We start from the raw sequence: 72,089 nt of genomic DNA, 5'->3' as shown, positions 1-72,089 counted from the left end.
CAAACGCTGCACACACAGCCTTCAGGTAACTGCGCTGGTTGTTGAAGGTGACGCGCCCAGAACCTGTACATCATGAGATTAAGGAAGGATTGATACCATTACACCCTCTACAGCACCCAGCCAGCCTACAGCACCCAGCCAGCCTACAGCACCCAGCCTACAGCACCTTGCCAGCCTACAATGCAAGGTCAAACCCAGACAGAAAGAGGCTACTTCTTAAACTCTTTACCTCCAGTTATCACAAAATGCTCTACAGATACCCAGCCGAAAAGTGAAATGGCAAGCAATGCAGAGGCAGTACCGGTCAACGTACATTACTCTTAATGACTGCTGCATTTCAGACAGTTACAGAACACACCCCATAGACATTCACAAAGCTACATCAACCAATATAATCCTACATCAACCAATATAATCCTACAACAACCAATATAATCCTACAGTCATGGCAAGTCACCGCCAGTCTTTCAACGGTAATATCTCACCTATCGGGTACTTGTGCTTGTCCGTGTCAATCCCAGCGTACATCACTCCGCCGAACAGGTCATTCATGATGCTGGCCAGGGCCTCTGCGTTGAGCATGCCGTGCAAAGCACCCACAAACACAGTCTTGCTGGGGTCCAGGCGCTGGGAGGGGCAGCGCACATAGTTACTGTCAGAGATCACCCAGGGGATCACCTGCACCTGTGAGATCAGAGAGGAGGAAGAGTGTCAAGGGGTGTCGCAGTAGTCCAGCAGTGTTTCCTTAACATTTCAGATGTTAAAAGTTTGTGGATATCCTGTTAACATAAAATATTTACCTCCAAGCTCTTTTCCACTAAACCAGTGGTTTTCAGAACCTCTACAGCCCCCCGCCCCCCCCAGAGGTCTCATTTTGTTGCAGCCCTGAACTGGCTCATCTAAGCTTACATTGATTTTTTTTATGATTGGCTAAATTATCCATGGTATTACATTTGATTTCAGACTCCCTGAAGTACTAAAACTATTAATACAAATTATTTGATTAAGCATTCCTGCCATTAGTCCATAGAAATGCATTGAACAACAGATCCGTGGGACAGACTCGCGCCCCCCCCCCAAAAAAAGGAAGTTTATTCTAAAGTGGTTTCTGTAGAGCTATTTTTTACATGCATTTAACCTCATTTTAGGAACTATTTCCATATATACTAACTTTTTTTTAAACTTGTTCTAGGTACCTTCAGATAAATCTTGAGGCTTGTGGGTGTACATGTTCGAGAGAGGCTCAAATTGTTCAGACACTACAGACAGAAGTTGGCAGATCTCTAGTTTAAAGACACATTTGGATTGGGATTTTTTTTAAATTATGTTTTATTGAAGCTCACACTTGAGAAAAGGGCAGAGAATTTGAACACAGCAGTTTGTCAAAAACCCCAGGCTGCGGTCACTAGGACACACAAGCACCCCCACTCACATCCTTGCAGCGCATCCTGCGGCTGGACATCTTGAAGTAGTATTCTCCGTTCTCCTCAGGGTGGAGCAGGTCCTGGGTGCAGGCCTGGAGCAGCGCACGAACAGACTTCTCGTTCTCAAACACAAGGTAGACGTAGCCTACAGCAGAGCACAGCAGAGGGTCAACACCAGGCCAACAGACAGACAGGGAGTTGTCTAGTGTATTAGGGGTCAAGAGAACTAGTATGGTGTATGTGAACAAAGACATTCCAATAAGTGTTGCTCATTGTTTATTCTGAATTGTTAGTGAGTCCTCAAGTGATATACGATCCACTCAGACCTCCATTCTGAAGACGGCAAGGTGAGAAGTATTCTCAAACTGTCAACATGATAGACCAAGAAACCCAGAATATTACACTTCTTGAACAAATCCCATGTTTGTGTGCAATAGGGATGGTGGGAACCATTGAATGACCAAGTACACTTGTGTCTAAACTCACCATCCCACTGCGTGCCCAATGCCCACCACTGTGCCACCTTAGAACCATAAGAGTAAATATCCTACCAGCCTGTCATTACCTTTGGGCATATTACCTTTGGGAGGGCAACGAGGATGCTTGCCATCCTTACCGGGCCACTCCACACTCAGAGGGCCGTAGCCACTGAACGTGTTGATCAGACCAGCTGGAGAGAAAAGGGTCGGCAGTCAAAGACCAGTAATAGGTCAGTTAGACAGAAACAGTGTGCTGTGAACCAATTAGATTCAACATTGTTCCTCTCCAGGTTTGCGTCTACTAAAATAAGACAAGAGCCAATTTAATGCCATGGAAACAGTGAAGCAGCTGTACCTTCAGTGATATCCCAGGGTACTCCTCCCAGGAAGACCTTGTATGAGTACAGAGGGTTCTTGTTGTTGCGGGGAGGAAGTTGTCCACTCCAGGTGAAGGTGGCTTCATTTACAGCTGAAGGGAAAGTCGAGACCGAGCTGGTTAACAGCAGTAGAACGTGTAGATTCAAAAGAAAGCTGAGCGTGTTAGCATCATCCCATACCGGCTGCCTGCCTGTGCAGACGGGCCTCCCTCTCGATGCTGAAGGGGTCGTCAGGTGTCTCCAGCAGGTCCAGGCTGGGCCATATTGAGGCCCCGGGCCAGCGGCGGGACAGGGCCGTGGCAGAGCTGGTGGCGCTGGGCGGTGGGGTGAGAGGGGAGCCGTGGTCCTGGTAGTCCAGCCTGGAGCCCAGAGAGCTCAGCCTCATGGAGTCCTTCTGCATGTTGGACATGAGGAAAGGTAGGGGGGGAGAGATCCTCAGGGAGGACTGGTTGGGAGGAGGGGGTTAGAGATAATCCTTCAGATCATCAGAAAGTTCCGAAATTGCCATAAACTAAAGCAAAACAAAATATGACATGACCTTGATCAACAAACTAAAAGTGTGACCCTAAAAATAACATGAAATCTCAACCATGACAATCATTTGAGTGGCATGTAATTTACAGTTCTACATCAATTCAAAAAGCACTTCAAGTTTACAAACATACATACACACCACCCCCCCCAAGTACACAGATACTTACGAGCAGGTCCGAGAGGTGGTCTGAGCCGGAGCTGAAGCCGCTGGTTTCAGAGTCTACAGGGCTGCTGGAGCGCGAGTCTAGGAAGCAGCGTGAGTCCAGGCGGCTGGTCATGCGAGCCATGCCGGGGAACTTCTCCAGGAAGTCAGCTGCCGTGCCCATGGGCTCACTGGGGGGGTTATAGCCAAGGGGCTTGCCCAGGATCTGGCCCAGGGGACTGCCCAGCATGTCCAGCACTGATACCATAGAGTTTTAATCAGATCTTACAACTAGCAGCATCAGAGGCTGAAGCTGAGAAGGCTATTCAACCAGCACTATCACTTTCCTACTAGTTAATCAATTTCAGTCCACAGCTCCCAGATGAGAGAATAAAACCAGCAGATAAATATCAGATGAATGTAACTATGTGATCCATTTGTAATGTATAGGGAATCCACTATTGTAGGGCCCACTGTCGAAAACAGGAAAATAATCTTGGAGCCCATTTTTATCTACTAGTTACAAAATGGATGCTTTCAAGTGAGTAATTGTGACTGATAAACCATCAGGCCTTAACATTGTGGCCATCTGTCCATTCTAGAGTAGAGTTCTGCCACACTGCCAGTTTCTTAGACTATGACTAGACGCTCAGCATTTCAGCTGATTAGCCAAACACAGCCATTTTAAAATGCATGACTAAATAGTTTCCATTGAACTCGTGGTACCAAGACGTTGAAAGGAGAGATAATACACCATAAGGCAAAAACCAGAGAACAAGGTTAAAACACTAACATCTTGCTGTAGTTGCTATGCAACATTCCATAATGAAACTATAGGTGTAACGTACAAGTAGTATGGTTACCATCCTACAGCATTAGAACTGCATTGGTTGTAAGGAGCTAGGCAAGCCCCGATCATTGGGCTGATCTGACAACGCAGACTGGATCAGCTGACAACCACACCAAATATTTACTGTGGGTCTGTAGCTGTCCCAGTGGGCTGAACATCGAGGCGCCAAGGGAATCTGACTGTACTGGCCCACTTTAGAAGCCCCATTCAGGGCAGTGCTGTTAACAAGTTTGTGTCTGGGATTGTATGGATATGTTGTGACTCAATCTCATCACAAGAACTGGGTCAGTACAAAGTGAGATGGGAAGCAACAATGAGTGGAGGCAGGGTAATGTCATTAAGCTAAAACATGGAATGAGATAATCCACAAAACAAATAATTATGTACAAGGTGTTTGAGGGAGGTATATTCAACCTCTCATCCTGAGGGGAAAATGCAGAATTTAAGTCAATTAGGGACAAAACTGAATCGGAAAAACAAGTTAAATTGAAGTTCACCCTGTCTGGGGATATAAATAGCAGGTTCACAGACAACGGACAAACTGCCTCATCATTCTCTGCAACAGCCTGATGAAAGATCTAAATCTAGGGATGACAATAGCTCAGTATCACTAAAATACAACAGACCAAACCCAAGAGAAACCTCCAATGCCAACACCTGAACGGAAGTGATTACTGATAATGCAGCATACCATCTCAAACCATAGCAAGTTACATTGACACAACGCCACACAAAACCTAACTAGGCTATAGCATTCATTAAATCCAATATGAAGTAGCAGACTAGCAACTAGCAGTCTTTTCCCAGCACATTGGAACAGGTCGTACAGTAGACTAACAGGACAACCAAAGACTTTATGTTAATGTACTTAGGCTTTACTTAAATGTACACTTTGTCAACAGTATATTTGAATATTCAATACAAAGGAAGTATTCCAGTACTCACTGGAGGTAGAGCTGGTGTGGGCTTGGGAAGCGGCAGTGGTGTGTGTGTCCGTGTCATGGCTGCTCCAGGGGCGCTCCCAGCCGGACAGGCTAAGGGACTGGAGGCCCAGGCCCAGGTCGTTGACGTCTGGCAGGCCTCTGGAGGAGCCCTCGTGGAGAGAGCTTCCGCCGACACTGCTACTGGGGAAGAGCATCCTGCTGCCCACTGCAGCTAGCTCCGATTCCTGCAGGTCTGTGGACGAACGAGGAGAGAGATGAGCTAATAAACAGTTAAGCACCCTGCATCTGCCCGAGGGAAGAGGACATGAGAAGGGAGGGGGTGTCGAGTGAAAATGGCTTCGTTTTCCCAAAAACACAATCTTACTGATAGAAATGAAGTCAGACTGTAGCAACCCTTCCCTGCATGTTGATCAGGTGAACCTGCTGCGACTGTGCCCGTTGCAACTGCCATGCATTTCCATCTGAATCACTGACCGACTTAGCATGTGACCAGACTGCTGATTCACTCGCACCCCCCTGCTAATGACATCAGCTCACCCACCACCCCCCCTTCCGTTTCTTCTAAATGGGTAATGAAAAATTCCTGTTGGAGATATTCTCAGACTCCCCCGGCACAGCGTCTGTCAGCGATGGAGGTGGCAGCCAGCCGCTGCCGCTAACAGTGGCTCTATCCTAGTTTCCTGAGTGAGCTGGCAGAGAGAGATGCAGCAGACAGAGGGAGAGAGTCATGAGCAGAGAAGGTGGGGGACCGGCAGAGAGGGGCGTGGTAGTGTTCTAGCTGCAGGGTAGGAGGGGGCACTGAGAGCAGAAATCCCTGGTGTATTGCGCTGGCTGGCTCACACTCCCAGATTTGCCAGTGTCACAGACACACAGAAGCTATAGTCGCAGCAGCTGACTGATCAGAAGTAGGAGGACAGAGTGATTTGCACTGCCAGCTTGCCCCATTGCACTTCAGGGCTGGACAGCATCCAACTGCTATCTACAGTCCTGATTCAGCAACTCAAGGCTGGGCAGAGGAGAGGGGTGGTGGTTGGGTGGAGGAGGATAGGCCATCATTGAAGCTTTGTTTCTAGCTGGATTAATATTGCCAGATTTACAATGCATAGTTTACACCCAATCTCAAGGAGGGATGATTGTTGTAACCTTTGTAAAATGTGAAAGTCATAATCATCATTTTTATGCTGAAACATAATTTACAATCATACTAGCCTATGATAAAATTAAAATATGCCCCAAGTCTGGTTACACAGTTGTATGGAAGGTTCATAATAAGGCATGACAAGTTGGTCTAAAACCATTGGTGCCAACTGAGTTGAAGCATACAAATAAAAGTGTAAGACGTTTTGCAGCCTGGTCTCAGACTAGACGTATCATAGTAAATTTAAATACTGATTGCAAAGAATATTATGTAACGTTTGGTAGTTACATAAAACCGATCTAATTTAAGGTGGTTGGTCAGGGTGGGCATTTAACATGAACGCCTAGCAACCCAAAGGTTGTGCGTTTAATCTCACTGACAACTTTAGCATTTTGCTTCAACTACTTATTACTTTGCAACTACTTAGCATGTTAGCTAACCCTAAAATCATCTATTTTAGATAATTCTTTAACATAACTCGTAATACATCATCCAAAAGTGGTGATGACGAAAAGTAACACACTAAAAAGTGTCTCGGATTTACACAGAACACAAAATGCTCTGAGACCAGGGTGCATTTTGGCATTTTCCTTATACTTTGAATATAACAATGTTACAAGTTATAATGCAATTCATTAGAAACTATTCATTAGAAACAACAAAGTGGCCAATCTGGGTGGCCTAGTGCATGACTGATTTTAAAAGAAATATTTCAGGTTAAATACAGAGTAGAATTGCAGTGGCTGAGAGTCTTGGCAAAGACCTCAAGCTCTGGAAAGCTTAGCCTACAAGTGCTGCAATGCTGCAGACGATGCAGCATGAATCAGCTGTTCCCACTATTATGACAGGGCTGTGGTGTAGACTACAAAAAGCAATTAAAAAGGGGAAATTGTATGTTTAGTATATAGTTTCCCCTTTACTGCCATTGAGTACAAGCATAACGATGTGTCATTCCAAAGTGCACATGCAGCGAGAAAGTTTACCGGTCAGGAGCATATCTAGCTTTCCCTTGGTGCCGGATGTGGTGCACACACCAGTAAAATCCAGAGAGTTGCCCAGCATGGTGTTCATTCTACGATATATGTCCGCGTTACTGCAAGTGGACAAGGCCGCAGATTCTGGTGCCCAATTGTCATGGGGTCGAAGTTCGTCTCTCTAGAAATGAGAACAAACTTGTTAAAATATCCGTTTGATGTCATTCAAGTAATGTTTGTTAACATTTTAACTTAAAATATATGGCTTAGTAAGCTACATCAATCAACCTGGATAATACATATTCTAGGTTTATTTTCAGGCCAAAAAGTCTCGATATTGTCTTTTTGTCCATTTTACACAGATTTAGGCCTAAACCTATTAGGCTAGCAGTAGCAGACTACTCTTAATTGTAGCCTAGGCCTATATGCTTTTCATGTGCTACTGTTGAAAGACAAAAACCATTGAGCGAAAATACAACTACTCGTTGGTGTTTTTCTTACCAATGAAAACGCCATGGTAGGAAATATCTAACAGAAATGTTTCAAACAACCGCCACTCAAGTCGAGGACATACTTATGAATGTAGTCGGTAGACAATTATCCACATTGATTAGGAAAACGTATGCCTATCCAATCAGGTGATTTGGGCGGTACCATTGCCAAGTACTTTCCCTGCGTTCATAACCAAGTGGGAAGATGGTATTTACCGCATATGGCCAGGCGAGTACACTGCCCCCTTGCATTGAAACCGGTGTACCTCATGCATTGTTAGCAGAAAACAGGATCCCCATTATAAGTGAATGGAAAAATGTCAATCTTCGTGTAAATAAACTGTTTTTTCAAAGACAGTCATGGTGCCAAAAATTGCTTCGAATACATCAGATGTATGTCCTTGAACCGAGTATTTTAAAAATATCACATACAAGAAGCGTTATAAGGATAATATAGTTGCTAATGGCAGCATCAGGTGTAAGGTCATGTAAGGCGGCCCCAGCAAAATAAATAGTGGGGGTACGCCGTTCCTGTAAAACACGAGCCTACCACAATAAACTGTAGGCTACTACACTATTATTTATCATTAGCGCATGTCAGAGGCATGACAAATTTGTGAATTAGATTTAAAAACGGGTGGTATAGCCTACACACCAAAATGCGATGTGGTTCGATGAGAAGCCATTTTGCCATGGCAGAGAAGAGTGGCGGACATCGAGACTTGCGGAGACAACTGTGGACACATAAATTCTGTCCTAATGACAATCGCCAAATATCCTTACCCTTTATGTTGTTTTGTGTAAAATATGTCTCGTTCTATTCACCACTGTTTGGAGGCTGGAAATATGTTGCGAGTGGATGAACGTGTGGAGGTAGCCTAGTAAAGGAGCCCTTTGAAGTTATTGATAATCAGATGAAAACATAATGCCTGGTTGTGTTTATGCCACAATAAAAAAATAGCACATTTTAGAAGTTAAATGACAAATCTTTACGACTTGGCCCATATCGATGAAAATGAATTAATATAGTTATATGATTAGGCCCATGCAAATATGTGTTGCACTCGCAGAGTGTGCACACATGAGGTCCCGTACTGGGAATAAATGTAATCTACTTTCACCCCTGGGCAGCCTGAAGTACCCCGGTTGTCTTCAATTTGAGTTCGTCAATGAGAGGGGGCAGCACTGAGCTAGCCTGTAAACGTCACTTCCTTCCAAACTGCGCATGTTATTTCCGCGTTCAAAACAACTGGGAACTCGGAATTGGGAAATTGAGCTTTTTTTCTTCTTTTTTTTTTTATTAACAACAAATCAATACAGAAACTACATGAGGGAACACAAGTATGTATAGATTATATACAATGGACAATCGAGCTAGGGGGTACAATATCACATTACAATTACACAAGGACCTTAAGGGACACTGCAATTCTAACAGCTTTTTTGTTAGTAGAGTATTTAACTGTCTTAAAATACAGTTACATTTCTTTTTGTAGGGTAAGAAAATGTGTTTTTTTGTTTGTAAATGTACATTTGTGTATATGAAATTTGGCCAAAAGAATAATGAAATTAATTACATAAAAATGTTTCAGTTTATTTCTATCGTATGTAATGAATCCAAGCAGTACATCTCTCCACAATAGTGTAAAATCTTCATAAATGTGTTCAATTATAAATCTACTGATGTCTTGCCACAGTTTTCTTACATTAATAAAATGCCCAAAAAAGATGCAATACTGTTTCTGGGTGGTCATTACAAAAGGAGCAATTTGAGTTGATGTTTTCCTTAAACTTCTTCATATAGTGGTTGGCAGGATAATATTTATGAATAATTTCAAAGGAAACTTCCTTAATTTTGTTAACAAGTAGGTATGTGTGTGGCAACATCCAAACTTTTTTCCAACCGATATTATCAATAAATCCATTCCAATAAGGCATGACATAAGGTATAGATACAACATCCTGTTGAAACAAGGTTCGTATCGCTCTGTTGTTGAATGGACCAAAAGAGAAACAAATCTTTCCTACTGATGAGACAACAGGGTCAATAGAAGGTATGCTCTGAGGGTCAGGTCTTGACATGTTCCTGAATAACAGAGCAACACCTGAGGGAATGGCATCTAAAACAATTGCAAAATCTTTAGGTGTTACAGGGACCTTGTAAAGTGATAAGAATTCCTTATAACTGAGTAAAAGACCCTCTGCATTTACCAGTTGGCTCACCAATAGGATATTATTTCCAATATTCTAAATACAAAGAAGTATTTTTATACAATATATTCCGATTATTCCATATATAATATCTGTGTGGAGAAAAATGTTTATAAATTAAGGACCATGACAAGAAAACCTGCCGATGAAAAGCAGAAAGTTTCACTGAAATGTTGTCAATATTCTAATTGCAAAACGACATGAAGTTAAGGTCACCAAAAGTAGAGAAGACATGATGAGGAATAAAATTCCAGATAGAAGTGGGTCTTCTTAGGAATTGTTTTATCCAATTGATCTTAAAAGTATTATTTAAAGTAGTAAAGTACAGAAAATTCAGCCCACCATTCTCATAAGTGTTCTTTAAAACAGTTTTCCTAATGTAATGTTTACGGTTTCTCCACAGAAAGTTGAAAAGCATCTGGTCTATCTCCTTGCTTATTTTACTGTCAAGATATAAAGATAGAGCGCCATATGTTAGTCTAGAGATACCTTCAGCCTTGGTTATTAGGACTCTACCTTTTAAAGATAAGTCCCTCTGTAGCCATTGATGTAGCTTCTTCTGGGTATTTTTAATAAGAGGGTTCAAATTTAGTAAGCCTCTAGACTTTTGATCCTTTGTAATGGTTATGCCTAAATATGTAAGTTCTTATTTTACTGGAATAACATAATATGAAGGTGTCACACAATCTTTGACAGCTATGAGTTCACATTTATTAATGTTAAGATATAGACCAGACGCTTTGGAAAAGGATTGTATCACATTGATCGATATGGGAATTTGGTGAGCGTCTTTCAGAAAAAGTGTACCAGCTATGGAAACATCTTGTACAGGACTATTATTTAACGAATTTGCAAGAAGTTGGGTGATTAATAAAAACAGGTATGGGGAGATAGGACAACCTTGCCTAATTCCTCTCTTTAACTCAAATCTAGGTGAGGTGCCATATTTCAATTTGATAGAGCTGTTACCATTTGCATAGAGAGTCTTAATAGCCTTACAGAAAAAATCCCCAAAGCCAAGTCTCTCAAGGGAGTGGAAGAGAAACTGATGCTCTACTGTGTCAAATGCTTTATAAAAATATAAAAATAATATGAAGCTATCCTCAGTTATTAGGTCTGAGTAGTCAAGTATGTCTAATACTAGGCTGACATTGTTAGAAATATGTCTGTTCCTCATGAAGCCAGACTGTGTTTCATCAATGATTGCATCCAGGACTTCTTTAATTATTTTTGCAAGTAGTAAGGCTAATATCTTATAGTCATTATTAAGAAGACAAATTGGATGCCAGTTATCGATGAGCAGCACTTCTTTTTTAGGCTTAGGTATCAGTGTTATTAACCCCTGACTCATTGTAGGAGGGAGAACATTGTTTTTAATACTCTCTAAAAAAGACTTCAAATAGGAAGGGAGCTACTTGTTCAGAAAATAATTAGTAAAATTCTGATGTAATTCCATCAACACATGGTGATTTATTGTTCTTTAGATGTTTGATAGACTCTAATCTCTTCAACTTTGATGGGTTCATCACACTGTTTAGATTCTAAATCACTGATAGAGTGAACATTATTCGGTGAGTTAAAAAAACACATCTGTGGATTCCTGACAGTACGTAGAGCTATACAATTTTCTGTAAAAATTGCTACAGTATTTAGCGATTCATTTTTGGTCATCTGTAATAACACCATCAATGTTTAATTTATGGATAGTGTTATTTTTAGAGTGAAATTTCTCAAGTCTGAAGAAATAGGATGAATTCTGTTCTCCCTCCTCAATCCATTTTTTCTTAGATCTAATAAAGGTTCCTTCTGCTTTTAATCTATATATATTATCCAGTTTATTTTGTAACTCAATTAGTTCCATCTTCTAGTCCCCCGAGAGGCCGGCTGGGGATCTCTGAGAAAGGGAAGTTATCTTAATGATCACCTTTTCCTCCTCAGCTCTTCTGGTCTTAGCAAGATTACTACCATATTTTCTAAGGTATTTGGACACCTCAAATTTAAAGAGCTCCCAGTTTTTGCAATAAGAGTTGGGAAATCGAGCTCCGGCTGGGAAAAATCTATTTGAAGGGTCATCCAATTCGGGAATCCAACTCTGGAACCCTGCTTCTTTCCAGAGCTCAGACTTTCCGACCTGAAGATCACTGACGCCATGATTTGACATCGTATATTTCCGAGTTCCCAGTTGTTTTGAACGCGGCCTTTGACTCCATGAGACTCCATTTTAACCAACTTAATTTGGCTTCAATGCACTATCGAGTGTTCACAGGATGAGTGGTGTCACGTGATCGATGGCTTTGTCCATTCATATATACAGTCATTGCATACGACTGGGAAAAATCCACTTGAACTATGAATTATTAGTGGGTCACTCATCTATCATCTATGAAGGCCAAATTCTCTGATATCTGATGTCACCTACTAAGGAAATTACCTAGATAACAGCATTTTCAGCAGTTAAATGCAACAACAACACATTATTTATTAAAAGCTATCTATTAATATGTTTTTTAAACAATATAATTTGTTTACGAGCATGATAGCTGTCATTTTTGTTTGTGGTTGACGCAGCTTGTTTGCCATTAGCCAATCGGCGTATCTCAACGACTTCAAAGCACATGAATGCGGCCAACTAGTATTTACTACTTCACAACGGGAAATTACCACCTTCCCACTTGGTTATGAACACAGCATTTGACTGGCGTTTTTCACGCGTGAATGCTGGAATGAAACAGTTGCAACCTATAAGAATGTGCTGAAATAAATTAGTAGACGAGACTGTTGCACATGAATGTGATAGGTAGCCTAGCGGTAAGAGCGTTGAGCCCGTAACCGAAAGGTCGCTGGTTCGAATCCCTGAACTAACTAAAGAAAACATATCAATGTAACCCCCAATTGCTCATTTAAATTTGCTCAATTACTAAAATGTTACATAGCATCAACTATCAAACTCCCTCATTGTAATTTGATACGTTTTAAAAGTAAGATCACGGCAACATTTGCTCACTTGCACTTCAGTCACCATGTGACCCCTGGCGTGAAATTAATGCGACGTTCCTTTTTAGGTCAGTTGATATGCAATTCCATGAACAATGTCGTATTTCTAGCACAGTCAAAAAACGTAAATGTCCACATATAATTATTTAAACTAAATTATGTATAATTGATATTCATTTTAAATTGATATTGTAAAGCTACTTTTTTTGTAATGAAATAATGTCACTATCGTTTTATTAGCCTGTAGCAACACCTTGTAGCCTACAACTTGGCTCATAGGTATGTTTTGACCATAATAAACCGTATCTAATACAATATTTTACAGAACTAAAGAAGTATCCTCGTCCAGTTAATAAGTAAAGGATAATCAACGAGGGACTATTCATTCTATGGAAAATGTAAAGCGACGCGGAAGGTGTGTTCCACGACTGCGCAAGCGGAATGGAACTAAGTTTCCATGGAGATGCATTCTTTTCCAGAGAACTCACAGAGACCCTCGTTGATTATCTGTCACTTAACTGGTCAAGATGTAGCTCCAAACCAGATCTGGTTCATACTACCCGACCTATGTACCTGACCCTGCGATTAGGACTAGGATACGTCTTTAATTCTGTTCGGTAAACTAGTGCATTAGATACGGTCTACTATGGTCAGGACACAACTAGGGGCCAAGTTCTGAAGTTGTACAAGGTGTTGCTAGGCAAATAAAATGATAGTGACATTATTTTGTGTAGTATGTTCATTTGCAGGTAGAAATGTGTTCAACATCCAGTGAATTAGCTAGCAAGTTTACTAGATAGCTACATCTGTTCTCTCTAGCTAACCAAACCATCAGTCCTAGCTTGCTATTATGAAAATCAATTTCAACAATGCTAGTCATGTTTTCAATTTGACTTTTGCTTTTAAAAGCAGCTCAAACATAGAACATGTAAAAAATATACTATAGTCATTGACTTATACCATGCTAATATACTGTGCATTATTATGGGAAATAATTCACACTCTAGAAGGCCCTTCAAGACAGTCAGAAAGGAGTATTCAGCAATGCCATGGTATTACAGTTATTATAAACTGGGCGGTTTGAGCTCCGAATGCTGAAAGCTGTGGTATATCAGACCGTATACCATGGGTATGAGAAACATTTATTTATACTGCTCTAATTACATTGGTAACCAGTTTAAAATAGCAATAAGGCACCTCGGGGCGTTTGTGATATATGTATCACGGCTAAGTGCTGTGTCCTAGCACTCTGCGTTACGTCGTGCGTAAGAACAGCCCTTAGCCGTGGTATATTAGCCATATACCCCCCGGGCCTATTGCTTAAATAAACATTTCAGACTTTTCGAACCCATAACAGATTGGTGATGCTGACACATAATGTTGAATATCTAACACCTGACTCTTACAACTGTTGCAGTTTATAGTGTCTGGGTGATATCTTTTCCCTAGCAACAGCATTCGACTAACAAAAGGTTTGAAATGCCAACCATATACAATTGCTCGCCAATGTCAAGTTCAAAAGTTCAAATCCTCTTGTAGTAAGGTTCCCAAAGCACACACATCCCTGGGTCACTCGTCTTTTCAGTTCGCTGCAGCTAGCGACTGGAACGAGCTGCAACAAACACTCAAACTGAACAGTTTTATCTCAATATCTTCATTCAAAGACTCAATCATGGACACTCTTACTGACAGTTGTGGCTGCTTTGTGTAATGTGGTGTATTGTTGTCTCTACCTTCTTGCCCTTTGTGCTGTTGTCTGTGCACAATAATGTTTGTACCCTGTGCTGCTGCCATGTTGTGTTGCTGCCATGTTGTCGTCATGTGTTGTTACCATGCTATGTTGTTGTATTTAGGTCTCTCTTTATGTTGTGTTGTCTCTCTTGTCGTGATGTGTGTTTTCTCCTATATTTTAATTTAATTTATTTAAATGTTTAAATCCCAGCCCCCGTCCCCGCAGGAGGTGAGGTCTTTTGCCTTTTGGTAGGCCATCATTGTAAATAAGAATTTGTTGTCCAGACAGACTGGTGTCCATGCTGATGCTGAAAATGCCAAGGCTGTAGAGGAAACCAAAGTTAATCTCACAGCTGTATAGGTTTTATTTGACTATTTTAAGACATATAGCTGCAGCCAGAGCCTATAGGCTTATGTTTACATTGTATAGACAAAGCTAATTGTGTAATATTGTGAGGACTGGACTCATTACCAGGGAGCAGAGCCAAAGCTCAGTGTTATATATTATTATTTTCTACAATTTCTTATTTATGTTAATGTTAGTATTCACTTAAGATTCTTTAGAAAATATTATGTTAAATAAATATGGCTTGTTTATACCTCAGTCTGTTCTGTATAGGTCTACTTATTCTTAGACCGACAGATGGAGCAAACTGTTTTAAAGGAGGGAGGATTGTAGTGGGAGCACTGAGGTGTCAGGTGGGACTGTGTGGCAATGGACAATGGTTGACATGTTCTCACGGGTCAGGGAGGAGGGCCCCTTAGCAGAATGTTGCTTAGGGCCCCAGGGGGGTCAGGGAGGAGGGCCCCTTAGCAGAATGTTGCTTAGGGCCCCAGGGGGGTCAGGGAGGAGGGCCCCTTAGCAGATTGTTTCTTAGGGCCCCAGGGAGGACAGGGAGGAGGGCCCCTTAGCAGATTGTTTCTTAGGGCCCCAGGGGGGTCAGGACCGGCTCTGAATATCCTCCATATCCAATCCTCTCAGATGAACTCATGTGCCAAGGAGTGGATTCTACAGGTTGTTAACAGATGGAGTCAGCCAACACCAGAACACATTTTATTACTTCAGTTTGTCACAAGGGGGCATGCTTACTCTACTAAAGTGAACATGGTTCTTGTGTGACTGCATACATGTAGATGACGCACTTGTTCCTCTCTCATGGATTTGTATAAGTATCTGTAGTTGCTTTGGAACTTGTCACTATTGTCACTATTTCACTTTTGGTTAGGGCTTGCAAGTTAAACATTTCACTGTACTGGTGCTGTACTTGTGCATGCAACAAATACAACTTTAAACTATTCATTTTTCCTTTCAAATGCAGACTGTTGGCCATTGACCACCATGCCAAAACATTCCCTATGTAAACCTGCCTATCTGAGTTATGAATAATGTACATTTCCCCCAATGGATGTCACCATAAGGGAAATTTCAATTGTTATATTACAGGGGCAACCTCTAGTCTAACCTATTCAAACAAGTATCTAATGATACAAAAAAACATACATTTTTTAAAAACCTTTAATTAACAAGGCAAGTCAGTTAAGAACAAACTCTTATTTTCAATAACGGCCTAGGAACAGTGGGTTAACTGCCTGTTCAGGGGCAGAACAACAGATTTGTTGTCCTTGTCAGCTCGGGGGTTTGAACTTGCAACCTTCCGGTTACTAGTCCAACGCTCGAACTACTAGGCTACCCTGCCGCCCCACATGCACGTGTATACAGTACATTCAGCACCGATACAAATAATTTGTTTTTGTGTATGTTCTTGTTTTAGCCTGTGACCCCCCCCATCTATCATTCAATCATAATTTATTCATTAATGGTATATGGTGAATTATTTCATAGTACTGTATGTCAGTTCATTGCTATTGTAATGGGGAATTTAAACTATATGCACATCATTAAATCTGTCACACTTCCTATCAAATTGTTTATACCTGTTGTGAAAGTGATCCGTTTACAAACATACTAATTCAAATAGGCCTAGGTTACAAATCTACATAAGACCATTTCATTGATACATTCACAAACACGAGATTTTGAATGACCAGAATTCTGTTCATTGCTCACTGATTACAATAACACTTCATTGTCGGATGTTTTTGACCTGCTCTACCTTTTACTTTCAGATTTGGTTGGTGCAGAAGATGGCCGCCGAAGCACCCATCTGTCCTTAATCCATAGCATGCATGATGTCACAGCAGGCGTCATCGATATCCTGTCAAATCAACTCTATTGCATAAAAGCACAGGTCGTGTGTTATGTCCCGTTTCCCCTGAAGGTCAAGCTGCTGTAATGTGGGGCAAGCTGATTTTGCTTTTTATGAACTCAAGATCCAATGTTTCATCCTGTTTGATCACAAACCACATCCAAGGTTGTGTAAAGTATGCTGCTGAAATTAGTTTCACCCATTATGAGACGACTAGTCATTAGAGCCAGAGTGCCTACAACCAATATTTGTATTGACTGAACATGCCAGGAAAGGCAGTTTGGTACTCTCATTTCTACCCAATGTGGATTAGTTTGTGTTGACAAGTCAGCATCTTAGCTTTAACATTAAATTGTTTCATAGACTTATGGTTTATCATTGTTCAAATGATATAACTACCCTTCCTGGGGTCCAGAAAGTATTAGTCATAAGCCTAAATTTAATTGAATACCATGAATGCTTATTCTGGCCACAACAGACCATGAAAACAGACAGAATCCCAGCAGCGCATCACCCAATGTAAATAAGCAGCTGGTTCTATTGAAAATGGCCACTTAATCCCTTGAGAAGCCATCATGCTTGGTTGGGCAGAAACACATAACATCTTCAGAGGGCAGAGTGGGTGGTGTAGGTCAGCTCTACTGGTAATACAAAGAGACTAATACAATAGTACGTTTAAAATTAATAATTGACCTGGAAACATCTGAAATTGAGCTCTGATGTACTGTAAAGTGGAGTCAGCAAAACCATAGTTTAGGCATAACACAAAGGACGTGCATAGTTTAGACCTGGTTAATTCAATCAGAAAAATAATTGCATTCACTTTGTTTAATTCATAAAATGGGAACAGTTGTACATCTCATATTCAGCAGATACAGAGACAAATGTTTTCTAAACTGCAAACTTAAATTTCTCCATCCACCTAATCCTGCTAAACCATTAAAATAATGGCTTCCAAAAGCAACCCCTTCATGTTTGTAGTCCAGTTTCACATTCTGAATAATCAACATTATACAGCAATTCATTTCTTAGCAGTCCAAATGGCACATGGGCCACTGTTAGAATTCTTGAATATTTCAGTAGACCCTCAAACAAATACAATTGCACTTTAAAGTACTTACAGGATTATAGATCAAAACACCAAAACACAAAATACTCCTAAACAAACATGTTCATTATTTAGTAGCACAAAATGCATAAATATACATTAAACAAAAGTACAAAAATACTTGTACTTTGCATTTGCTCAAATATACTCTTTATAGACATTGATATTTTGGGAGAGACTGGGATTGTCAGAACCTAGGGGTGCATTCTACAAGGTCCATGCAAGAGGAGCCATCTACACAACAGTCCATCTTTCACAGGTAAGACCAGGAATACACAGGAAGCAAAGGGGATTCATTGTCTAGACTTTAGGTCCAGATAAAGAAGCAACACAAGCACTAAGAAAAACAAGGACACAGAACTCTGCTTTCTAATTCATGCCAAAAATACTTCAACATGCAATGACTGAACTCTTAGCTCTCTAGGCCATAACCCAAGGAGTTGCTTTATAATGTATAACTTCAGAATGTTATTCTCTTCAGCAAATAATGACCTATGGTGTTTACTTGGCTCACGTGAGGTTTGGAAGTGCTAAGATGGTACCGGAATAGTTGCCAAAAGGAATCAGCTCAATCTGTCGACGGCAAGGTTGTCAGTTCAGACCCCTCCAGAGAACATGAATAGGTCTGTAATGCACATTTGTCCATTAAATAAACCTGATTAAATTAATGACGAGCTCAGTTAAACCTCCCTTCAACTGGACGGAGAAGGTATGGTTCCCAAAATACATCTGAAGGGGGAAATTGGACAACAAGTCATCTTCAATCATTTTAATGTAATCCATATGGTATGTTCTGAAAAACCTTTGATGAAAGCACTTGTATAAAGATACTCACTAAATATCTAACAGAACTGCCGGGACTTCCATCCTGGCTGGTTAGTTTCAGATGGAGTAGGGTACCAGCGCATCTGGAGAGACCAAAGAAACCATAGTCAGACAATAATAATTGATCGCATCCAGTGAGATTTCCCAGCAGGAGGACTGTAGGAAACAAGACTTGACAGAAAGGGAAATAAATTAACATTATCCTAATTGTTGACTGAAGTCTTATCACCTATTGAAAAGCTCTAAAAGGATAACACATAAGAGATTTGGATGAACTGTCCCTTTAAGCACTGGTCATTCAAAGACCATAGGAATTTGGGTCACAGCTGCCCTATGACAATGAACAGTATCGTAACACAACATTCATGGAATAGCTTGCTTGTCGCATTTCCATGTGATCAACATTTCCATCTTAAAAGCAACTGATTGACAACTACCTTTCCATACTTCTGGTCCAACTAGTTTGGTTGGACTAAATTAGGTCAAACAGGTACACCATGGCACAGTACAAATTGACAGGAACAACAGTTCATACTTTGTATATGAGTTATTGCCTTAGGATTTCAAACAAAAGACACCTGAAATTTGACCATGACAGGGTGGTTTTGGAGACAATTCATTGGTGGTTTGGCAAATATACGAAGTTAAGTGTATTTCCCTCATTCATCCGACAGGAGTGTTGGCTGGAGCAAATTCAGAGCATTTGAGGGATCTTTCATCAGATGGCAATTAGGAACTCTCCTTTCCATTTCAAACAGAAAAGCTTCTGTTCCAATCAAGGACGTGGACAGTAAGTTATCACCGCCAAAGAAGATTGTCATGACCGACAGTTTTCTCCCAGTAAATACCACACATTTCTGAGGTTGTTTTACCCAATGACAAACACAATCGCTGCCCATTTCACAGGGTAACACTCCACCATGTTCATACATTACACAAGTGAGCTTGGCGTTGAACTTCAAACGACCCGTGGCAGGAAGTTTCCATTCTTCTTGCCTGGGCCTGACTACAGCAGTGTAGCCCATTGTACCATAACACCAGCACTTAGACCGCAATTAGCTAGCAATGAATGGCAGGACTTCATACAGTGTTCTTTGCCTCAGTTTGCAGTGAGAGCATTCCTACAGCACACAGATGGAAAGGCTGGTTGAAGGGTCCTATAGCTGGCTTCTTTATCATGGGCTAGTTTCCTCACAAGAGTCTCACTTGAAGGGAGAAGCAGTGGTGGAATTGAGGGGGAACCCACTTAGAACAGGGCCTCGTTCAACAGGGGACAACATTGTTGAAGGTTCGGATAGAAATATAAAGAACACGCCTCTGATATGAAGCCGAATTGCAGCTAGAAATGTAATGAACAGATGTAACGTTTCAATGTTATCCTACAGATTGTGGCCCCTGGATTCCAGGTGTAAACTATGTGGCCGGCGATACCTCCATCAGTCTGTCCCCATACCTCCCTACTTGGGTATTCCTGAGTGAAGTCCATTTCCACCACTTGGTAGGAGTGTCTCCATCGATTTAGAAAAGGTAATTTAATATGATCTCTATGGTCTCCTCTCCCTAATGGCCCTACTGTGTGAGGCTGGATATGGACTTAACAGGAAGGAAGTGAACTCTGAAGGTGGGGATGCATTAAAGCCTCCCGTCACACTTGCAGCTTTCAGGCCCAGACACCTAGGAAGCAGTGGGGCTATTCTCTAGTGAGAATCAATGAGGGGCTGTGAGGGCATGCTACTGGCGTAGAAAACAGAGAAGGGCATGCTACTGGCGTAGAAAACAGAGAAGGGCATGCTACTGGCGTAGAAAACAGAGAAGGGCATGCTACTGGCGTAGAGAACAGAGAAGGGCATGCTACTGGCGTAGAAAACAGAGAAGGGCATGCTACTGGCGTAGAAAACAGAGAAGGGCATGCTACTGGCGTAGAAAACAGAGAAGGGCATGCTACTGGCGTAGAGAACAGAGAAGGGCATGCTACTGGCGTAGAAAACAGAGAAGGACATGCTACTGGCGTAGAAAACAGAGAAGGGCATGCTACTGGCGTAGAGAACAGAGAAGGGGATGCTACTAGCGTAGAGAACAGAGAAGGGGATGCTACTAGCGTAGAGAACAGAGAAGGGGATGCTACTAGCGTAGAGAACAGAGAAGGGGATGCTACTAGCGTAGAGAACAGAGAAGGGGATGCTACTAGTTCAGTGAGTCAGAAATAACTTCCTCTGTGGTATAAGTCAGTTTGAAGCTTAACAGAGGGTTAAAGGTAGACTATATGATATTATACACATAGCTGGGCAATATCCTTTTCACAGAAAACAAAATTCAGATCTGCCAAGATTGCAACTAACAGTTCATCCCAGTGGACATGCCTCAAGTAAGTGCGCAAAAGAGCCAACAATTCTGTTGGGGTGACTTCACACTTGCAGACGTCAATGCGTACGTTTTTGATGGCGTTGTTTTGCTGAGTCGACCTTTAAGGATGGCGTCAAGGCATTGAATTGGCACTGGGCTAATGAGTCTCTGGGAGAATGTCAAGAGCACAAGGGCCTATTGGCTTCCATTCTTACTGAACTGCAGTGAGTGGAGAGATGGAAGGACAAAAGGGAAGAGAGACCAGTTGGTCCCCTACCTGGGCGTGGAGAGCTGCAGCAGCAGCAGCCGCTGCAGGATAGGCGAAGGCGCCGTGAGGGAGCCCGGGGGTCAGCTCCGTGGTGTACAGGGGGTACGGGGTCCACGTGTCCGGGGACGCTGGAATCAATGCCGCCCCCGTCAGGTCATCTGGAAACGTGCAGGAGGTAAAAGGGCCGGGGAAACAGTATTTTGGTATAACAATTCTGTTCTAATGCCCCCATTGACATTATCAGTAGTGCTTAGAGGCTGTTAACTGAATGAGCAGAAATCGCCGCCAACTAGAACATTGCACTCAAAACCCTACGGAATCCACTATACAGTCAGTACATGTGAACTGTAAAGTTAAAGTAGAAACGTCATTGTCTTGCTTTCCTCTTTGCGTGAATATTCCTGATAGAAAGTATGAAGTATTTATGTTGGACTGACTTAGTCAGCGAAGTTCCGCAATTACAGTCATAACATTGTAGATCTTTAAGTGGAAACAATATAACTACACCTGGTAGAAGTCATCCCAGTACCATTTAAACATCACCAAGGCCATTAATGCCAGGGCCCTCCAGTGCCACCCCTCCCATCCAGGGGCAACAAGCAGGTGGATGGGCAAGAGAGGGGGCACCTGCAGTCTAGGCCGAGTCAGACTAGCACAGATACTGTCGAAATTCTGGATTGAAGAAAAAATTGATTAAACTCTAGTCCGATGACTCATGCATGTGGCGGGTGAGTTAGTCTTCAGTTGTTAGATTTCACCCAATTGTTGGGTTCACTGCAACGCGCCAAGCAAGAGAAAAGGGGGAATAACTGGCACAGTGGTGAGAGTGTGGGTCGAGGCTAGAGTGGTGTTGTGAAGCCGTAACAACTTACATGGGTCCCGTGCAATGAAGTGAGCTCCTAGAGCAGGGTGGATATTAGTGGGGTTCGGTGTGCCCATCAGCTTACTCTTTGCCATCTTCGTGTTGGCTTTAGCAAACTCTAACCGCAGGGTCTGGGGGCACTCGGGGTCAAAACGGATGCCCTGAGAGGAGAGACGGGACGGGGACACAGTATTGTAAAGGAGGCCTAGGTGAGTCCAGGCCTAGGGCAAGTGTGTCAACAGCCTTACATGACCCCCTCTCCATTGGCCCCGCTCCAATACTTGTCCAATGCATATTTCCCCCCCCACCTTCATGAAGGTAACCACTGATCTTATACGTGACTGGATAAGAAAAGTTAAAGTTTCCCTTTTGTCTTGACCAATCCAACCACATCAGATCAGTGACAACATCAAAGAGGAAAAGGTGGAAGGATGCATACTTTTTTAAAGTAGTCTCACAGGGCACTAGTACGCTCCTCTCCATGACTACTTAAGGACACATGGTTTGGGTAGGTACTCAGCACATTACTTCCACCATATTGAGCCCTTTCATGATGGAGAGAAGGAAACGAGGAGAGGAAGCTGTGAAAGACTTGGCCTTGGAGGTGGTTGACCCTGGTTGTGTTTCTGTGCCCTAAGCATTGTGCCCACATGCAGGTGAGTATGTTGGTGTGTGTGAGTGCGAGACTGCTTACGTGGCTACAGGCTGTGATGTTCCTATAAGGAAGACTATGCTATGAGAGCTGTGTTAGATACAGCCAATGTGGCTACGTAGTGACAGAATAAGAAGTTATATTACAGAAGGTGTTCAAAACACTACCAATGTAGCTCTATAAGGATATATTTATATGGCTAAGCAGTGATATGCAAATTAGGAGAGCTGTAACGTATTACGAAAGATGTGTCCAATTATACCAAAGTTAACTACCGTAAGTCTACAGGATTCTGGTCTCTGTTTCCAAAAATGGCCCTGCCCTTGAATTGTAAGAGACAAAATGCTTTGTTTGAGTGATCAGAGGAACTCCGTTAGCCCAGCAGTGAACCCCCCCAACCATACCTCATAGGTTAGAAACAGGACAGAAGAGGTTGAGTCAAAAATGTAGCGTAACTCTTAACTTATAAAGCCTGCATTATGACAGTTCTGTTTTGTATGACTCGATTACATAATGATTGTGTATGCCACCTTTAGGTCTAATCTTCTAATGATAGACTTCTAAAAAGGCTTATACCAAGTTACTAAGCACAATGCAGGCTTTGCGTAAAGCATTACCATGTAGCTATATACCACAGAAAGAAACAAAGAAACACATTTTTGGGCATAATCCTTGTGTCCAGGGTGGATGAAGACATTGCAACTATTCACAGCTACTGTCAGCCTGGTCTGATGCTTACGTTTAGTGCGTTTTTGGCAGCTTCAGCTCCAGTCCGATTGTCAAAGGTGACAAACCCAACTGGCTGGAAGAGAGGAGAGAACACTGAGACAAAGGGCCCCTAATGTCCACCTCAACAGGTTAGCACAGGAACACTGCCCAAGTACACTTCAGGTAAATGGTCAGAATACAATGGGACTGAATTATAAATGCATTAGACAAGGCGAGCGTAGACAGATCACATAAGTAAATCACTTTTTCAATAAGTTTCAAAACAATTAACAGAAGCTAAACCACATAGGTTTAATATTATAAGATGAAAGCATGGCAAGGTCATTTCCTATTGAAAAAGTATTAAGTAGACCAATGTTAGCAATCCTACGTTAATTAGTCATGTACCACGTTTTGATTACCCAAATGGTGGTAGGAAAACTGAACAATACCACTCTCAATCCAAGGTGTTCTCCTCATATAGCCCTCATTTGGGGCCATGAGTCCCCTATAGTAATAACAGAAAGCATCTCACCTGTTTTGAAGTCAACTTAATCAGTGACCCCTCGTAACCCTGTAAGAAAAGACATCCAATTAACAACGATGAAGTCACATGCAGGAAGCCAGACATGCACTCCACTCAGATATGTTAATAAAAAAAAAATGGAGAAATCCCCAGACCTGTAATTAGGTATTTGTCTCATTTTAATAAAGGAACCCATTATATTTTACTCCGTAGGTCCAACTGTATTTAATGTTAAATGATGCTCCAGCCTTCTCCTGAACTAATCCATTTGTTGACATCTTTCAACCAACTTAATATGCTGTTCAACAACCAGTGAATTACTAATGTGAATCATTCTTAGTCGTTTTAAAAATGGGCCAAGAAATCTTTGGTTTGGATGTCAGTACGAGTCAGATTCCTGGGGAATGTAGGAGATTTTAGCCTGACTGTGGTATTGATGGATGAGAGAGAAGTCGTCTAATCCTGATATACAGACATGGGGAAATTAAACAACTTAAGACGATGTTAGGTTCGGAGTGTTTTCGTCCTGTCAGGAAATGCAAACCACCTTCAACAGAAATGTAACACTAAATGCATACAACTAATAACAGAGGCAGCTGAATCCCATCTACTTTGCTTCATTCAAATCACTAAAAAGCATGTGGGCCTGTGTTTTTTCCAGGACAAAAAAAAACCTGTCTACAATATCTTTGCATGCAGAAAAAGCAAGCTGGAAGGGTTGAGAGGTCGACTGCCAAAATAAAGCTTCAGATCCAATATACGGAATGATACAACAGCAGATAGTACAGACTACAACCAGTCTGACAAACAATATATCCAATGGAATCTAATCTATGAAAACAGGCAGAGAACGGACTGGTTTCAGTGATTTCATACAACTGCTTTGAAAGCTTGTCATGAATCACACATGAAAGGAAATGGAAGAATCCTAATCTTCTTGACCTGGAGGGGAGTTGGGTCACTGGGATAGTTGGCCAATAGCAGTGCTTTTCATTTACACATTCCACAAGACCATCCATGTGTGAGGGATACCACTTCCATTTTGGTCAGGGAGGAAGGGTTATTGAAACTGTACATGTTGATTAATAATATACAATGTAGTGTAGACTAACAGTGATGTAGCATTACTACTTTCAATATTTCTCGAGTCCTCTGTGGTATTGTAAGAAGGTAATAACAATATATAATTAATCATATGGGCATCTGCTTTGTAATAACGTCAAACTAAGGTAGCTACATTGGCACCCGATGAACAAGCTGTCTGTTTAAACATTCTGTTACAATGACAATACTACTGATATGCATTTTGTTTATTCTCATTATGAAATGTTTTAATATAAAAATGCAGGAAACAGAACAGAAGAGCCAATGACAGGAGTGGACTGTCTGCAGTCTCCGTTGCAGTGGACAACAAGTTAAATACGGAGGCCAAATTCTTCCATCGCCTCGGAAACTAATCTCATGCTTACCTTAAATGGTCTGAACAGCAGGTACAGTTCACGAGGTTTGATATCCACTGGCAGGCCACTAACAAAAAGTGTTCGTACCTGGAAAACAAAACAATAAACTGTATAGTGCATCTCCAAGGCCCCGTTTATTCAAAAGTTATCAATCCGGGTTTCGCCTATCGGACAGGGGTAAATGCATAGAAACAGAATAGATAGAATGGACTAATCAGCATTCTACGTCTGCACATTTAATGCTATCCGAAGGTCAAATACAGCTAGATGGCTTGACAAATTGTCCAGAGCATAGGATTCAAAATATCATTTATTTGATAGGAAACCCATATTTAGACATTAATAGACTCAAGCATGATGAGAAGACTGTATGGAAAGTGGTCCTGTACAGTTCAGTTGGTAGAGCATGGCGCTTGAAACCGGCCAACCATACATAAAATATCAGACAAGCATGACAGACTCACTTTGGATAAAAGCGTCTGCTAAATGGCTCACGTGCGCGAGCGGTGCAAAATAAATTCACACATTATTCAATCATTGCACAGAACACACTGCAGGTCCTGCCACATTCCTTTCTCCTCATTGGTTTATAGAAGCATATACCTACGTGCCATCTTCTCATTGGTTTTTAACATATGCCCACATGGGTGATTGAAATATGAACTGAGGTCGGTTGTGGTAATGCACCTTATGAAAGTTAGCTGCCAATCACAATATAAAGTCCAAAGAAAAAGATGCCTGGAAGGAGGAGAGATGACTAGAAACAATTCTGTTTACCGTTTTATGTGTGGATTGTCAGAGTAGAGGACCTTGTGCATTTCAGGTAAAATAACTCCATGTTCATATCTCAGGACAAATTAGCTAGCAACAGCAAGCTAGCTAAATTGCAAATAATGTTTAATGCTGTTCGACCTGTCCAAATTAATATAATTAGTTCAGAGTTTGTTTAGATATTTCAACCTGTGCACTATGATTGCGTTTGGTGTGGTGGGACAAAAATCAATTTGCAACACTACTCTACCTGGTACCATACCGCAACACCTCAATGACTAGGCTACTGTAGGAATGCTCCCTCTTCAAGCCCCCCCAGATGTCAGCCCAAATCCTTGAACATGCAGTATAAAAAACAATAACAAAGGATGTACTATGGCGACAAACAACCTAAATTGTGAGTACTGGAGGAATGTCAAATTTGAGACCATCTAAGTACAAAGTAGTGATGTACAGCCCCTCATGACTCAGGCTGCATTTACACAGGCTGCCCAAATCTAACATTTTTCCACTAAATTATGTTTTTACATCAGATATTTTTCAGAGGTGGTCTGATTGGTCATAAGAATAATAGATTTTTTTTTAAATAATCAGAATTGGGCTGCCTGTGTAAATGCAGCCATTATTTAGTAGGGAGAAAGGGTTGGAAATTTCAACATGCGAATTCAACAAACATGGGCCTGTAATGTTGTCCATTGGACCCTGCAGTGGCTGAGGAAATAAACAGGCCTACAGAAGGGCCATTGGGTCCCACTCTGTGGGGAGGCCCGTGCAGCACAATGGACTGCCAGAGGAACAGCGGTGGACAACAGTGTGACACCATTTCCTTCCTTTGACCCGCGCCTGCGAAACACAGCCCGGATACAACATTTCTCAGGTGCTCTGGCGACAGAACTCCGATGCAAGTTTAAGGCACGTACTGTTAGCCACATCCCATCTAGACAAAGTCATTGGACTAATTAGAACATCTGACTAGGGAATAGAAGATAAGCTTCACTCTAAACAGATTTCATGTAATGATTTTAATTGGTTTAACCTCAGAACAATATGGTTTCTTGGACAATTGAATGTTTGTTGAAGGTTAATAAAAAATGCATCAAGTGTGTGTAGGCCTAAATCATACAAGGCTAAGGCAATAAAACCATACTTAAAGGTATATGGCGGAAATCTGGATCAAAATTAAATAAGTGATTGGGATAAAGACTCCCGAGTGGCACAGCGGTCTTAGGCACTGCATCTCGGTGCTAGAGGTATCACTACAGAACCTGGTTCGATCCCGGGCTGTATCACAACCGGCCGTGATTGGTAGTCCCATAGGGCAGCTCACAATCGGCCCAGCGTCTTCTGGGTTATTAGGGGAGGATTTGGCCAGGGTAGGCAGTCGTTGTAAAATAAGAATGTTCTTAACTGACTTGCTTAGTTAAATAAAATAAATGTACATGAAATGTAGTCTATAGCAAGTGGATTTCGTAGATCCAGACAGTAAAAAAAAAATACACTGAAAGATTGGAAATACATTGAACATTTCTTTACCGACCACAGATCAGATAAGGATCGGAAATGTGTGTTATGGCATAAAAGTCTCATGTTCTGTTAGGTGCCGATCGTGTGAGCTGAAGTTCATCCGCCGTATATTAAATTAGGTGGGTCTGTACATACAGCGACAGAACAGACACCTGAAATTCTTAGGCCTACCGTAGATTTGAAAAAAAAATGTTAAAATGCTTAAAATTAAGTATAACCTGTAGATCTACAATTGTAATAATTGCAATTGTATAGATTTGAGTTCAAACCAAATAAAATCCTGAAATACAGCACAAATGTCATTGCAATTAGGCTATAGTCTAAAACAATATTTCACATGGCCACAACAATAATCTACTGTAGGCCTAATTTAAAGACAGCAAGCCTTGCAAGAAAAAAAACACATTCCTGTGTTACTTGCAATCAAAAAATAACGTCCATTTAAAAACGGAGGCACACCCTTTTCAGAGCTTGGACTCGGAACGACTTTTTGGTGAGAAAACCATAACTAAAAAAGGGAACTTCAAACCCTTATTCTCATGCAATGTGCTTTGAATCAGTTGATCATTAATTAGCCTGCAATTTTGGGGAGCAAAACTATTTGCATGCTACTCTTACATCTCTTCCAGGCTAGACTTCGTAGCCACGCTCACAACCCGTTCCAAACAAAGACATAATACAGAACTTTTGACCCCCAAAAAAAGTCCATATTCTTACCTCCTCTTCTATGGAAACGTTATTCGTCTCGGAATCAGACTTCAGACTTGTGATAGACATGTTGAGGTTTACTTCAGCGTCAGTTAGAGAAGAAATGTGAAGTTCAGAGTATTTTCCAAGTGCGCTTGTGGTTGAAGTAGTATTGGTGGCGTTTAGACTTCAAGAAAGATGTGCCGAGGTGAGTTCGTGGTGTAGCCAAGGTATCCAAAGATGTATTGCGAGAGATAATCATTCATTAAAATAAACTTAAGGTGGATAAGTGCAGTGTGAAGGTGCGACAGTGGGAAAGAAGTGCTCGTATGCACCTCTGCTCACATCAATTGCGTTTGGTTGGGGAATCTGGTGGGAGAACAAGTAAACTTTTTCAGTGGAGCGCGTCTCCGCGGTCGTTCCCCTGTTTTGCAATTAGGTCATCAATTATGTTCCAGCCCTGTGTGTGCTGTAATCATGTTGGAGATCCGCCTCAGCTGGTGTCAAACCCAGCCCCTTCATAAATGCATCACCGTTTCTATTGGAGACCATGAGCCAATAGAAAATATTTTATCAACCCATACGTTCTCTTTTTGTCTGCCTATAAAATGAGCATTCCACACATTTTATTATAGACCTATACATCTCAAGGTATGGTTGTTTGACATGCATTTCGAGTATCTTATTTTCTTGTCAAATCAAATTAGCCTTTAAATAATGACTGAGATTATTTTCATGATTAAAAAAAGGAAGATTATTTCATATACAATTTCAGTGTTGTTTGATACAAATTGACTTAACTTTCTTTTTTTTTTAAACACCAGCCATCGAATTCCAGAAACATCGAATGTAAACCTATTATTTGTGCCAGTTATTTGAGATACTTTAGAATTTAATACCAAATGAATAGGCCTTTTATATTTTATATTTGTGATATTATAGGCCATTTTAATTAGAAAAATCTATGTTTTTGTATCATTGGCTAATATTATTTAATTGTGAGCTGTATATTTGTTTTATATAGCCTAATAAGATGTATTATCACTGATAAAACATTCTCTTTTATTAGCCTAATTTAATTTTACAAAGTTGATATTCAATATAAGCCTACTTTAGGCTAAATATTTCACATGTCTGTTTTCTTTAAAATGCTCTTCTGTATAATGCATAACGGTAATGATTCCACCTACTGAAAATATTATTCAAGACAAAGATCAGGGATATTTCACTTAAATCCTGAATAAATGCTTAGATAACACCACATTTCGATTAATTTAATTAGATTATGACATATTATCCCAAAGTATTAACTGTTATAGTATATAGTGAGCTTCTATTCACATTTGCAAATCAATGTACAGGTTTTTCTTTCTTTATAACATAGATTACTACTGTATTCTTAAACTGCATTAATTACTAGTCAAATGTTTTAATCAAAGTTAATAGTACAGAATCAATACAATTATTCTGTATTGAAGTATACAGAATCCTATACATATTGTTTATGTTTTATAATATGCATTTCATGTTGACCAGGTCTTTATGAACAGATTGTGATGAACAAATATTGAAATTGTTTAAAGCAAAACTACATCAAGTTTATGCCAAAGCATGATGCTGGAGAAATGCCCAGTGGCCGGTGTATCTCACGTACACTACATGACCAAAAGAATGTGGACACCTGCTCGTCGAACATCTCATTCCAAAATCATGGGCATTAATATGGAGTTGGTCCCAACTTTGCTGCTATAACAGCCTCCACTCTTCTGGGAAGGCTTTCCACTAGATGTTGGAACATTGCTGCAGGGACTTGCTTCCATTCAGCCACAAGAGCATTAGTGAGGGCGAACACTGATGTTGGGCGATTAGGCCTGACTCGCAGTTGGCGTTCCAATTCATCCCAAAGGCGTTCAATGGGCGTGAGATCAGGGCTCTGTGCAGGCCAGTCAAGTTCTTCCACACCGATCTCAACAAACCATTTCTGTATGGACCTTGTTTTGTGCACGGGGGCATTGTCATGCTGAAACAGAAAAGGGCCTTCCCCAAACTGTTGCCACAAAGTTCGAAGCACAGTATTGTCTAGAATGTCATTGTATGCTGTAGCATTAAGATTTCCCTTCACTGGAACTAAGGGCCCTAGCCCGAACCATGAAAAACATCCCCAGACCATTATTCCTCCTCCACCAAACTGTACAGTTGGTTAAGCGTGATTCATCACTTCAGAGAACGCTTTCCATTGCTCCAGAGTAAAATGAAGGCGAGCTTTACACCACACCACTCCATCCAATGCTTGGCATTGCGCATGGTGATCTTGGCATTGCGCATGGTGTGCGGCTGCTCGACCATGGAAACCTATTTCATGAAACTCCCGATGAACAGTTCTTGTGCTGACGTTGCTTCCAGAGGCAATTTGGAACTCGATAGTAAGTGTTGCAACCGAGGACAGACGGTTTTAACGCGCGTCTTCAGCACTCACCGGTCCCGTTCTGTGGCCTACCACTTCACGGCTGAGTCGTTGTTGCTCCTAGACATGTCCACTTCACAATAACAGCACTTACAGTTGACCGGGGCAGCTCTAGCGGGGCAGAAATTTGACCAACTGACTTGTTGGAAAGGCGGTATCCTATAACGGTGCCACGTTGAAAGTCACTGAGCTCTTCAGTAAGGCCATTCTACTGCCAATGTTTGTCTATGGAGATTGCACGGCGGTGTGCTCGATTTTACACAGCTGTCAGCAACGGGTGTGGCTGAAATAGCCAAATCCACTCATTTGAAGGGGAGTCCAAATACTTTTGTATATATAGTGTATCTCAACAAGGTCTTACTAAATCTCAAAGGGCAGGCAGCTTCCTGACTTTGTATAGAAACACAACCAGGGAAAGACGGCAGAAGCGTGAAACGCAGTCATGGAAATATTTAGCCTCTGTTACTCTGTAAAGGCAATATGTCAAACAGTTGCATCTAACTATAGAGCAGCCTTTTCTCATGCTTTGACCATGTTTATTGTACATCTGGGGTTATTGGCTATATATAGGTCAACTCAATCCCAGGAGGGTAGATATTTATATGTAGACATTCACTGTTACAAAACAAGATCTTTGGATCCAATGGAGAGGGAGAGATATCGAAAGAGAGCACAAACTGAGTAGTAGTCCTACTGACTATATTACACTGATTAGTAGTCCTACTGACTCTATATTACACTGAGTAGTAGTCCTACTGACTATATTACACTGAGTAGTAGTCCTACTGACTATATTACACTGAGTAGTTGTCCTACTGACTCTATATTACACTGATTAGTAGTCCTACTGACTCTATATTACACTGAGTCGTAGTCCTACTGACTCTATATTACACTGAGTCGTAGTCCTACTGACTCTATATTACACTGAGTAGTAGTCCTACTGACTATATTACACTGATTAGTAGTCCTACTGACTCTATATTACACTGAGTCGTAGTCCTACTGACTATATTACACTGATTAGTAGTCCTACTGACTCTATATTACACTGAGTAGTAGTCCTACTGACTCTATATTACACTGAGTAGTAGTCCTACTGACTATATTACACTGATTAGTAGTCCTACTGACTCTATATTACACTGAGTAGTAGTCCTACTGACTATATTACACTGATTAGTAGTCCTACTGACTCTATATTACACTGAGTCGTAGTCCTACTGACTATATTACACTGAGTAGTAGTCCTACTGACTATATTACACTGAGTAGTTGTCCTACTGACTCTATATTACACTGATTAGTAGTCCTACTGACTCTATATTACACTGAGTCGTAGTCCTACTGACTCTATATTACACTGAGTAGTTGTCCTACTGACTCTATATTACACTGATTAGTAGTCCTACTGACTCTATATTACACTGAGTCGTAGTCCTACTGACTCTATATTACACTGAGTAGTAGTCCTACTGACTATATTACACTGAGTAGTAGTCCTACTGACTATATTACACTGATTAGTAGTCCTACTGACTCTATATTACACTGAGTAGTAGTCCTACTGACTATATTACACTGATTAGTAGTCCTACTGACTCTATATTACACTGAGTAGTAGTCCTACTGACTCTATATTAAACTGAGTAGTAGTCCTACTGACTATATTACACTGAGTAGTTGTCCTACTGACTCTATATTACACTGATTAGTAGTCCTACTGACTCTATATTACACTGAGTCGTAGTCCTACTGACTCTATATTACACTGATTAGTAGTCCTACTGACTCTATATTACACTGAGTAGTAGTCCTACTGACTCTATATTACACTGAGTAGTAGTCCTACTGACTCTATATTACACTGAGTAGTAGTCCTACTGACTCTATATTACACTGATTAGTAGTCCTACTGACTATATTACACTGATTAGTAGTCCTACTGACTATATTACACTGATTAGTAGTCCTACTGACTATATTACACTGATTAGTAGTCCTACTGACTATATTACACTGAGTAGTAGTCCTACTGACTCTATTACACTGAGTAGTAGTCCTACTGACTCTATTACACTGAGTAGTAGTCCTACTGACTCTATTACACTGAGTAGTAGTCCTACTGACTCTATTCCACTGAGTAGTAGTCCTACTGACTATATTACACTGAATAGTAGTCCTACTGACTCTATATTACACTGAGTAGTAGTCCTACTGACTCTATATTACACAGAGTAACATAATATAGTAGTTCACAGTGTCACACACACACACACACACACACACACACACACACACACACACACACACACACACACACACACACACACACACACACACACACACACACACACACACACACACACACACACACACACACCTGTAGATGGTGTTCTCTCCCCTGATGTTATAGGAAGAAGATTGTGTTTATGTGACCTCTGACAGTTTCATGTTCTGTGTCTCGGTCAGTCACATTTACACAGAGTGAGAAGAAAGCCAGGCTATAGTCATGGAATGGATTTACACAGAGTGAGAAGAACGCCAGGCTATAGTCATGGAATGGATTTACACAGAGCTTTTCAATGTCTTCACATGACTTGCACTGTATATTTTATTTATTTGACTAGGATAGGAAGTTAAGAACAAATTATTATTTACAATGACGGCCTACCCCGGCCAAACTCTAACCCAGACAACGCTGGACCAATTGTGCGCCGTCCTGTAGGACTCCCAATCACGGTCGATTGTGATACAGCCTGGAATCGAACCAGTGTCTGTAGTGACAGCTCTAGCACTGAGATGCAGTGCCTTAGATCTGCTGTGCCACTCGGTAGCTCTATATAAGTCAATCTCACGACTAGTATTAGCTCCCAGAGCTTCTGCAGCGGGCTGACACAGTCTTGTGGTGTATAGCAGAGCTGGGTTTAAATCCAGTCAGTCACAGTTAAATGTTTGCTTTGAAAATCAAACCTGTGTTCAAGGACTGTTTTCAGACTCATTCTGTTTGAGTTGTAATGTCCTATAGATCTCTGCCGGGGGGCTTTGCTTTTAGCAGTCCTCCAAGGTCCTTCCATCTCACTGCACTGCTTCCACACAGTCGATTCTTCAGCCTCATTACTTTTACAAAGTTGAAAATACTTCCCCCACATGATGTTTTTAAAGAGGGAAAATGGATGGGATAAAAAAAAAGGAGAAATGCTGCTTACAATGAAAGGTGCTACACAGAACGTATGGAGACAAGAATGGGTCTCATACATGGGCAGAAATATTATCCAGAGGTGATCTCATTGGATAGAATGGGGCACACCTCCCCCACGCCCATGAGCATATATACTGAACAAAAATATAAATGCAACATGCGACAATTTCAATCATTTTAGTTACAGTTCATATAAGGAAATCAGTAAATTGAAATAAATTCACTAGGCCCTAATCTATGGATATCACAATTACTGGGCGGGGGTGCAGTCATGGGTGGGTCTGGGAGGGCATAGGCCCACCCTCTTGGAAGCCAGGCCCACCCACTGGGTAGCCAGGCTGAGCCAATCAGAATTAGTTTTCCCCTACAAAGGGCTTTATTACAGAAAACAAATGCTCCTCAGTTTCATCAGCTGGCTGGTCTCAGACGACCCTGCAGGTGAAGAAGCCGGATGTGGAGGTCCTGGGCTGGTGTGGTTACATGTGGTCTGTGGTTGTGAGGCCGGTTGGACGTACTGCCAAATTCTCTAAAACTATGTTTTAGGCTTATGGTAGAGAAATGATCTGGTGGACATTCCTGCAGTCGGCATGTTAATTGTACGCTCCTTCAAAACGTGAAACATCTGTGACATTGTGTTGTGTGACAAAACTGCACATTTTAGAGTGGCCTTTTATTGTCCCCAGCACAAGGTGCACCTGTGTAATGATAATGCTGTTTAATCAGCTTCTTGATATGCCACACCTGTCAGGTGGATGGTGGATTATCTTTGCAAATGAGAAATGCTCAGTAACAGGAATGTAAATAAATTTGTGCACAAAATTTAAGAGAAATAAGCTTTTTGTGCGTATGAAAGATTTCTCAAATCTTTTTCAGCTCATGAAACATGGGACCAACACTTTACATGTTGCGTTTATATTTTTGTTCAGTATAGTTTGCCTAAAACTAGAGATTGGTGTGGCTTCATGAGATATTAGCATCCACAGTGTATCTTTAATACAGCAATATACAGGATTCAAACACAAACGTAGAAGATGGTGTGTTGAATCAAACGTCTAATGTAAAGCAGTGAGAACAGTGTAAACTCCATTATGTCAGAGGTTTAACTATTGGGCATCGTGGTAAACTAATGGAAAATAGACAAAAATGAGACAAGCTACTTTCTTTCCGACCAGAGACCATACTTTCAACCAGAGACAAGCTGGGTGGTCATCTCTTTATGGCCTTCTCCAGTTTGATTTAAAGGGGACATCGACAACAAATCTCAGAATTATTTTAAATGATGAGCTCTGAGCTAAATTCAGACCCTGTTCCTTGTCAGGACTACCCTCGGTGCTTTAAATAATTCACTATAGAACTTTTTAGACTAAGATCATAGCGAGATGTTTACCCTTCTGGCCTTCAAAGGAAGGCAGCCATTTTGGAATATTTTACGCCTCGTACTGTAACTGTACACAGGTAACCTGATGCAAAGCATGAGAATATCAAAGCGTCACAACCCCCCCAACACCATCACTAGTGTGGAGTTTCTACAACTATACAATAGAGTGTTCCACCATCGGAAGAGGGAGAAATGTAGACTACTGTAGACTATACCCCTAATAGTTACAGCTTTTGTTATCATCAGGTCAGATGTCTCCCTGTCCTCTTTTGCTATAGATAAACATCTGACACAAAGCCAAAGTACACAGTGGAGGCTCTTGATGAGCGTTGTGTTTTATTTGTGAAAAGCGGCCCCATTGTCCCACAAGTCACCTCACACAGCACTCTTCTTCTGCAGCGCCTCACTGACTCTGTCCTGTTGCGTTAGTGTCACCGGCCGCTAAAGCACTTAGCTTGTGTTCCCAGTGTCCTCTGTGGCTGAGCGAAACATCCACTTGGAAGTCTAAAGGAACTTTGAAGACTTTGCCTGCACAGAGTGATGTGCATTTTATATGTATATCCCTTTATGGATGGTTTATACTGTATATAGAGAATCAAGGTATTTTCTAGAAATAACGAAAACATAGCTTTGCTGACTTTACTATTAAAACTGCTTTTACTATTAAAAAATATAAATCATAGAATCCTACTGTTCTCTTCAGTTATTTTTTATTAATCGTTACATAATATAGTTGACTCTGTTCTTGACCCAATTAGGGTCGACAATGTAGTGCCACATAGCCTTCTGGGAGTCAAGGTGTAGCGTCTGGCTGTCAAGGTGTAGCGTCTGGCTGTCAAGGTGTAGCGTCTGGCTGTCAAGGTGTAGCGTCTGGCAGTCAAGGTGTAGCGCCTGGCAGTCAAGGGGTAGCTTCTGGCAGTCAAGGGGTAGCGTCTGGCAGTCAAGGGGTAGCCTGGCAGTCAAGGGGTAGCCTGGCAGTCAAGGGGTTCAAGGGGTAGCTTCTGGCAGTCAAGGGGTAGTGCCTGGCAGTCAAGGGGTAGCTTCTGGCAGTCAAGGGGTAGTGCCTGGCAGTCAAGGGGTAGCGTCTGGCAGTCAAGGGGTAGCGCCTGGCAGTCAAGGGGTAGCGCCTGGCAGTCAAGGGGTAGTGCCTGGCAGTCAAGGGGTAGCTTCTGGCAGTCAAGGGGTAGCGTCTGGCAGTCAAGGGGTAGCTTCTGGCAGTCAAGGGGTAGCTTCTGGCAGTCAAGGGGTAGCTTCTGGCAGTCAAGGGGTAGCTTCTGGCAGTCAAGATGTAGCTTCCGGGAGTCAACAGGAAGAGGGAAGACAGTAGCAAAATGGGTTGATAAATTAAGATAGTTCACTCAGGCCGTTTACCACCGGAAAAAATGTGTCAGTTCCGGTCTGCTTAACGGGATAGTTCTCCCATAGATGCCAATGTAATAGCAGCTGGGTCTAGTAAGATTAGTTCATTGACTGTAATGTAACCAGACTCTGACTGTAGATTACCTGACTGAATGGTGTTCAGTAGAAAAAAAAATCATATATTTTGAAAAGGGAGGTACTACCTGAACTTGTCCAATAACAACGCTCATAATATTGTAAAACGTTTTGCGACGTTGAGTCCTACTGAACATGACCCAGTCTCTGTCCCTCACCGACCGTAGCTTGAGGAAAGAAAACGTGACTGTCATCTCCCCTTGGCAGGTCTCCAGATTCACAACAAGATAAAAAAATATTCTTAAATGGTGAATCTCTGTTATAGAGCGTCCTCTAGATCACAACATCAAACACTGGTAACATGATCTCTTCCATCAGCACACTGCCCAGCTGTGGTAGACTGTTCCAGAGACTCCAGTAGTCTTTGACATGTTGGCTGTCATTCACATCCCAGGAAACACAAACATCCACAAATTTACTCTAACTTCAGTTCATTGCCTCCACCACTTCTTAAAGGCCCATTGCAGTCAAAAACATGATATTTATGTGTTTTTTATATATTTCCACACTATGCATTTGGAATAATACTGTGACATTTTGAAACTAATTAGAATGCCCCTTTAGTGTAAGAGCTGTTTGAGAAGACATCCTGACATTTCAGCCTGTTTTGGTGGGATGGAATTTTGGCCTTCCATGGTGACATCGCCATGCGGTAAATTAGTTAATAGACCAATAAGAAAGAGAGTTCCAAACCTCTCTGCCAATAACAGCTCATTTTCTGTTTTCCCCTCCTCACTCAGAACACTCCCAGACAGTCCTAGCTAAATTCTTTCTTGAGAAATGGCTCTTTGCCAAGAAGCAATTTTTGTTTCTTTTTGAGTGCTTTAATTGAAAACATTCACAGTAAAGTACTTAATTGTTACCCAGAAATTATTTGATATTTAGATACAAATGGCTGCATTGGACCTTTAAACTCTGTGCTGTTTTTCTTTCTTCCCCACAATGAAAACAAAGTTAGTGCCAATGTAGCCTCTGTTTATTGTTTTATACAGAACAGAATGCAATAACTTTGAGTTGCAATATGACATGAGATTTTATCATGATGGTGACTGTATCACTGGTGCTCCCTGAACAACAGTCAGAGAACTGTACTGATAGTGTCTGATGTGTTGCATGTGAATGACAGAACACCCTTGGTTGTTTTTTCTCGTTCAACCTTTTGACAAGGACAGATCATCTTAGGGAAAGGTCTGCTGTCCTCTCTGTTGCATGCTCACAGCCTGTAATAGATGTCATAGATGTTGTCACAACAACAACAACAACAACTGAAATGATCTGAATTGTGCTATTCAAACTAACCATGGCTAACATGTCAGCACTGGCTTACTAGCAAATGCTAAATTCCTACTTATATGTTATGATTTTGATAATATGTCTTGCTATTAGTGTCAGTGTAAGAATTAAACCTTCAGTCCCAAAACAGGGGACCTTCTCGGCCGGGTATCAGCAGAACAAATAATAATATAGATACATTTCAGTGAAAACACAAACACTCTCTCAATGTCCTTTCTCTACAACAGTCCTCCACTTCCTGTTGAAGTATGGGACATGGACACAGAGGGTTATGCTATTAAAACCAAAGGGCAACATATTCCCAGGAAGAGGAATCTGATAAATGTTGCCAGTTTCTCAAGGGGAGAGGGGGATGGAGGAAGAGGTCCGTTGAAAGGGAATGGGGCCAGATCCCCGGAGGAGATTCCGACACAAAACTAGGAATGTAATTTGTGCATCAGCGTGTTGAACCATTACAACAATTCTCAAGCAACAAGTCAATATAGACAAATTAGACTATTAGCACACATTTGTGAACTGTTGACATTGTTGAACGCATGTCTGGTTGAATCTCTACTTTATCTGTATAGCAAGACAAGCGTTGAAACATATGAAATGAGTTAAATGACATTGGCGTTGATACTCCTCACCCCAGTCTGCAAATTAAATTATTTTACTGAATTATCTCTGAAGTGACTCGGTGAGAAAACATCAATGAACTCAGTGTATTCATTTGGATTTGCCTCTGTCTCCTTTGGGGACCCCCTAATCACTGTCCAATGTGCTGTGATGTCCACGTGTTTATGTGCAGTTGTAATGTCTGAGGCTACTGAAGGAAGTGGGCATGGGCCCATGTAAGCAGCCCTGGAATTTCAAAGACAGGAAGGCCTGTTGATAAGAATCACACCAGGCAGTCTGTGCTCTAAACACCCTTAGACTAGAACATTATACAATGGTTTCTAATGGGCAGAATGACCTGTTAGGTAAACATAGGGCTACTTTAAGATGTTTTTCCTTGTCAACATATTTGGTTTTATGTACATGGATAATTATCAGTGTAACCACAACAACTACAGTACAAATACATTTAGTACATTTCAACGACAAAAACATGAACGTTTCTCGGGTAGTTTTTCATTCACAATGGAGCCCCTGCTTATCCGTCCTAAAACCCAGACTTCGAATGATATGAATAAAGTAAAAGATGACATTATGATTATCGTTTGACTCTATAACCAACTATAGACTGGGACTGGACTTTGTGATACACTTTCTAGTGACTTAAATGTCTCGAACTAAGGGGGCTACTGTGTTTTGGTGGTAACCATGGCTACCTCCACTTATTATTTAAACTGTGTTTGTCATATCTCCACAGTGTCTTATAGTCATTTCGAGGTAAGTGATCTTATCAATGACATTTTATGACGCCATCAGAGAGAAAGACTTGGTTTGCAGACCATGTATGGGTAAATGTGTGTTGTGTTGTCATATAGCCATGGGACGGAACTATTTCACATTTCCCAAGCTAATTTTAGAAACTCAAGTTCAACTACTCCTCTATAGGCTTGTCTGTCTTTGGGCTAGATCAACATCTGACTGCCTGTTTCCTCTGTAACACAACCTTCTAACTAGGCCTATTAAAGGAGCATTCCATAATATTGCCACACACAAATAGATTGTAATGTCTATGATATATAGTAGTAAAGGAATAGTATTCCTTGAAATATTTTTTGGTTGTATTTTAATAATTTGAAAAGCTACAAGGTTGCTTGTCTACTGAGTGTCTGGTCTACCCATCTTCAACAGCAGTGCCTTCCTGATTCGCAATAGGTTCTCCTTCTTGCAGGTTGCAAATGTAAACAACATAGGCCTGACCATATTTCATGTCCCACAAGGAATGTGTTTTTGGTTTATGATCAGGTAAAAAAAAACTGTAGTAAGCTATGTTCCATACTGCCTCTTTAAAGGGCTGAGGAATACTGAAATGTACTGTATTCTACATCTCTACCAGTATCTACTGTGCACTGTTTCTAAGAAAGAATGTTAACCTCAGAGATAAGATGAACACACTGACCAATATAGAAAGACATGTCTGTTCTCTCTCTTAGTTCAACCACAGATACCATAACACCCTGACATGTCTGTTCTCTCTCTTAGTTCAGTCTGTTCTCTCTCTTAGTTCAACCACAGATACCATAACACCCTGACATGTCTGTAACCTCTCTTAGTTCAACCACAGACACCATAACATCCTGACATGTATGTTCTCTCTCTTAGTTCAACCACAGATACCATAACACCCTGACATGTCTGTTCTCTCTCTTAGTTCAACCACAGATACCATAACACCCTGACATGTCTGTTCCCTCTCTTAGTTCAACCACAGATACCATAACACCCTGACATGTCTGTACCCTCTCTTAGTTCAACCACAGATACCATAACACCCTGACATGTCTGTACCCTCGCTTAGTTCAACCACAGATACCATAACACCCTGACATGTCTGTACCCTCGCTTAGTTCAACCACAGATACCATAACACCCTGACATGTCTGTTCCCTCTCTTAGTTCAACCACAGATACCATAACACCCTGACATGTCTGTACCCTCTCTTAGTTCAACCACCGATACCATAACACCCTGACATGTCTGTTCCCTCGCTTAGTTCAACCACAGATACCATAACACCCTGACATGTCTGTACCCTCTCTTACATCTGTTTGTTTACGTTGTAGTTTGACGAGGATTTTACTTTGTTTAGAGTTTTACTGGCCCCACTTTGCATTTAAAAGCCCTGTTGTGCTGTTCTTTTACAAGTGCGGAGTACTTAGAGAGAGTGTTGTCTGTTGCTGTCTAAATGAACATCAATCAAAGAACCTAAATCCAAACATATAATTAACTCTCCACCTCCCCTCCTGCTCTCTCTACCTCTCAGAACATCTATTGACTAACAGACAACGTCAAGTTCCTACTAGTGACAGAGCACAGTCCTTTCTGACTTAGAGGGACTAAATCAATCTAATCCAAATAAACACTTTTCTTCCAATATCTCATCTTGAAACCTGTGCTGTAGGTGGGATGCAGATTGTCTTCAGGCGGTTAGTTGCAATTCAACACTTCTACAAAGCAGGAGTCGCATGTTATTAAGTAAAGTCTTAATGGGAAATCTACCATATGGTCACCTTTTTTTATGACAAGAACCAGTTGTGTTTTTGACATTGGTCCTGTCTGTCGTTGGGAAATACAACATGGCCAGTGCTACATCCTGTTCAATCTTCTTTCTTTTCTCAGGGATCATTGGAATCACATTCAAATGTATCTTGCCTCTGAAAATCTGGAAATCAAATGACAATGGTCATCATTACAGATGGAAACACTGGGATTACACACTTTTACGGCTAAAATCTGTTTTCTCTCTGATTGGTGCCCTATTTAGAATGTGCATACCAGCAGAGGGTTATCTGGACAGAAGAAAGCTGGATTCTTGAGTCACCTGCTCAATTTAGACTCTAAGGCAGTCAGCAGAACTAACAGTGTAGAACCAGTGAGCGGAACTAATCTCATCAAATATTAAACCTGGTTTGGAGACTGGTTCAGTGGTGCAGGATTCCCCTGGGATCCAACATAGACAAAGCTTCAGGATTATAGAACACAGTGTACAGGAAGTGAAACCTGGAGCGGCCATTTTGAAAGAGTAGACTATGCCAAGAAGAAACTTACAGAAAATAAGGTCAATGCTGTTTTGTGCCACCACTTCCACTTCAGATTTATAGACGAAATGCTGACAATGTAGCTGATGCGGGCAAGGAGAGAGGTGACTTCAACACACGTTGTAGAGCTTGTCAACAAGAAGCGTTTTGTAAACCACAAGAAACGAGGCCAACACTTCCAGTGTTAACACAGCTCTTTGCAATTAAACTTCCTATCTCTAATTGCATATAAATATACAGTACCAGTCAAAAGTTTTAGAACACCTACTCATTCAAGGGGTTTTCTTTATTTTGACTATTATCTATATTGTAGAATAATAATGAAGATGTCAAAACTATAAAATAACATATATGGAATCCTGTAGTAACCAAAAAAGTGTTAAACAAATCAAAATATATTTTATATTTGAGATTCTTCAAATAGCCACCCTTTGCCTTGATGACAGCTTTGCACACTCTTGGCATTCTCTCAACCAGCTTCACCTGGAATGCTTTTCCAACAGTCTTGAAGGAGTTCCCACATATGCTGAGCACTTGTTGGCTGATTTTCCTTCACTCTGTGGTCCGACTCATCCCAAACCATCTCAATTTGTTTGAGGTCGGGGGATTGTGGAGGCCAGGTCCTCTGATGCAGCACTTCATCAATTTATTTATTGGTAAAATAGCCCTTACACAGCCTGGAGGTGTGTTTGGTCATTGTCCTGTTGAAAAACAAATAATAGTCCCACTAAGAGCAAACCAGATGGGATAGCGTATTGCTGCAGAATGCTGTGGTAGCCATGCTGGTTAAGTGTGCCTTGAATTCTAAACAAATCACAGTGTCACCAGCAAAGCAGCCATACACCATAACACCTCCTCCTCCATGCTTTACGGTGGGAAGTACACATGCGGGGATAATCCGTTCACCCACACCGCGTCTCACAAAGACACTGCGGGTGGAACAAAAATTCCAATCCAGTCCAATTTGGACTCCAGACCAAAGGACAATTTTCCACCGGTCTAATGTCCATTGCTCATGTTTCTTGGCCCGAGCAAGTCTCTTCTTCTTATTGGTGTCCTTTAGTAGTGGTTTCTTTGCAGCAATTCGACCATGAAGGCCTGATTCACACAGTCTCCTCTGAACAGTTGATGTTGACATGTGTCTGTTACTTGAACTCTGTGAAGCATTTATTTGGGCTGCAATTTCTGAGGCTGGTAACTCTAATGAACTTATCCTCTGCAGCAGAGGTAACTCTGGGTCTTCCATTCCTGTGGCAGTCCTCATGAGAGCCAGTTTCATCATGGCGCTTGATAGTTTTTGTGACTGCACTTGAAGAAACTTTCAAAGTTCTTGAAGTTTTCTGTATTGACTGACCTTCATGTCTTAAAGTAATGATGGACTGTTGTTTCTCTTTGCTTATTTGAGCTGTTCTTGCCATAATATGGCCATGGTCTTTTACCAAATAGGGCTATCTTCTGTATACCCCCCTTACCTTGTCACAACATAACTGATTGGCTCAAACACATTAAGAAGGAAGATATTCCACAACTTAACTTTTAAGAAGGCACAGCTGTTAATTGAAATCCATTCCAGGTGACTACCTCATGAAGCTGGTTGAGAGAATGCCAAGAGTGTGCAAAGCTGTCAACAAGGCAAAGGGTGGCTATTTGAAGAATCTGACATATAAAATATATTTTGATTTGTTTAACACTTTTTTGGTTACAACATGATTCCATATGTGTTATTTCATCATTTTTATGTCTTCACTATTATTCTACAATGTAGAAAATAGTAAAAATAAAGAAAAACCCTTGAATGAGTAGTTGTTCTAAAACTTTTGACCGGTAGTATATATAGTAGGAATCCTTGCTTTATGAGCCACATTACAATTCCCACCAAGTGGGTTAACCCTATTTGAGCGACGCGTAGGGTGTGTTGCGTTTCATGCCAGCAACCCGAGTTTGCTTTCCTGCCCCACCATTCGCTATAATACAGTTGAAGTCAGAAGTTTACATACACTTAGGTTGGAGTCATTAAAACTTGTTTCTCAACCACTCCACAAATGTCTTGTTAACAAACTATAAGTTTGGCAAGTCGGTTAGGACATCTACTTTGTGCATGACACATGTAATTTTTCCAACAATTGTTTACAGACAGATTATTTCACTTATAATTCACTGTATCACAATTCCAGGGGGTCAGAAGTTTACAAACACTAAGTTGACTGTGCCTTTAAACAGCTTGGAAATTTCCAGAAAATTATGTCATGCTTTAGAAGCTTCTGATAGGCTAATTTACATCATTTGAGTCAATTTGAGGTTTATTTGTGGATGTATTTCAAGGCCTACCTTTAAACTCAGTGCCTCTTTGCTTGACATCATGGGAAAATCAAAAGAAATCAGCCGACCCCAGAAAATACATTTTAGACCTCCACAAGTCTGGTTCATCCTTGGGAGCAATTTCCAAACGCTTGAAGGTACCACGTTTATCTGTACAAACAATAGTACGCAAGTATAAACACCATGGGACCATGCAGTCATCATACCGCTCAGGAAGGAGATGCGTTCTGTCTCCTAGAGATGAACGTACTTTGGTGCGAAAAGTGCAAATCAATCCCAGAACAACAGCAAAGGACCTTAAGAAGATGCTGTAGGAAACAGGTGCAAAATAATCTATATCCAAAGTAAAAATGAGTCCTATATCGACATAACCTGAAAGGTCAGTCAGCAAGGAAGAAGCCACTGCTCCAAAACTGCCATAAAAAAGCCAGACTACGGTTTGCAACTGCACATGGGGATAAAGATCGTAAAGATCATTTTTTGAGAAATATCCTCTGGTCTGATGAAACAAAAATAGAACTGTTTGGCCATAATGACCATCGTTATGTTTGGAGAAAAATGGGGGAGGCTTGCAAGCCGAAGAACACCATCCCAACCGTGAAGCACGGGGGTGGCAGCATCATGTTGTGGGGGTACTTTGCTGCAGGAGGGCCTGGTGCACTTCACAAAATAGATAGCATCATGAGGAAGAAAAATTGTGTAGATATATTGAAGCAACATCTCAAAACATCAGTCAGGAAGTTAAAGCTTGGTATTAAATGGGTCTTCCAAATGGACAAAGTTGTGGCAAAATGGCTTAAGGACATCAAAGTTAAGGCATTGGAGTGGCCATCACAAAGACCTGACCTCAATCCTATTGAAAATTTGGAAAAACTGAAAAAGCGTGTGCGAGCAAGGAGGCCTACAAACCTGACTCAGTTACACCAGCTCTGTCAGGAGGAATGGGCCAAAATTGACCCAACTTATTGTGGGAAGCTTGTGGAAGGCTACCCAAAACGTTTGACCCAAGTTAAACAATTTGAAGGCAATGCTACCAAATACTAATTGTGTGTATGTAAACTTCTGACCCACTGGGAATGTGATGAAAGAAATAAAAGCTGAAATAAATAACTCTCTCTACTATTATTCTGACATTTCACATTCTTAAAATAAAGTGGTGATCCTAACTGACATAAGACAGGGAATTTTTACTTGGATTAAATGTCAGGAATTGTGAAAAACTGAGTTTAATGTATTTGGCTAAGGTGTATGTAGACTTCCGACAACTGTATATACAGTATACACAATATAATGCCATTTAGCAGAACCTTTACCCTATACCCTATGCCCTTTACCCTTTTATCCCAAAATACCTATAGATACACAATATAATGCCATTTCAAATCAAATCAAATTTTTATTTGCATTATAGCCCCATGTTAATGGGATTGAACCCTAGTTCAACCCTGGCAATTGACTAGAGCCAAAACTACTGTCTTATACACAGTGGTGAATATGTACATAAGGATATGAATGGTCTTTCCCACAAGTTCATCTAAAGTTTTGGAAAATACCTAGAGAGAGGCATGAGTTTTGAGCATTATAGGTAGAGGAGGTTGAGTTTTGGTGTTGTAGCTCTGGGTCTTTCCCAGAAGTTCATCTAAGTGTTGGAGGTGGGTAGAAGAGGTTGAGTTTTGGAGTGGGTAGAGGAGGTTGAGTTTTGGAGTGGGTAGAGGAGGTTGAGTGTTGGAGTTGAGTTTTGGAGGAGGTTGAGTGTTGGAGGTTGAGTTTTGGAGGTGGGTAGAGGAGGTTGAGTTTTGGAGGTGGGTAGAGGAGGTTGAGTTTTGGAGTGGGTAGAGGAGGTTGAGTTTTGGAGGTGAGTAGAGGAGGTTGAGTTTTGGAGTGGGTAGAGGAGGTTGAGTTTTGGAGGGGGTAGAGGAGGTTGAGTTTTGGAGTGGGTAGAGGAGGTTGAGTTTTGGAGGGGGTAGAGGAGGTTGAGTTTTGGAGGTGGGTAGAGGAGGTTGAGTTTTGGAGTGGGTAGAGGAGGTTGAGCTTTAGAGGTGGGTAGAGGAGGTTGAGTTTTGGAGTGGGTAGAGGAGGTTGAGTTTTGGAGTGGGTAGAGGAGGTTGAGTTTTGGAGGTGGGTAGAGGAGGTTGAGTTTTGGAGGTGGGTAGAGGAGGTTGAGTTTTGGAGTGGGTAGAGGAGGTTGAGTTTTGGAGTGGGTAGAGGAGGTTGAGTTTTGGAGGTGGGTAGAGGAGGTTGAGTTTTGGAGGTGGGTAGAGGAGGTTGAGTTTTGGAGTGGGTAGAGGAGGTTGAGTTTTGGAGTGGGTAGAGGAGGTTGAGTGTTGGAGGTGGGTAGAGGAGGTTGAGTTTTGGGTAGAGGAGGTGGGTAGAGGAGGTTGAGTGTTGGAGGTGGGTAGAGGAGGTTGAGTTTTGGAGTGGGTAGAGGAGGTTGAGTGTTGGAGTGGGTAGAGGAGGTTGAGTTTTGGAGTGGGTAGAGGAGGTTGAGTTTTGGAGGTGGGTAGAGGAGGTTGAGTTTTGGAGGTGGGTAGAGGAGGTTGAGTGTTGGAGTGGGTAGAGGAGGTTGAGTTTTGGAGTGGGTAGAGGAGGTTGAGTTTTGGAGGTGGGTAGAGGAGGTTGAGTTTTGGAGGTGGGTAGAGGAGGTTGAGTTTTGAGCAGGTGGAGTTTTTAAAGGGAAGCAGTAATGGGGAGGGAGAAATAGGAACAGAAAAAGGAACATTCCAGACTTAGTCAAAGTGAAGTGCATTACTCGGGGGCGGCCGATGGAGTTGGCAGGCTCATCGCACGTTACACAACGCCTCCAGTCAACTCCACCAGCGCCAGCTGAGGCTTTACTTAGCGGGATAAATATTTCATACACCACCTTCCCCATCGCATGGGCCTGTCATAATGCGTTCCCTCTGACAACTAAGCACAACTCCACTTCTGGCCATAAGAGGATGCTGGAGTTTGCATAATTTAGACGGCCCATGCTGTGAAATGTGCCCCGTACCCTTATCAAATATGTATCAGATTTGAACTTCAGGGAGGTTGTATTTGGCATGGGGGTGGGTTGGGGTTGAAGAGCTAGTCCAGACAATAGATGTGTGTGAAGTCCAAAGTAGTAGTGTGACTCTGTCAATAACTTTTCCTGTCCAGACCACTGGGAAGCTAACGTATGTGGATGCTGTACATGCTAACGTGCATAGATACTGTACATGCTAACGTGCGTGGATACTGTACATGCTAATATGTGTGGATGCTGTACATGCTAATGTGCATGGATGCTGTACATGCTAATGTGTGTGGATGCTGTACATGCTAACGTGCGTGGATGCTGTACATGCTAACGTGCATGGATGCTGTACATGCTAATGTGCGTGGATGCTGTACATGCTAACGTGCGTGGATGCTGTACATGCTAACGTGCGTGGAAGCTGTACATGCTAACGTGCGTGGAAGCTGTACATGCTAACGTGCGTGGATACTGTACATGTTAACATGTGTGCCTGCACACATACAGTGCATGAGTGCAGGAAAGCAGAAACCTATGCATATTCAAAGACATCAGCCAATAGTTTGGTTAACTGGAGCAAGATAATCCACCCACTTACTGTGTACAGTATGAATGTAACTCTAGAGATCCTAGCCTTGAAGTGGTTGGATGCTTAACTGTTTCCTATTGCTAACACCAACAGTTCAACATTCCAATTGGAAATGGAAGTAAAAAAAGTACTCCTTTTCAATAAAGCCTCAGCAACATGAAGGGAACTAACAAAAAGGGAAAGCCTACCTCTCCTGACAGAAACGCAGTCTGCACTACCAATTATATCAGCACTAATAAAAACAAACATTCTCTTATAAGTATTACTATTAAAACAATTTAATGGATAGCTGTTTACATTGTATGGGGGAACAAATGTCTAGCACCCACCTTGGCCAAGCCATGGCAGCCATTTTGTACCAGAAACTTCACCACTCACCCCTTATCACAGTGGAGCAGTGAGGTAGAGCAAGGTAGTCACCATAACTAATGGGCCTATGAAAGCAAATGGAGAAGCATGTGAAAATGGTGGTAGCACAGTAGTTGAGCTGTGTGTTTATTAAACAGAAGTGATGATCATCATGGAACAAAAGGCCCATTGGGAAGGGAGCCAACGAGGACAGCTGCAGTTACACAGGTCAAGGTGAAACAGGCCAAGACGAGTGGAGAGGAAGAGTAGTGGAGAGGATGACTAGCGAAGAGGAAGGGTAGTGGTGAGGATGACTAGTGGGGAGGAAGGGTAGCGGAGAGGAAGGCTAGAGGAGAGGAAGAGTAGTGGAGAGGATGACTAGCGAAGAGGAAGGGTAGTGGTGAGGACGACTAGTGGTGAGGAAGACTAGTGGTGAGGAAGACTAGTGGAGAGGAAGACTAGTGGAGAGGAAGACTAGTGGCGAGGATGACTAGTGGAGAGGAAGGGTAGTGGTCTGCTGTTCCCACATGCTTCAAGAGGGCCACCATTGTTCCTGTTCCCAAGAAAGCTAAGGTAACTGAGCTAAACGACTACCGCCCCGTAGCACTCACTTCCGTCATCATGAAGTGCTTTGAGAGACTAGTCAAGGACCATATCACCTCCACCCTACCTGACACCCTTGACCCACTCCAATTTGCTTACCGCCCAAATAGGTCCACAGACGATGCAATCTCAACCACACTGCACACTGCCCTAACCCATCTGGACAAGAGGAATACCTATGTGAGAATGCTGTTCATCGACTACAGCTCGGCATTCAACACCATAGTACCCTCCAAGCTCGTCATCAAGCTCGAGACCCTGGGTCTCGACCCCGCCCTGTGCAACTGGGTTCTGGACTTCCTGACGGGCCGCCCCCAGGTGGTGAGGGTAGGCAACAACATCTCCTCCCCGCTGATCCTCAACACTGGGGCCCCACAAGGGTGCGTTCTGAGCCCTCTCCTGTACTCCCTGTTCACCCACGACTGCGTGGCCATGCACGCCTCCAACTCAATCATCAAGTTTGCGGACGACACAACAGTGGTAGGCTTGATTACCAACAACGACGAGACGGCCTACAGGGAGGAGGTGAGGGCCCTCGGAGTGTGGTGTCAGGAAAATAACCTCACACTCAACGTCAACAAAACTAAGGAGATGATTGTGGACTTCAGGAAACAGCAGAGGGAACACCCCCCATCCACATCGATGGAACAGTAGTGGAGAGGGTAGCAAGTTTTAAGTTCCTCGGCATACACATCACAGACAAACTGAATTGGTCCACTCACACAGACAGCATCGTGAGGAAGGCGCAGCAGCGCCTCTTCAACCTCAGGAGGCAAAAGAAATTCGGCTTGTCACCAAAAGCACTCACAAACTTCTACAGATGCACAATCGAGAGCATCCTGGCGGGCTGTATCACCACCTGGTATGGCAACTGCACCGCCCTCAACCGTAAGGCTCTCCAGAGGGTAGTGAGGTCTGCACAACGCATCACCGGGGGCAAACTACCTGCCCTCCAGGACACCTACACCACCCGATGCTACAGGAAGGCCATAAAGATCATCAAGGACATCGACCACCCGAGCCACTGCCTGTTCACCCCGCTGTCATCCAGAAGGCGAGGTCAGTACAGGTGCATCAAAGCTGGGACCGAGAGACTGAAAAACAGCATCTATCTCAAGGCCATCAGACTGTTAAACAGCCACCACTAACATTGAGTGGCTACTGCCAACACACTGTCAATGACACTGACTCTACTCCAGCCACTTTAATAATGGGAATTGATGGGAACTGATGTAAATATATCACTAGCCACTTTAAACAATGCTACCTTATATAATGTTACTTACCCTACATTATTCATCTCATATGCATACGTAGATACTGTACTCTATATCATCGACTGCATCCTTATGTAATACATGTATCACTAGCCACTTTAACTATGCCACTTGGTTTACATACTCATCTCATATGTATATACTGTACTCAATATCAGCTACTGTATCTTGCCTATGCTGCTCTGTACCATCACTCATTCATATATCCTTATGTACATATTCTTTATCCCCTTACACTGTGTATAAGACAGTAGTTTTTTTGGAATTGTTAGTTAGATTACTTGTTCGTTATTACTGCATTGTCGGAACTAGAAGCACAAGCATTTCGCTACACTCGCATTAACATCTGCTAACCATGTGTATGTGACAAATAAAATTTGATTTGATTTGATTTGGTGAGGAAGACTAGTGGAGAGGAAGACTAGTGGAGAGGAAGACTAGTGGAGAGGAAGAGTAGTGGAGAGTAAGGGTAGTGGAGAGGAGAGAAAGACTAGTGCAGAGGAAGACTAGTGGAGAGGAAGGGTAGTGGGGAGGAAGACTAGTGGAGAGGAAGGGTAGTGGAGAGGAAGACTAGTGGGGAGGAAGGGTAGTGGTGAGGAAGACTAGTGGAGAGGAAGGCTAGTGGTGAGGAAGACTCATGGAGAGGAAGACTAGTGGTGAGGAAGACTCATGGAGAGGAAGGCTAGTGGAGAGTTGTAAGGAACACTTGCTGTATGGGTAAGTCTTTGGGAAATTGTCTTAACCTCATTTCTCAATAATAGTGTAGCTATTTCTGGGGGTAGCCCAAATGGTAAACCTTAGCCATTACATGAAGCGATCCAAACCTTTTGATGAGGTCATTGGTGTTTTACTTGGGATTGGTCAGGTCCAGTCCTCAGAGGCTGGAGTGGTGTCACACTTTTCCCCACCCCTAGAAAACACAGCGGATTATACTAATTGCATTCTAAACTGATGATTGTGATACATTTATTATTGGACTCAGGTGTGTTAACTGAGGTTGGGGCAAAAGTGTGACACCAATCAGGGCCCCGAGGACTGGAGTTGCCCATCCCTGTGCAAAAATATTATATCTGTGCTCATGCTTCTAGTACAGGGCTCTCCAACCCTGTTCCTGGAGAGGACCCTCCTGTTGGTTTTCACTCTTACCCTAATCTAGCACACCTGAATCTAATAATTAGCTGGTTGATAATCTGATTGGGTTAGTTATAACTGGGTTTGGAGTAAAAACCTACAGGAAGGTGGCTCTAAAGGAAAAGGGTTGGAGTTGAAACCTACAGGAGGGAAACTCTCCAGGAACAGGGTTGGAGTTAAAACCTACAGGAGGGTAGCTCTCCAGGAACAGGGTTGGAGTTAAAACCTACAGGAGGGTAGCTCTCCAGGAACAGGGTTGAAGTTAAAACCTACAGGAGGGTAGCTCTCCAGGAACAGGGTTGAAGTTAAAACCTACAGGAGGGTAGCTCTCCAGGAACAGGGTTGGAGTTAAAACCTACAGGAGGGTAGCTCTCCAGGAACAGGGTTGGAGTTAAAACCTACAGGAGGGTAGCTCTCCAAATCAAATCAAATCAAAATTTATTTGTCACATACACATGGTTAGCAGATGTTAATGCGAGTGTAGCGAAATGCTTGTGCTTCTAGTTCCGACAATGCAGTAATAACCAACAAGTAATCTAACTAACAATTCCAAAACTACTGTCTTATACACAGTGTAAGGGGATAAAGAATATGTACATAAGGATATATGAATGAGTGATGGTACAGAGCAGCATAGGCAAGATACAGTAGATGGTATCGAGTACAGTATATACATATGAGATGAGTATGTAAACAAAGTGGCATAGTTAAAGTGGCTAGTGATACATGTATTACATAAGGATACAGTCGATGATATAGAGTACAGTATATACGTATGCATATGAGATTAACAATTAATAATGTAGGGTAAGTAACATATAAGGTAGCATTGTTTAAAGTGGCTAGTGATATATTTACATCATTTCCCATCAATTCCCATTATTAAAGTGGCTGGAGTTGAGTCAGTGTCAGTGTGTTGGCAGCAGCCACTCAATGTTAGTGGTGGCTGTTTAACAGTCTGATGGCCTTGAGATAGAAGCTGTTTTTCAGTCTCTCGGTCCCAGCTTTGATGCACCTGTACTGACCTCGCCTTCTGGATGATAGCGGGGTGAACAGGCAGTGGCTCGGGTGGTTGATGTCCTTGATGATCTTTATGGCCTTCCTGTAACATCGGGTGGTGTAGGTGTCCTGGAGGGCAGGTAGTTTGCCCCCGGTGATGCGTTGTGCAGACCTCACTACCCTCTGGAGAGCCTTACGGTTGAGGGCGGAGCAGTTGCCGTACCAGGCGGTGATACAGCCCGCCAGGATGCTCTCGATTGTGCATCTGTAGAAGTTTGTGAGTGCTTTTGGTGACAAGCCGAATTTCTTCAGCCTCCTGAGGTTGAAGAGGCGCTGCTGCGCCTTCTTCACGATGCTGTCTGTGTGAGTGGACCAATTCAGTTTGTCTGTGATGTGTATGCCGAGGAACTTAAAACTTGCTACCCTCTCCACTACTGTTACATCGATGTGGATAGGGGGTGTTCCCTCTGCTGTTTCCTGAAGTCCACAATCATCTCCTTAGTTTTGTTGACGTTGAGTGTGAGGTTATTTTCCTGACACCACACTCCGAGGGCCCTCACCTCCTCCCTGTAGGCCGTCTCGTCGTTGTTGGTAATCAAGCCTACCACTGTTGTGTCGTCCGCAAACTTGATGATTGAGTTGGAGGCGTGCGTGGCCACGCAGTCGTGGGTGAACAGGGAGTACAGGAGAGGGCTCAGAACGCACCCTTGTGGGGCCCCAGTGTTGAGGATCAGCGGGGAGGAGATGTTGTTGCCTACCCTCACCACCTGGGGGCGGCCCGTCAGGAAGTCCAGTACCCAGTTGCACAGGGCGGGGTCGAGACCCAGGGTCTCGAGCTTGATGACGAGCTTGGAGGGTACTATGGTGTTAAATGCCGAGCTGTAGTCAATGAACAGCATTCTCACATAGGTATTCCTCTTGTCCAGATGGGTTAGGGCAGTGTGCAGTGTGGTTGAGATTGCATCGTCTGTGGACCTATTTGGGCGGTAAGCAAATTGGAGTGGGTCTAGGGTGTCAGGTAGGGTGGAGGTGATATGGTCCTTGACTAGTCTCTCAAAGCAATTCATGATGACGGAAGTGAGTGCTACGGGCGGTAGTCGTTTAGCTCAGTTACCTTAGCTTTCTTGGGAACAGGAACAATGGTGGCCCTCTTGAAGCATGTGGGAACAGCAGACTGGTATAGGGATTGATTGAATATGTCCGTACACACCGGCCAGCTGGTCTGCGCATGCTCTGAGGGCGCGGCTGGGGATGCCGTCTGGGCCTGCAGCCTTGCAAGGGTTAACACGTTTAAATGTCTTACTCACCTCGGCTGCAGTGAAGGAGAGACCACATGTTTTCGTTGCAGGCCGTGTCAGTGGCACTGTATTGTCCTCAAAGCGGGCAAAAAAGTTATTTAGTCTGCCTGGGAGCAAGACATCCTGGTCCGTGACTGGGCTGGATTTCTTCCTGTAGTCCGTGATTGACTGTAGACCCTGCCACATGCCTCTTGGGTCTGAGCCGTTGAATTGAGATTCTACTTTGTCTCTGTACTGACGCTTAGCTTGTTTGATAGCCTTGCGGAGGGAATAGCTGCACTGTTTGTATTCGGTCATGTTACCAGACACCTTGCCCTGATTAAAAGCAGTGGTTCGCGCTTTCAGTTACACGCGAATGCTGCCATCAATCCACGGTTTCTGGTTAGGGAATGTTTTAATCGTTGCTATGGGAACGACATCTTCAACGCACGTTCTAATGAACTCGCACACCGAATCAGCGTATTCGTCAATATTGTTATCTGACGCAATACGAAACATATCCCAGTCCACGTGATGGAAGCAGTCTTGGAGTGTGGAGTCAGCTTGGTCGGACCAGCGTTGGATAGACCTCAGCGTGGGAGCCTCTTGTTTTAGTTTCTGTCTGTAGGCAGGGATCAACAAAATGGAGTCGTGGTCAGCTTTTCCGAAAGGGGGGCGGGGCAGGGTTGGAGTTAAAACCTACAGGAGGGTAGCTCTCCAGGAACAGGGTTGGAGAGCCCTGCTCTCGTGTTTTCAGTCATATGAATGTGAGAGGACACTGCGTGGGAGTTCAGGCATGGTTGTGAATCTACTAAAGAGTCAAGGGGTCAAGTCTGGGATTATTTGCTTGCCAGTGAGTTGTGTAGGAGTGTTATTTCTCTGTTATCTAGCTGGTCTAAGCATAAATGAGATGTGCTGCATCTAGCAGGCAGGTATATCATTAAATAGCATAAGACATACTAACATTAGAAGTGGTAATAAATGTAGTAGGTCTAAAACAAGAAGCATAAATTGCTAGAGCAGAAAAAGTCCGGTTCCAAAGCAAAACCATGTTTTCATTGTGGTAGATGGTTTGAAACGGCCTCCCATACCGAGTTCATTTAGAGAACTAAATAATCATTTTAAATAGTACCAAAACTTTCTCCTAAGACATGATGTCAAAATAAATTCAAAGTATTTAATATATATTTTTTCAAAATCTTGTACATTTAAGAAGCAAAATGTTATTCAGCAATAAAATAAATGTGTTTATTGTCTGCCCCAACAAGACAAGAACAAAGCAGGTCTGTCTTCTTCAAGCTCGGAGAGGGATACCATACAATCCAACCATGTGATCGTGTGCCAATAGACACAGAGGTAGAAAGTTAATATATCTCCATAGAAGGTAATGTTTGCCAGTTCCTAATTATTGTTGACATCCATGAAAATGAACCCTTAATCATCCTCCATGTAAGGTAAACCTACGCACCAGAAGGCCTGTCTGTTATTTTAGTGATATTGTAAGGGCATTACTAAACCCTACTCTCTAATTCTGCTCAAATGCTGGTCATGAATGACCAGTTATGGTCAGATTATGGTAATTACTCAAAGTAAGGTTTTGGATCATTGCCCAGCCACTGCAAGTTCAGAAGAGACACCATCAATATCCAAGTTATAGAGAAGTAAGTTGACTGTTTTAGGACTCTATTGAGAATGGTGTTTTTCTGTTTAGTCTCGTGCCCAAATAAATGAAACAGATACATTAGATGCTGTGGTGAATTTATAATGGCCATAATGTTTAAAGAGTAACTTCCATTATGTTTACACAGCAGACACCACTGTGGTGAATTTATAATGGCCATAATGTTTAAAGAGTAACTTCCATTATGTTTACACGGCAGACACCACTGTGGTGAATTTATAATGGCCATAATGTTTAAAGAGTAACTTCCATTATGTTTACACGGCAGACACCACTGTGGTGAATTTATAATGGCCATAATGTTTAAAGAGTAACTTCCATTATGTTTACACGGCAGACACCACTGTGGTGAATTTATAATGGCCATAATGTTTAAAGAGTAACTTCCATTATGTTTACATTATGTTTACACGCAGACACCACTGTGGTGAATTTATAATGGCCATAATGTTTAAAGAGTAACTTCCATTATGTTTACACAGACACCACTGTTTGAATTTATAATGGCCATAATGTTTAAACTTCCATTATGTTTACACGGCAGACACCACTGTGGTGAATTTATAATGGCCATAATGTTTAAAGAGTAACCATTATGTTTACACGGCAGACACCACTGTGGTGAATTTATAATGGCCATAATGTTTAAAGAGTAACTTCCATTATGTTTACACGGCAGACACCACTGTGGTGAATTTATAATGGCCATAATGTTTAAAGAGTAACTTCCATTATGTTTACACAGCACCATAATGTTTAAAGAGTAACTTCCATTATGTTTACACCATAATGTTTAAAGAGTAACTTCCATTATGTTTACACGGCAGACACCACTGGACACACCACATCATTTCAGCGTGGAAAATGAGCTCATATTTAGTATGTAGATATTGATCAATAAGATTCCAACCTATTTTCACCCACTCAAAAAGACAGCCAAAAGTTTGCTGAATTCACAATGTGTTTTCATTACGATTTCAACCATTTAAAGAGACATTCAAATTCCAATGGAAAAGCCATGTCTGACTTTTGGTTTAGTTGCACCTAAATGTGTTATAGCTCCACTTTCAACCATTTGAAAGCACACCACAGTTAGAATGGGAATACAATGTCAGATATTATGTTTATGTGTACAACTTAATGCGTTATCACTGTGCTTCATCTAGTAGCAGAACCAAATGACCTGGATTGCAGTTAGTCGAGGTTACTTTAAAGTACATGGCGCAAGTGATCAATGCCGTTGGAGATTCTGTGCAGATCATTTTGCAAAAGTAATATTGAATTGTGTTTGGTTATCAACGCAACCATATTTCAACATTTGAAGGAGATGTATCTTCTGCTTGGATAGTTCCATCTGTGCCACTGAGTCTGGCTTTAATTGCAGTTTGTCTGCAAATTAATAATTGATGTTGGATTCACGTCTCCATTTCAACCAAAATTCTAAGATAAAGAATAAGACTTTGTTTTTGGTTGAGATAGAGATGTGAATCCAACATATTTCTTATTAACTTGTTGATTCCATTTTAAACCAACCAAAGCTTGAAACTCTAGGCCTATGTATTGTCTATTTTTAGTTGAATCCTGGGCTGAATTTAAACTATAGCTGTTGATAACTTGACAAATGCTATATAGGCCAAAATAGCATCATTGATGATACATGATTGATTTAATTTGCTCTATTGAACCTACCCTTTTGAATGACTTCGATAGCAACAGTGAATCTATTAAGTGGCGATCTCTCAACAATCATTCTCATGATAGCACATTGGTAATAGTCAGTGACATCATAGCTAAGCAGGGCTGGGCTTGGTTAAAACCCTGGATAGAAGACCAAACGGTTAGCTGTAGATAGATCAACTCTCCTGTAGAAGGTGCTGCCCAGCCTATAGTTTTATTGATCTGACCTTGTTTCAAAGGTACAAATTCAACATATTTTATACAAGGTTTGTCTATGTTGAAAATTGGTTACCATGACGACATACTGTACATAATCCTGTGATTGAATTTTTACCCTCAAAACAACAGTTGATTACTTTTTTAAAATCTAATAAATTTCCTACGTAGATTCGTTGACAAATCACGTTGAAACAACGTCAATTTAACCAGTTTGTGCCCAGTGGGACATTAATATCGGTCAGACTCTAAAAGCAAAAGGAGACACAGACATCAGCAGACATCCCACTGGGCAAAAATTTGTTGAATCAACATTGTTTCCACATAATTTCAACCCAAAAATTCAGTGTGATGACGTTGAATCAACACAGACAACTGATTGGATTAGCAAAAAGTCATCAACATCAGGACATTTCGGAAATCCAATGACAGGGTGATATTTTTGGCTGATTTCACATTGAATTCAAGTTAGTTGACAACTCAACCAAGTGTAAATGAAAACTAGATGTTGAACTGACGTCTGTGCCCAGTGGGGGATGGCACGTTCTTCTCCCTCGGTCTATGTGTATCTTCAGTGTTCTCCTGCAATGTAAACCAGCTCTGATCTGCCCGTCAGTGATTTGTTGCGTGAGTTCTCAAGATCAGTGGAGGACTGGAGGCCTCGGGATCAAGGGCTATAGAAATGGCAACAGTCCCGTCTCATGCACTAACACTTGTTTTTTCCCTCTGGGATAGAGGACAGACCAGAGCAAAGCAGAGCTGAGCCAGGAAGAAGAATGACTCCCCCTGATACTGGCCCTTGTCTATCTATCCCCCGCTCCTCCTCTTTCCCTTCCCCAGCATCGCTAGCGCCTGTCTCTTGTTTGGATAAGTTAGTGGGGAGACGTCAGCTCGTTGCTGATGTATACCACCTGCCTTGGCCTCTCCCTGAACCGTCCTCCAGCTCCCACCACTGAGACATTCCACTGCCTTTTCTGGGCCTGTGTTTACACGGCAACAGATTACCCAGCACTCCCCTCTATCTCTTTCTACTGGTTAAGGACAGGAGGCCAAGGGGCTACTCCACCACCACCGCTTCGCTGCCAAGATCCTCCCACTCATAATCACAGTCATGGTCATTAGGCTGAAAATGGAATGAAACAAGGAGATACTACCAGGACTCTTCCAATAAAGAACTTTCATTTTTGTTTTTTATTGCAAAATGTTTTTAAACCTTTTCCATTGCATGCCCTCATGAACAAAACCCAGAGCCAAGGACGGGTCAAAACAATTAGGGCTCACTAGCGAACATGCATGACCTCATCGTTACTGCCCTTTGAGAAGATTAATGACTGTTGATTTACACTTTATGTTCATTGAAAGCAATGGAAAAACTAGTAGTTTGGATGTGTGCGCACCTAACCATGACGCATGGAGAATGAAAATGATCCGTGGAGGAAAGAGAAGTCATTCACACGGTCCTGCAGACTCTGTACTCCATGCAACAGCTTCATTTCAGTTGATCCCAAGCTCATTGACCTCTGTTATCAGGATCTGACAGACTGTAACATTGGCTCTGTGTTGAGTTGAGTTTAGTGGAGAAACCACAGTTCCAGTGGGCAGTTCCTCTTTAGTAATACAAGTATATGTGCCTAGCTAAATTAGTTTCTGTTTAGTATGTTAGACCTACTGTCCTCCTCTCATGGTAGCCATGTGTACACTGAGTGGTTAATATAACCATGTTGATAGAATCATCACAGGAAAACCTCTAAATAATAGGCACACATAAAACACAATCCCAAATCAATCCCTGGGTATAGGGTATATAGGGGAAAGGGGGAAACCTAGTCAGTTGTCCAACAATGTATTCAACTGAAATGTGTCTTCTGCATTTAAGTATAGGGTATAGAAGTATATAGTGGCTGTTCAGACAGTGTTTCTGTGTGGCACAGCCACAGCAGCAGCTGTTATCAATCGTGACCACCACCAGACTGTAACGGTCATTCAGTCTCTCCATTACAGACCACACACACACTGATACACCACACATCAAATACTTGGTCTTTACCAGAGAAACACCACCTGGTGTTTGACCTCTCATCTATAGCCAAGGTTCTACTGCTCTTCTCCCCAGAAACATAAAACATTCAGAGTTAGATCTGGATAGGTGCTGGAACTGTCCCCAAAATGTGATGCTTTTCTATGATCATTCAGAGAGCCTTCTCCCACTTTAAGGTCTCCCACTAAATCACCTTTACTCAGAGTATATCACTTCATGTCTTCATTAACAGTATATCACTTCATGTCTTCATTAACAGTATATCATTGAATGTCTTCATTAACAGTATATCATTGAATGTCTTCATTAACAGTATATAATTTAATGTCTTCATTAACAGTATATAATTTCACATCTTCATTAACAGTATATCATTGAATGTCTTCATTAACAGTATATAATTTGTCTTCATTGACAGTATATCATTGAATGTCTTCATTAACAGCATATCATTGAATGTCTTCATTGACAGTATATCATTGAATGTCTTCATTAACAGTATATAATTTGTCTTCATTGACAGCATATCATTGAATGTCTTCATTGACAGTATATCATTGAATGTCTTAATTAACAGTATATAATTTGTCTTCATTAACAGCATATCATTGAATGTCTTCATTGACAGTATATCATTGAATGTCTTCATTAACAGTATATCATTGAATGTCTTCATTAACAGTATATCATTGAATGTCTTCATTAACAGCATATCATTAAATATCTTCATCCAGTAGAGCTTTCATCATTGTGAATTCTAAATGAACCCATCCTGGTGTGAACTGTGTTTTTCAACACCTCATAAAATTGTTGTGAGAGCATGTGCACGGGCCTCAACACTTGTCTAAGATTAGGAACACACACACAAATGTAAAACTGACTGTGACAATGAAAGGCTAGGCCTATATACATTTTAAGACACTGAAGATAAGAACTTGTAATTTCTATAATGATCTCTTCAGTTGCATTATAGTTTTTCTCCACAACAAAGAGTGATTGATTGTTCCACGTGTTAACAGGCAACTCAGATAAATGGCCATGAATTGATAGTTGCTCCACAGCTCCACCAAGTGGCAGAACATAAAAACATTACACAAATAAAAGAATAGAAAGCACTGCACTACTGAACTAACTGTGGCAACCGCAGGCATGGTGGATATCATACCCTTTATTATAAAGTGTTAAGTTGAAAGAGTAAAGTACTCCATCGCCATCATTAATGTGGGCCTTTGACTCATAAACAACAACAAAACACCACATCAGTATTTATTATGGATGCCCATTAGTTTATACCAAGGCAGCAGCTACTCTTCCTGGGCTTTATTATCGATCCCCATTAGTTCCTGCCAAGGCAGCAGCTACTCTTCCTGGGGTTTATTAAGGATCCCCATTAGTTCCTGCCAAGGCAGCAGCTACTCTTCCTGGAGTTTATTAGGGATCCCCATTAGTTCTTGCCAAGGCAGCAGCTACTCTTCCTGGGGTTTATTATGGATCCCCATTAGTTCATGCCAAGGCAGCAGCTACTCTTCCTGGGGTTTATTATGGATCCCCATTAGTTCCTGCCAAGGCAGCAGCTACTCTTCCTTTTATTATGGATCCTGGCCAAGGCAGCAGCTACTCTTCCTGGGGGATTTATTATGGATCCCCATTAGTTCATGCCAAGGCTGCAGCTACTCTTCCTGGAGTTTATTAGCGATCCCCATTAGTTCATGCCAAGGCAGCAGCTACTCTTCCTGGAGTTTATTATGGATCCCCATTAGTTCATGCCAAGGCAGCAGCTACTCTTCCTGGGGTTTATTATGGATCCCCATTAGTTCATGCCAAGGCAGCAGCTACTCTTCCTGGGGTTTATTATGGATCCCCATTAGTTCATGCCAAGGCAGCAGCTACTCTTCCTGGGGTTTATTATGGATCCCCATTAGTTCATGCCAAGGCAGCAGCTACTCTTCCTGGAGTTTATTATGGATCCCCATTAGTTCATGCCAAGGCAGCAGCTACTCTTCCTGGAGTTTATTATGGATCCCCATTAGTTCATGCCAAGGCAGCAGCTACTCTTCCTGGGGTTTATTATGGATCCCCATTAGTTCATGCCAAGGCAGCAGCTACTCTTCCTGGGGTTTATTATGGATCCCCATTAGTTCATGCCAAGGCTGCAGCTACTCTTCCTGGAGTTTATTAAGGATCCCCATTAGTTCCTGCCAAGGCTGCAGCTACTCTTCTTGGGGTCCAAACACATTAAGACACTTACATTACATATAAAACAAAAGATAAAACAGTACATCATATAACATTATTACACCACTACATATCTACAATACAAAATGTATATACCACCATACAACAATATTACAACGTACGTGTGTGTAGAGTGTGGAATCTCCTAGTTTTCAAATTATGTAACTAGTATATTAATTGTATATTTTTGTATATTCATTATTGACTTGATGGATCGGTTACTCCCATTGATAGATTGGAAAACCAACCAGGTATGGTCACAGGCCACAGTGCCTTCTCCACCGACCACACTGTCTTCCCCTAATGCTAGCTGCAACGCAGTCATTCACGAGGGGTATCTGTCAAAAGCACCCCTTGGGAAAAAGACGTTTAGAAACCTCTTGGGGCAGAATCCGATCCAAGGAGATATTACGATATCTCGACACATTCCATCAGCCAATCTGATTGACCATTCTTGTCATGATTTCGAGCCAGCTGTCTCTGTGAATACACGCAACTTCCCTCCTCCTTGCAGTCGTGCAATACAGTAGTTGAGATGAACTTCTCTTGCCCTTCAGACACTTCCGCAAGCACTGCAGCCTTCTCAGCAAGAAAAACATTGATGCACAGAGTATACTCTGCTTCCGATGACACCTTACGTTTTGTGGGGGACTGTCAACCCTTACAATGACACTAATGGCGTCAGTCCAGCAACTGACCCGATGACTCCCACTGGTGAAAAACTTTGCGATATCACAGACCGATATCCTCGTCTCAGTTCGCAGGTACTGAAGAGGTTGCCACACGCGGGCGCGGTGGTGACTGACAGACCTCGACAGCCACTGAAGGTGTTGAAGCACAAACACCAGATTTGGTTGAAAGGTTACAGCCACTCTCATAATAATGCGGCCACTGACAACTCGTACATAGGGTCCGAACTTTTAGTTTGCACCTCGGATACCAACACCACCCGCCGGTGGGGGGATCCCGAGACACAAAGGGGGGGCAACACTCAGTAAAAGGATTAGTAACCTCACGAGTTAAATTGCTATTGATAATAGCAAGATAGGAGTCACTCAGAGTGCAGCACGGGGAAGGGAATCTCCATTGCACTCTTCCACATGCCACCAATAAATAGAACCCTCCGTTCAGGAGAAAAGTTATTAGAGTCATGAACCACGATCACACCACATACGACTGGTCTAATACTTAGAGTACCTCCGTGATGGGGTTAGCTCATCCGTGTATAACATAGCTATGATGTAGACTTCTTCATACCTACCTCCACTACAATAGTGGAAGACAGTGACTGGTAGTAAAACTACTACAGACTCCCTCGACACCAATTCTGACTGACCTCCAGGCATTGACCTGAAAATAACCTGACTACGTCAGACTCATTCTGAACAAATTGTAATCTGCCAGGATACTTGGTTTCCTTCCCTTGACATGTGCGCTTGCGTAAGCATAAACGCACATGAACAACGGAACATCCAATTAGGATTTATGCTAGGATCACTTAAGGGTCCGAGCAAAATATCAGCCTTAGTAAAGTGGAACATTTATTTTGAGGCCTTTAACTCTATCTACAGCTACATCACTCACCAGTTTCCTATAGACTTCAGAAGTCCATAGGTCATCCCTGTAGACTGCCCAAAACTAGTGCCTTACAGCTGTAGACTTATCATATAGTTATCAATTTAGGATAGTACCCTAAGCAACACCCCGCAAATTAGGAAAGCCCTAGATATGCCATTAGACAATGCCATGATAGGGTCATTTTGCCAGGACCATGGACGTAGATAGAATACAGTCCAGTTAGATGATTAAGGGGGCATAACTATATTTTGTTTTGTTTATGCTTTCATTCATTTTGTTTCATTTTCTTCAGCACATAGAAAGTGATAGAGCCATAAACAACTTCCCCATACAACCACCAGTTAGTGCCACAACACTGCTCATTTGGGAGGAAATGTAATGATATATTTCATGAGTGTGTGTGCATTGTTAACATCTGCCTAAGTTACTGCCCAGATCTTCCAGTCTGGACGACCAGACGACGGGTCCGGAACGACGATCCCAATCCGGACATCCGCTGCCCAGCCATGGAGCGGACTTCTTCCTTTGCAGACACCCTACCCAGGTCGACCACCAGATGGGGACCACAACAATGGTCCACAACCAGGACAACCCACTGTCATTTTTATGTTGGTTTGCAACATGCAGGTTAATCGCAAGATTGAACCCAACATGGGGGGACTGTCATGACGTTGGACTGGGGGTTAGGTTTATGACAGTCATAAATACCTCTTCCCCCCTTTTTCCTCTCTCTACCCTGCTGAGGTTACATTTGCAAAACCACCTGGTTAACATAGAGATTCGGGGAACATCAGAAGGTGGGGGGAAATGAACTATATTCTGGTAATGCGACCAATTGAACATATGCGGTGGTATTTAATGAATATGATGTCAGTTCGGTTGTCATCTGAGACCTTCTCATTAATGATAAGATTACATAAAATCTACAGGGGAAAGTCTACACATCAGAGTTATCGGATTCACATGGAACTGTTTTTCAATTTAAATGTTTGAATATGAAATTATTCGTGATGGGATGAAATGTGATTTTAGCTTCTAAAAGGTGAGATTTCGGTTTTCATAAGACAGGGCTCTGCTCAATCAGTGGCCCGCCCCTGTGAAAGGACATGGGCTATAAAACTTTTCAAACACGCCCTCCTCTCCCTTCCTATATAAGCCCTTAACGACAATATAACCCCTGCTGTTCCGATGATGTGAGGATGACGGTCCTATGTCAGAATGGTTCAGATAATAACTACAGAATGAAGCCAACATCAGCGTGAGCTTTGGTTGTGAATGGTATGAACTTCGAACTCTTATTCACTACAGAAGTGATACCTCCTAGCCGTTGAGTTAGCAACAGCAGATGCAAACGAGGGTTAGGAAGGAACAGACAGAGTATCCCGTCTATCACCCAACGACGTTAGTACAACGTATCCAATTGACAACCAGAGACATTCTTCAAAGGACTCGGTTGAGCAACACGGCCTTCCATCTACCACCAACCTACCGAAGCGCAGCTCAGAGTAAATATTTATTGCATTTTCCTTTTCCAAATGGGCGGTAATTTAGAATGCATAAGATACTGTATTTACGATAGCACAGCTTCTTTCCTTTGTTCCTCAGTCTTCGCGCTCTTTCACTCAAACCCAGACCCTTTTCTTTTGTGTAACAAGCTGTCATATTTGTTCCGCCCGCTAGGGGCATTTTTCTTTATGATGTAATTTGTAATCAAGTTATGATTTAATTATGTGTATGTGTAATTCTGTGTGATTAGTTAGGTATTTAGTAAATAAATGATTAAACCCAATTTTGTATTGCTGATTCAAATTGTTAGCCAGTGTTCGTGCAGACCAAGAATTTACAACTTTCAGATGAGACTGAATTAAGAGGACGATTAATATTGACTGCTATTGATGTAAAATATTACTAGGTCTTTAAGAGTTTATACGGAAGATAACAGCTCTAAATATTCTTTCGTGGTGCCCGACTCTCTAGTTAATTACATTTACATGATTAGCTCAATCAGGTGATATTAATTACGGATAAATTATTTTATAGAATAGCATGTCATATCACTTAATCCGGCATAGACAAAGACACGACAATTACTATACAAAACCCATTTTAACATAGACAATTACTATACAAAACCCATTTTAACATGCAGAAATTCAACAGTTTTTTGACAAGAGTTTAATAGGAACCAACGTAATTAGAGCAGTAAAAATAAATGTTTTGTCATACACGTGGTATACGGTCTGATATACCATGGCTGTAAGCCAATCAGCATTCAAGGCCCGATCCACCCAGTTTATAATCAAGTACAAACCCTAAGAAAATGAAGACCTATTCCCTCTAGAAAGTACAAATATCAGTTACATACAATTGTTAGCATACTTCAATGTTTGTTCCAACATCATCATCATGTTTCACCAAAAGGTGTAGGCTACAAGGCAGGAATGCTACATTTTGGCTATCACATTGTGTTTTAAACATCGGTCTACTGAATTTGCTGTTTGCGATAGTCCCTCACCATTTTTCTCATGTCTTGGTATGGCTTGAGGTCAGTTAATGTCAGTAACTTGTTTGTCTTGGGATCAGTTCCAAGCCATGTCCTGTAAATGTTGGGAAGACAGTAAACCATTCTCAAAAATAGTGGTCAAATAATTCATTTAATTTGTTAATTAATTTAAAATGTTTACAGTAGGCGAAGACTTTCCTGTTTGAAGAATTGTCAATCAGTTAAATGTCTAAGCCTATTGCAATAAGACACAAAAACTACTGACACCGAACTGATATAGTTGCCAGCAATGTGTTATTTCAGTTCTGCATGCAAGGGATGAGAAAAATGTATTTGATAAATAAACTAACAGTCATTTGCTAATATTTGAGCCCACAATTAATACAAATCAAATGTTATTGGTCGCATACACGTGTTTAGCAGATGTTATTGCAGGTGTAGCGAAATGCTTGTGCTTCTAGCTCCGACAGTGCAGTAATATCTAACAGTTTCACAACATATACTCAAATACACATAAATCTAAGTAAGGAAAGAATTAAGAATTACACGAATGTGGCTTGTGTTTAAACAAACTCAGAAGCAGCCGATGAAAAACCACACATAACGACATCAGCTTAATATTTTTGGATTTCTTTATAAAAGCAACACGTTAATTATGAATCATAAATAACGACATATCAATATGAATAATAACCAGCTTACCTCTTCAGATGTTTCTCAATGGCCTTTCGCTCGTACACTGTTCCCTCCTGGTTCTTCACTGGGTCAACAAACATCTTGTTGGTTAGTGGACAAATCAAGTGTGAGGGTATGAACTTCTCAGGCAACTCTTCACCCAACAATTCCTGTAAATTTAAAAGGGAAAGATCATCATACCCTGAACAAACTGTTACATTAAAGGGTTGCTGTTAAAATAAAGGTATCTGAGAAACTGCTAACGTAGACCAGGTATTCCCAAACTGGGGTCCGCGTACAAATGCCGTCGGGGGTACGCCAAATAAAAATGTGATTCACGTTTTAAAAAAATAATAATAAAAGGATTCTTCACATTTTCAAACAGTACATTACTATTTTCCAACGGGACTATACATTTGGGTGAGGTTTTTTCTCTCACCTGAGTATCCTCGTTTCACTGCCCAAAAATACAATTGAAGTGTTCAGCGAAATAACAACACAATGTCAAATACAGGTAGCCTAGTCAAATAACTAACATCCAATCACATTAACCGTTATCCAATCACATTAACCGTTTTCCAATCACATTAACCGTTATCCAATCACATTAACCGTTTTCCAATCACATTAACTGTTATCCAATCACATTAACCGTTTTCCAATCACATTAACCGTTATCCAATCACATTAACCGTTACTCTCTCGCGGGAAACCTTCACTCTTGCGGAGACATTTAGAAACAAAACATGACAATTTGAAAAATAAGCCATGGGTGTTTTTGAGCGAGAATAAAGACGACTTTCGAGTAGTAAGACATGTATAAAAGTAACAGATAATAAGGGGCTAGAAGCATCTTATATGGTGAGCTACCGAGTGGCTAGGACAGGCAAGCCCCATACTATTGTGGAGGACTTCATTCTTCCTGCTGCTGTGGATATGACTGGGACAATGCTGGGGGAAAAGGTCCAAAAAAACTATACAGACAATGCCTTCATCAAACAACACTGTTTCACGACGCATCAGTGATATGGCAGGAGATGTTTTGAAACAATTACTCCTTCGCATACAAGCCAGTGAATTCTATGCATTAGAGCTGGATGAGTCAACAGAAGTGGCGGGCCTGGCACAGCTCCTGGTATATGTCCGTTACGTTTATGGGGGGTCAATTAAGGAGGACATCCTCTTCTGCAAATCACTGGAAACCAGGACAACATGAGAGGATATTTTTAAAGTACTGTGGACAGCTTTGTGACATCAAATGGACTCTGGTGGTCAAGATGTGTTGGTATTTGTACTGATGGTGCAAAAGCCATGACAGGGAGACATAGTGGAGTGGGAACGCGAGTGCAAGCAGTTGCTCCCGACGCCACTTGGTTACACTGCAGCATCCATCGAGAGGCTCTTTCTGCCAAGGGAATGCCTGACAGCTTGAAAGACGTTTTGGACACTACAGTGAAAATGGTTAACTTTGTTAAAGCAAGGCCCCGAACTCTCATGTATTTTCTGCATTATGCAAAGATATGGGCAGCGACCATGTAACATTTTTACAACATGTGCTAGTTATCAAGGGGCAAAGTATTGACACTTTTTTTAAATTGAGAGACGAGCTTAAAGTTTCTTTACTGACCATAATGTTCACTTGTCTGACCGCTTGCACGAGTTTCTCACACAACTGGCCTATCTGGGTGATGTGTTTTCCTCTCCTGAATGATCTCAAGGACAACACACAGGTCTTTCCATCATTGTATGATATTTTGTGTGCAAATGAACTCAAGCTTACGGACAATGTCAAATGTGATATAGAGAAGCACCTGAGTGAGCTGGGTGCGCAATTACGTAGATTCGTTATCCCTTTCATGCCCTGCCTCCAGTCCACTTACCGATATCTGAACAAGAGAGCCTCATCGAAATTGCAACAAGCGGTTCTGTGAAAATTGAATTTAAATCAGAAGCCACTGACAGTTTCTGAATAGGGCTGCGCTCAGCTTCTTGTCTTGTCAAATCGCGCTGTTAAGACACTGATTCCCTTTGCAACCACGTACCTATATGAGAGTGGATTCTCGGCCCTCACTAGCATGAAAACTAAATACAGGCAAAGACTGTGTGTGGAAAATGATTTAATACTGAGACTCTCTCCAATACAACCCAACATTGCAGAGTTACAGTGGGGAGAACAAGTATTTGATAACCTGCAAAATCGGCAGTGTTTCTTACTTACAAAGGATGTAGAGGTCTGTAATTTTTATCATAGGTACACTTCAACTGTGAAAGACGGAATCTAAAACAAAAATCCAGAAAATCACATTGTATGATTTTGAAGTAATTCATTTGCATTTTATTGCATGACATAACTATTTGATACATCAGAAAAGCAGAACTTAATATTTGGTACAGAAGCCTTTGTTTGCAATTACAGAGATCATACGTTTCCTGTAGTTCTTGACCAGGTTTGCACACACTGCAGCAGGGATTTTGGCCCACTCCTCCATACAGACCTTCTCCAGATCCTTCAGGTTTCGTGGCTGTCGCTGGGCAATACGGACTTTCAGCTCCCTCCAAAGATTTTCTATTGGGTTCAGGTCTGGAGACTGGCTAGGCCACTCCAGGACCTTGAGATGCTTCTTACGGAGCCACTCCTTAGTTGCCCTGGCTGTGTGTTTCGGGTTGTTGTCATGCTGGAAGACCCAGCCACGACCCATCTTCAATGTTCTTACTGAGGGAAGGAGGTTGTTGGCCAAGATCTCGCGATACATGGACCCATCTATCCTCCCCTCAATATGGTGCAGTCGTCCTGTCCCCTTTGCAGAAAAACATCCCCAAAGAATGTGTCCACACAGCTCTCTGGTCTTGGCCATTGTGGAGAGGTTGGAGTCTGTTTGAGTGAGTGTGTGGACAGGTGTCTTTTATACAGGTAACGAGTTGGTAGGTGATCAAGTACTTATGTCATGCAATAAAATGCTAATCATTTACTTAAAAATCATACAATGTGATTACCTGGATTTTGTTTTAGATTCCATCTCTCACAGTTGAAGTGTAGCTATGATAAAATTACAGACCTCTACATGCTTTGTAAGTAGGAAAACCTGCAAAATCGGCAGTGTATCAAAAACTTGTTCTCCCCACTGTAGGTGCATCCTTTTAAGCACACCTTTCTCATTAACCTGTGGTGAGTTATTCACAATTATTGATGAACAAATAAGGTTTTAAATATAAGATAGCTAAATAAAGAGCAAAATTATTGATTATTATTATAATATTATTATTTGTGCCCTGGCCCTATAAGAGCTCTTTGTCAGTTCCCACGAGCCGGGTTGTGACAAAAACTCACACTCATTCTTATGTTTAATAAAGGTTGTATAGTGTGTGTGTGTCGTATAAATCGTATAGTGTGTGTGTCGTATAGATCGTATAGTGTGTGTGTGTGTGGCAGGCTTACACAATGATGGCAAAAAACAACATTTGAGAGTGCGCTGACCCTGGTGCTAGAGGGGGTACGCAGCTGGAGGTTGAATGTTTGAAGGGGTTCGGGACTATAACAAGTTTGGGAACCACTGACGTAGACTGTGATATGTCAGTTTTACATGGAAATGTCTGAGAAGTGAATCCACCTCTTTTTACACACAAACGCCCCCAATAAAAGATGTAGCAGAGCTTGCAAAAATTAACATAATTAGATAAGTGCATTCACCTTCTCCATGTCATCCAATGATTGGCCTGCAACTTCCTCTGTGTTCTTCTTGGCCTCTTCTTCATACTTGTTTCTGCTGGTCAGGTATTCCTCTGCCAAAATACTTTTACAAGACATTTTCATTCAGATAAAATGTAGGTATATGAATTCAATATACTACATACTAATAAATATAATGCACTATTTCCTACTTTTCCTTTTTGATTTTAGAATCAGAGTTAACTCCACTCTTGTATACAGTGTGGTCATCAAATAACGAGAAACCAACCTGTCCAGTGGATCTTGGGGTTCAGGAACGATGAGCACTCCATATACAGCATCCAAGATCTCTCTCATGGTTATGTGAGCGTTGTAGCTGCGGTCAAATATGTTGTGGCAGATACGACCCACACTGTTTATGTTGCAGTGGTACACCTTCGTCCACATTAAGGATTTTTCATGGCCTCCCGAGTGAGCAGTGGTCTAAGGCAATGCATCGCAGTGCTAGAGGAGTCACTACAGACCCGGGTTCAATCCCGGGCTGTATCACAACCGGCCGTGATCGGGAATCCCATAGGGTGGCGCACAATTGGCGCAGCGTCGTCCGGGTTAAGGGAGGGTTTGGCCTGGGGGGGCTGTACTTGGCTCATCGCGCTCTAGCGACTCCTTGTGGCAGGCCTGGTGCCTGCAGGCTGACCTCGGTAGTCAGTTGAAGTGTTTTCTCCGACACATTGGTGCGGCGGGTTCCGGGTTAAGCAGGCAGCTGTTAATAAGCGCGGTTAGGCGGGTAATGTTTCAGAGGACGCATGACTTGACCTTTGCCACCCGACCCCTTTGGAGAGTTACCAGCGATGAGACAAAAAAAAAATGGGTAAAAAATAAAACTATTTTTCATGACGGAAAAAAGCATCAATCAACTGGATAGAATTTGAAAATGTATGACTTAGGCAATACGAATAAATACACTGTCTTCATGTATTCATTGTGTAGAAGGATACAGGTGTGACAAAGCGCACAAGTGGAGGTTTGACGGGGTAGTCAGCTCCAAACTGACAGTACAGCTCAAAGACTCCATCCTCATAAGGTGTATCAGGAGGGCCTTGCATGAGAATCTTCCAAAACGCTGAATAGGTATGGAATCACAGGGGTTAAATGTTTTTGACAATATTGTGCAAAATGAGTCAAACAATAACCAACTGGTCATGTGGATGGGAAGTTGATTTGAACACTTTACAGTCAAACAAACCAATAACTTGAGGCTGTTGGTCATGGTCCATGTAGACTATATTTAAGCAGTAAGGCTCGAGGGGGTGTGGTATATGGCCAATATACCACGGCTAAGGACTGTTCTTATTCACAACGCAATGCAGAGTCCCTGGATACAGCCCTTAGCCGTGGTATATTGGCCATATATCACAAACCCCCGAGGTGCCTTATTGCTATTATAAACTGGTTACCAACGTAATTAGAGCAGTAAAAATAAATGTTTTGTCATACCCGTGGTATACGGTCTGATATACCACGGCTGTCATCCAATCAGCAATCAGGGCTTGAACCACCCAAGTATTAACAATGTTATTATAAAGCATTATGAAAAGTATATTTATACTAAGTGTTACCAGATCAATAACACTTAACACAATACCGTAATAATGTTTACTTACTAAAGTCTGACTCTGAAGGCAGAACAGTGCAGAATGGGTGTGGGTCACAGTGCAGGCTCTTCAGCTCTTCCAGAAGGCGTTTGTCCTTCTCCAAAAAGCGTCCGCTCTTGGATTCCTGGATCTTCTTTTTTAATGCACTATTTTGTGACATATTCATTTTTGTTAGAGTAATACAGTAGTTGACCTCAATCTCAACATTAAATAAATGCTTCTTGAGCATAATAGTGGTTTACTAGAATAGTAATTAGTAGTGGAAGTAAATGACTCTGTCATTCCAGAATGACATGCTGATAATGGAACTGCTCGTACTTCTCTGTCCCAGTCACTTTATCGTTTAGTCCACTTGGCAGAACAACCTCTGGCTTCTCGTCATAACCCCGGTTGGCGAAGAGAGCAACTAGAATGCTCTGTAGAGGCAAATGAGCATTGTTCATTACAATTCGTTTTAAGATCAATGTTATTAACTTACACTTTACTTGATTTGATTTAAATATGTATTTGTTTCATGCAACTTCACAGTGAAATGTTTGTTTACGAGCCCTTCCCAACGATGCAAAGTTGTAAAAAATCATACAAATAGTAACACAAGAGGAATAAAATACACAAGAATGGAACTATATACAGGAAGTACCAGATCAATGTACATGTACATGGCATGAGGTATTTTAGGTAGATGTGTACATGAAGGCAGGGTAAAGTGACTAGGCATCAGGATAGATAATAATAAGAGTAAAATAAAGTAAAGAGTAAAATAAAGAACAAGAATCATATTATTTTATATAGAATATATGGAAACACTTGTCCTATTTGAATAGTTTTTGTTTAATAGATCGTACCTCGCTCCTAATGTAGGATGGGTCCAG

At 41.8% G+C, this 72,089-nt stretch overlaps 3 protein-coding genes across 9 annotated transcripts in view; all 3 read right to left on the bottom strand.

Annotated features, from left to right (window-relative positions):
• The window catches only part of cpeb1b (cytoplasmic polyadenylation element binding protein 1b), a 10,567-nt gene extending 2,413 nt beyond the window's left edge, over nucleotides 1-8,154 (bottom strand). The window contains exons 1-10 of one of the 6 annotated variants that reach the window (XM_042317512.1): nucleotides 8,137-8,154; nucleotides 6,872-7,043; nucleotides 4,752-4,982; nucleotides 2,982-3,214; nucleotides 2,461-2,725; nucleotides 2,259-2,372; nucleotides 1,990-2,094; nucleotides 1,433-1,569; nucleotides 486-684; nucleotides 1-63 (exon numbers count right to left, since the gene is read on the bottom strand). The exon at nucleotides 1-63 is cut by the window's left edge and continues 32 nt beyond it. In XM_042317512.1, coding sequence (XP_042173446.1) covers nucleotides 1-63; nucleotides 486-684; nucleotides 1,433-1,569; nucleotides 1,990-2,094; nucleotides 2,259-2,372; nucleotides 2,461-2,725; nucleotides 2,982-3,214; nucleotides 4,752-4,982; nucleotides 6,872-6,959 — 1,435 coding nt within the window. In that variant the 5' untranslated portion in view covers nucleotides 6,960-7,043; nucleotides 8,137-8,154. Of the gene's footprint in view, nucleotides 64-485; nucleotides 685-1,432; nucleotides 1,570-1,989; nucleotides 2,095-2,258; nucleotides 2,373-2,460; nucleotides 2,726-2,981; nucleotides 3,215-4,751; nucleotides 4,983-5,114; nucleotides 5,438-6,871; nucleotides 7,044-7,363; nucleotides 7,517-8,136 lie in introns of those variants that run through there. The other 5 variants (XM_042317513.1, XM_042317509.1, XM_042317510.1 and 2 more) reach the window with 5 other exon arrangements.
• Nucleotides 8,155-17,309: 9,155 nt separating this feature from the next.
• On the bottom strand, nucleotides 17,310-28,679 carry LOC112240989 (RNA-binding protein, mRNA-processing factor 2a). 2 transcript variants are annotated; one of them, XM_042317490.1, is made up of 8 exons: nucleotides 28,261-28,679; nucleotides 25,258-25,335; nucleotides 23,798-23,836; nucleotides 23,294-23,356; nucleotides 21,913-22,063; nucleotides 21,050-21,198; nucleotides 18,440-18,512; nucleotides 17,310-18,229 (listed from the first exon to the last, which is right to left on the bottom strand). In XM_042317490.1, the coding sequence occupies exons 1-7, from the start codon at nucleotides 28,318-28,320 to the stop codon at nucleotides 18,447-18,449; spliced, it is 606 nt and encodes a 201-aa protein (XP_042173424.1). In that variant the 5' UTR covers nucleotides 28,321-28,679; the 3' UTR covers nucleotides 17,310-18,229; nucleotides 18,440-18,446. The 2 variants fall into 2 exon arrangements, with proteins under 2 accessions (XP_042173424.1, XP_042173423.1); XM_042317489.1 differs by having other exon boundaries at nucleotides 17,310-18,333; nucleotides 28,261-28,678.
• Nucleotides 28,680-64,804: 36,125 nt separating this feature from the next.
• The window catches only part of LOC112244379, a 16,987-nt gene continuing 9,702 nt past the window's right edge, over nucleotides 64,805-72,089 (bottom strand). The window contains exons 6-13 of the mRNA XM_042317515.1: nucleotides 72,063-72,089; nucleotides 71,536-71,633; nucleotides 71,227-71,363; nucleotides 70,561-70,685; nucleotides 69,852-69,997; nucleotides 69,584-69,686; nucleotides 65,923-66,065; nucleotides 64,805-65,314 (exon numbers count right to left, since the gene is read on the bottom strand). The exon at nucleotides 72,063-72,089 is cut by the window's right edge and continues 98 nt beyond it. Of these exons, the coding sequence (XP_042173449.1) occupies nucleotides 65,200-65,314; nucleotides 65,923-66,065; nucleotides 69,584-69,686; nucleotides 69,852-69,997; nucleotides 70,561-70,685; nucleotides 71,227-71,363; nucleotides 71,536-71,633; nucleotides 72,063-72,089 (894 nt within the window). The 3' untranslated portion in view covers nucleotides 64,805-65,199. The remainder of the gene's footprint in view (nucleotides 65,315-65,922; nucleotides 66,066-69,583; nucleotides 69,687-69,851; nucleotides 69,998-70,560; nucleotides 70,686-71,226; nucleotides 71,364-71,535; nucleotides 71,634-72,062) is intronic.

Source organism: Oncorhynchus tshawytscha, unplaced genomic scaffold, assembly GCF_018296145.1.
Source record: "Oncorhynchus tshawytscha isolate Ot180627B unplaced genomic scaffold, Otsh_v2.0 Un_contig_4271_pilon_pilon, whole genome shotgun sequence".
Lineage (NCBI taxonomy): Eukaryota > Metazoa > Chordata > Actinopteri > Salmoniformes > Salmonidae > Oncorhynchus > Oncorhynchus tshawytscha.
Note: the sequence above shows the minus strand (reverse complement) of the source record. Positions and strands in the feature narration are given on the sequence as shown.

Coding starts and splice junctions, on each gene's coding strand:
- LOC112240989 (XM_042317490.1), bottom strand. CDS start 28,320: ATGTCTATCACAAGTCTGAAGTCTGATTCCGAGACGAATAACGTTTCC. Junction 23,837..25,257: donor TGCTGTTCAGACCATTTAAG/GTAAGCATGAGA, acceptor CTTTTCTTACAG/GGTTACGAGGGGTCACTGAT. Junction 21,199..21,912: donor CTTCATTGCACGGGACCCAT/GTAAGTTGTTAC, acceptor GCACGTTTCCAG/ATGACCTGACGGGGGCGGCA.